Genomic DNA, 60,948 nt, shown 5'->3' with positions numbered 1-60,948 from the left:
TTAATGATATTAAACCTACCTCAATTGTGACACCCCGCAGTCTACAGCTGCATTCAGGCCCATATTATCAGGAACTGTGTGCACATGTTAAGGTATACCTGTTTTTTTTATTTATTTTTTATTTTTTGCTTGTTTTTGCAGCAGCACTTCGACTGCGGTGCAGATTAAACAAAACACAACAGATCCCGAGTGATCCGGAAAGCATGCTTCTCCCACTTTGTTGCGTCAATTCTAGACTTGCTTCCCAGTTTGAGGAAACACTCATATTAGGCTACCGACAGAGCTGTCAAAATGATGAAGTGAAAACCTTAAAAAATAATAATAAATCCCTGTGCGTTTATTGTAATAAAGCACATTTATGTTGGATTTAGGCGATGTGTAGAAACCTGGACATGCTTTCACATATGTTTTATTGCTTTATTGTGATATTGGATTGTTTTATTTTTCCCTGAGCGTTAATGTGTCTATCCCATAAAATGCTAAATTCTGACAATACTAATTGTTTTACATGATTTCAAAAATACCCAAACTCAACCAACAGGCAAAATCCAGTCCTGCAAAGATCTAGTTTGATCGCTGATTTGGAGAATTGCTATGTTAAAGAAATAGATGAAGATCCAACCTGCTTGTCACTTCAGGGTCCAATAATTTAAAAGAAAAAGCTTCCTTTAAACTTTTCTTAACTTTCCCCCACCCGAGTGAAGGCAGCATGACGTCATTTATGCAATGCCCAATCATTAAAAAGGCTTTCCCCCAGTTCAGCCAATAGCCGCCAGAGGGGAGTGCATGTGAGTCACAGGTGAGTCTGTTTGGTTGAAAAAAATGGGCAAAAAGGGCCGGAGTCTGGAAAGAGTCTGAGCTGATGGCAGATCTGTGCCGCGGATAAGCATCGCGCCAGCGGGTTTTTGCAAAACCTCCTCTTCTTCTGCGGGAATGAGAGCGGAAAGCAGCGCTGGAGGGAAAACGTTCAGTTTGAGCAGAACTCTTGCGACGGAGCAGCCTAACATGTGGATGAACTGACATTTCCTTCTCCACCAGGGCTGATTACTCAACTTCAACACCGAGCAAAGCGTCGCTCCCCTTGGAAAAAATGGCCGTCCGTGGCAACTCGCTGATGCCTTTTTCCATCCAGGCCATCCTGAACAAAAAGGACTGCAGCAGACACTTACCAGAGCTGGACGTATGCTTCTCCAAAGCGGCGTGTTGGAAAATATTCGGAGAGATGAACGACGGGTCCGGGAGGACCGAGGAGGCGTCCTGTGTGCAGACAGAGCAGAAAAGCTACGACTCGGACTCCGGACTCAGCGACGACAATGACGGAAAGACTCAAGCAATGCGCAAGCCGGAGAGGGACGGCGAGCCGGGATCAGACGTGCCGGAGGAGAGCCTGCAGGAGGAGACGGACCATGAGTCTGCGGCTGCGGAGAATGCAAAGAGTGACAGTGAGCCCAACAATACTACGGGTGGGTAGGCCTTTAGAAGACGCGAATACGTGCGTAAAGACACCTGAATGTGTTACAGCGACTGTTTTTGAGTTAAAGCTACAAATTTTGAGTCAGACTGCGTAACAATTGTTAATAATAGATGTTTTATTTTGTGGGCAGAGATGTCTCGACCACGACGGTCGTTTAGGACATTGGACCTAATTTGCAAAGACTTCTCCACATCCTGCTCGCTTTTACGCACGAATTGTCCTCTGTTTGTGCTTGATTATGAATGGGAAGTCTGGCACATGTTTAAGCCCCTCACTATTATACCTATGTTTCTTGTATTAATATTCATTTATACTGCAAGATTGAATTGCGGAGTTCATGAGACGTTTTTTAAATTACAATATTCTACAAATATTCTGGTTAAATTGGAGAGGTTTCCTTATAACTGAACAATCTCAACAAGACAGTTCAATGCAATGTATTTACCCGAAGCCAAATAATACATATATATTAAAAAAAAACAACGAACGACGTAAATTATTGCTATCAGAAATTACATGCACGTCCAATTTGTGTGTCTTCTCCGCAGACTCCAGCAACCCAGACGAGAAGAACCTGGAGCAGCCCAAGCAGCGGAAGAAGCGCTCCAGAGCCGCCTTCTCCCACGCACAGGTCTTCGAGCTGGAGCGCCGCTTCAACCACCAGCGGTACCTCTCCGGGCCCGAGCGGGCGGACCTGGCGGCCTCCCTGAAACTAACAGAGACACAGGTCAAGATCTGGTTCCAGAACCGCCGCTACAAGACGAAACGCCGGCAGATGGCCGCAGACTTGATGGCATCCACCCCGGCGGCCAAAAAGGTAGCGGTGAAGGTTCTAGTGCGGGACGACCAGAGACAGTACGGCCCCGGGGAGATCCTGCGGCCCCCGCTGCTCTCCCTGCAGCCTTCCTATTATTACCCGTACGCATACTGCCTCCCTGCGTGGACACTGTCTGCGTGTGCGGGGAATCAGTGAGAACCCTGAGACTTTTATTTATTATTCATTTGTTTGCTTCTCTTCCCGGGAACCAACATAACTTTACGGTTTTTTTTTTCTGACAAGAAGAAGAGCCCTGAGGGGAAAGTTAATCAGCTCTGCGTCCCTGATTTGTCATCGGGTTGTTTCTAGACTTTTTTTTACACTCTCAAATACTTTAAATAATATTTTAGTAAGAGTCTGTGTCTGATCTGCAGATATCCTTAAAAACTATCTGGAATGATATGAAAAACTGATTTGTGTCATTTTATCTCGATGCTGGGACCCCCTCAAGAACCCTATAGACTTAAAATGACACCTCATATGATTTTACATGCGCCTTCCTACCTCTGCAGTGATTGGAAATAGATATATTCCGTTGACATTTTTTAAAACGAGCAACTCTCTGTTAGAGATTGTGTTTTGTTTATTAATTTTTTTGCTGTGTTTGTAAAGGTAAGATATTTAAGCACTTTTGAGCATATATGTCATTTTTCTTCGTGCAAAATGCATGCAGCGCGCATGTTCGGGTTCGGACTTAAAAGAAAGGCTTGTTGGGCCTGAGAGTGGCACGAAGCGACTTCTGACTGAAATTTGCATGTTTTTGTGTTGAATGGTTGTTTAGATCGAATAACATTAAAACATATCAGGCATTAATTATTGGATCTGGATGCGATTTTTTTTTTGTTTTGCGTTCTTTTACTTGGAGCAACGTAGGAAACAAGAATGTTTTCCAACATTTTGGAGCGTTTTTCCATTTTTACGCACACTTTAATTTGCAACTTGGTCAGGTACTCATGATCAGTAATACTAATTACTAGTTCTCTAGGTTATATTCTTTAGTTTATTATATACCCACCTGCAGTGACCAGGGCGATGAACTGATTTGGTTAAATCATTTCCATGCCTTGAACTGGTTTTTCTATGTTTCCTCCTTGGGAAATCCCCGAGGCTTGATATATATATATAAAAAAACAAAAACAATGATTTACTTAGCGAATAAAGTGTAATTTATTTCACTCTCTCGTCTCTTTATAACATAATCCCTCAGAGATTTTATTTCACCTGAGCCATGGTGGCTTTCCTCCTGTCACACCGTGATGAATTGCTCTGTAATTCCTGCACAGGCCGAACTGACAGCTACCTTTACGGCTCTATGTCATCACAAACAGAGGAGTATTCCGGGGTTAAGGAGGCTCATGTCACTACACCTACATTTAAGAACAAAGAATAGGTTTCTCGTTTTTCCCTTTGAGTGGTTTTTTCCCCCTCTCCTTCATGCTAAACAAAGGCTTAAACGCCTCTTTCTTCGCGGATTGAGGTCTTTATATTGGAACTGAAATATTGCAGGAATCGCGTAGGCTTGTTGTTCCGAGTATATTTACAGCCTGGGTGTTAAGTTGAGGTCAGAAGGGAGCTGCCGTGCAATACTCCCTCATCTTTGACCTTGTAAAGGCTTATTCAATCCCCCACTGACCCTACTTGAAAGCCTTGGACTGCAAATCAGTCAAAACGTGCTGAAATCCACTTAATATTGTCTGCTTCAGATGCCTGTGTATCAACTGTTTCCCTTCATTTTTGTTGCGCAACAGTCTTACGCACCGCTGATCTGTTTGATGCAGGCAATGCGATAAAGAGCAGCCAACGCATCCTTGGTTGCTTCAGATTTCGAAATGACACACAGTGATGATAGTGACGAGTCCCATATACTTTACATGTAGCCTATATGTGCCTGCATGTGTATATATGTGATACAGAGGGACATATGGGAGCTGGAATTCCTTTCAGCCTTGTATTTAGGAGGGAAACACCCGTATTGGCGTCCATTAGCGATAAATGAGTAAATACTCTTTGCAAATAAAATGAATTTCTTTCTAGATGTAAAAAAAAGTTTACAAGAAAATTATTGACGGACTTGAATTCTGCTCAAAATATTTGGGATTTTTGATTATTATTTCCTTGTTTCGCTGCGATACATATTTGTAAAAGAAGAAGAAGAAAAAAAAACATTTACACCCCTGGAATCGGCTCTGGTTTGGTTCATGTGTTTATCTTAATTGCCCCTCTGTATATATATATATATATATATATAAAATATGACTAATTGCTATTTAACAATAAATTCCATTTAAATAGCTACTCCAGGTTCAGTTTAACGTGCGTAATTTGGCGCATCATGAACCTGGAGTCACGTAATCAAAATTGTTGCTCCATATAAATTATGAACGAGGGATTTAAATCACATAATTATTTTACTGGTCATCATTATTTGTTTCTTCTTCAATGTTGTTTTTTCAACAGTGACGTCATATAGTCCCGCAACACGAATTGGATTGTGAATGTCTTCTTTATCCTGGTGCATATAGTTGGGTCTCTCTCTTAATAAGTATCTAATTAGTGAGAATTATTGACACTTCTTTATGCTAACTTATATATGATGGTCTGCTGAATCAAGAGCCCTGGACTTGGGTAGGAGAGCCGCAAAGAAAAATCTGAGAGAAAAGGCAGTCAAGTGTGAAAGATTTTTTGTCCAAATGTTTTATCTACAGACATTTGAAATAGATTTTGATCAGCTTTGAATATTTGTTTTCATTTATAGAGTTCTTTGTTTGTAAGTATATCGGTTTATTAGATAAAATAATAGGAAGCTGCAGCAGAATAATAGATTTTTGAAATTATGAGTCACAATTAATCTTTATCAGTCTTCGTAAAAGCCCATTCACTACAAATACAGATTTATTATTTTATCTAATTCTTCTTTTTACTGCAAATTGTTGTTTTATTCCAGATTAAAACCTCATCACGTTTTGAATTGAGCTTCTAAAAAGCATGTCATTGCGCGATGAAGTGTCCTTTCCTTTCCTTTCCTTTCCTTTCCTTTCCTTTCCTTTCCTTTCCTTTCCTTTCCTTAGCCATGTGCTTCACAGTGGCCAAGGAGCAGATTCCTCTTCATCCCCTGTGATTCAACTTCTGGACCACATGGCTCACACTTTCAAACAACACTGTCCGCAAAACAGCTGGAGGCTTTAAAAAGAATTACACCCAAATGCCTCGACAGAACGGACTGTAAATTTGTATTTTTAATTCTGTAAATTGGAGGAAAACAAAGTATTGGTGGGCATCACACATGAAGTTACAGTGTGATTATTTCAGAGCTTGTAGTTTGATAAATTTTAGAGTCCCAAAAATAATATTTTTAAAGATTTAAAAAAAAAACGTTTGCTAAGTATTATTGATTCAAATTTAATTTGGACATCTATATTTGATATGATTTACACCTGTTTATCTTGTAAGTTGCCTTAAGAGGGTATACACTGTAATTTATACACTATATAAAAAGAAAGATGGAGAAAATGGAACCCTGAATGCTGTTTGGAGTAAAAGCTGGATTTAAATCAACAAAGCAGTTAGTGAATTGTCTAAAATTATTGTGAGAAATTTCTCTTAAGTTAAGCTGCTACAAGTTGTTGCAAAATATTTGTCTTTTCAATGCCAGAAGGATTTATAAAAACCTCTGTATATTTACTCTCTATTGGGCTAGAATCCTTCAGAAAAGCCTGTGATTTGTAACTTCCCTCTAGACTTAATGCTGACGTGAGCCTGTGTGATTTCATTGACATGAAGTAAATCCTTTTCATAAACAGCCCCCCCAAAAATTTCTACAGCTTGCCACCTGGTTTCACAAGCAAAATGATTACTTCAAGACTTCTTTTGACTGTCTACATTTTGAGTTCATTACTTACTTTACAAACTTATGTTGTCACCAAAACGTGATTTATTTAAGCAAAAGTAAAACTTGAAAACATAATAATTCATCCCAGTACGATTGCTTGTTATATATCACGGTGTCAATATCCCTTAGTAATTGTTTATATTTAATAAATATACAGTTACTTAGTTTGCAGAGTGACAATACATTTCTGAAAAGCAGAATGCCTGTCCGAATCAAATGTCTTTTTGAATTTAAAGGTTGATTTCAACAGCATTTCAACAGCATGCATAACAATTATACATCTTTGCAATGGTTCAATGCAAACCCTCAATATATTACTGCCATGTGTGCCTTTGATAGGTTTTCAAATGTGGTGCCCAGATGGGGATCACTGATGGTCCAGGGATGGCGCACCAAAACCAAAACCTAACCAAAATTATAGGAGTTTTATGAAGATGTTGTCATTAATGGGTGAGTGGGGGCTTAGGTTACAGTAGGAACGAGTGACAAGTACTCAAAACGTCAGTGCAGGGGGACAAAATAAATAAATAATAGTTATGTGGGGGAAGCCTCCCCCCACATAACTTCCCCAGGAACTGCAACCAACTTTCCCCAGCAACTATAACAAATATACTGATAATACAACTGTTGCAATCCACTCATTTCTGACCCATTCCACTCTGTTTCCATCAGGTTAGGAATACACAAGCATCTGGGCACACATACCTTCATGTAAATTCCTCTTATGCACCGCAGCCACTTTCATGAAAGACTTCATTTATTTAGATTGCTTGGTCTGCTTTTTGGGTTAATATATATATATTTTTAAAGAAGACCCCCCCATGACCCTATAAAGTTAAGCAGGTGTAGATAATGGATGGATCACTTTTTCAAACATTTTACTTGCATTTACTGAATTTATTGACTGTACACTACCATGCTTTACTACACAGAACTGAGAAGTTCAAGAATTTCATTTCAGTAGTATTTGTTGTACATGACAATAACTTTTATTGAACTGAATTGACTTGCCAAAATGTATTATTTACTAAGTCAAGCTGAAATGTATCCCTCAGGGGCACCCAGAGTTTTCAAAACGGAGGACAAGGTGAAGTTCACATATAATTATTAATAAAACCAAAAGCCATATAAGAATTTCTAGAGCTATGCTACATGCACTTCCAAAGCGGCGTATTAAAAAAAATAGAAAAGGGACACAGGAATAAATAGAAAAAATAAATTTTTCCTCACTTGTCTTCTATCTTAAATTCATATAAACATCTCATCCATATTAGACTGGCCAGCTGGGGCACTAAATTTACAAGGGTAGCCATCCACCCAAGGTCCCCTTTGGTTGCGCCACTAATAGGATTTTCTATTTATTTTCATATTTATTATCTTTTTAATTTTTTTAAAATCAGTAAATGTATTTTATTCCAACACTTTCACCAATAGTTTGTGAATCCGAAATAACAAGTGGGCAAAAACACTTTATGTACATTTATATACGGACAAAAGAGTTTCTAAAGTGGTCTATAAAACGCCTATAATTGGGTACTTTAATGTTTTCCACGGCACCAAAACTTCATAAAACGTACCCTGCCATAAATTACAAAAATGTATTAGAGTTTGAAAAAAAATAATGACCGAAAATGTGAATTGTAAAACAACTTAAAATCCTGCAGGCTGTAATTATTTTAAGTATTTCAATTTGATCTTTAGGTTTTCACTTTTCACTCCCTTACTTTGTCTGGCGTTATCATGGCAACGACAGCACGTCACACACGGCACAGACTGGACCGCACACACGCCGGAGGATTCTGTTTCCGGTTCGAACAGTTTCCTGTGAACACAAAGGGGTTCATGGAGATTCTGAGCGTGTTTACAGACTGACATGCCAAGCCGTGGCTCCGGGTGTGTTTTTCTTGCAGTCTGCTTCAGGAGGGAAACGGTCGAGGCAGCGGTACGTTAGTGGATCATACCGAGGGGAGAGCAGCTGCAGCCTGCGTTTGTGGAGTCAAAATGGCGTCTGGTTCTCCAGTCAACTCGGCTTTAATCCATCTGTGATTATTCCGACAGCCGGACAGCAACCTGTAACTGGTTACCAGGGCGTATCGGACCGACGCGGGTTGGAGCACAGGCAGTGTCATGTCGGACTCGGAGGAGGACAGCCAGGACAAGCAGCTTAAAATTGTGGTGGTTGGAGACGGAGCATGTGGGAAGGTGAGACCCATCGTAAAACGCACACTGTACCTTCCCCACTTTCAGCGTTATTAGAGAAGGCTGACTTGTGTTTTATTTTCACTCCGACATATTGTTTTTTGATCGGTAGCTGAACGTTTGAATTAGCATCCAGCTCGTGCTCCCGCTGACGCTGTACTGTCTCCGCCTGGTCACCATGGCGACCGACGCTAACTTAGCTTGGCAGGCTAAAACAACAAAGCTAACAACATTCAAGCTCAGATTAAGCTACTCAGTATGAGATTCTGTTTGAGATTTGTGCCTCTATAGTCCAGTGAATGCTTAAGATATACGTCATAAACAGTCTAAAACATAGAATAGGTACTAAATAAAATGCTGGCACAGTTCTGCTTTTGCAATAGACAAAGTTTAGTTTTCATATTATTTAATTCATTTTAAATTGACAGTGCATGCAATGGATTACACCATGTAAATCTGCTAGATTTGGCTAGGCAGGTTTATTTTTATTCGTAGTCCCTGGAAGATTGATAGCATAGCAAATAAAAAGAACAAGTGGATAAATAACTCTCATTCATTTATCCACTCACAAGTGAAGCCAAAGTATTAAAACAAAAATAATAAAATAAACATAAACATACAAAGATGATCATGGAGGTACACACTGATTATTAATGTTTAGATGTAATTTAGGATTCTTTAAGATGAGCTGTAAATATGGAATAATTAGAGGTGTTTCTTGAAGTTGTTCCTAAACAATTTCAGTATTTACAGTTTTGGACTCTGTTGGTCCAAACACTGTGGGAATAGATGGGCCTTTACGGTCATCTTTGACGGTGTCCCCTCCTATTGGCACTCCTAAACCTCTGACTGATTAAAAACATTTTAATAAGGCTGAACAGGTCACTGTAAAATTCTATACATGAAACAAACATATTTAAAATGAATAACATTAAAAACATACACAACTTGTTACTCATGTAAAAATAAGTGTAATATATTTTGTTTTAGCTTATGTAATAAGTATTTCTTAAGCTGTCACCTGTAAATCAGTTTACTTCTATCAAAATAAAAAAAAATCATAATATGTATGTTATACAAAGCTTAAACTATCATTAAATACAAGGGTCTACATTGCATTTTTGTTTCTCAACAGGTTGCTCTGTTATGTGATGCACATGAAAAATGTTTTGGATGAAAAATCTAGAGAGAGTAACAGCTCACTTGATGTTAACATAGTTTGCTTTGCTTAGTAATATGGAAAGATAGACAGATTGGAAATATAGCTTGTTTTTTATTGTTAACATCACCTATACTCAGGTAATTTTCCATAAAATTAGTTAAGGTAACTGTATGTTTATCAAATATAAAGCCACTAATTTCTCTTAAATGGCTGATAGAAAGGTTCTAATGATCTGACCTGTGTTTCCTACAATTAGTAATTACATTTTATTTTCTAAATATTTTTGATCATCACGCTAAACATGTCTTCTATAAAGGAACGATAAGACCTTTCTAATTGCAGGTTTTATGTGACATCAGCTATGCAAAATGTGTATTTTGTGCCGTTAAATCTTACTCAGATCTGTTGCTCTAAACCTCTTAAGTCTGTCTGACCCTTAATCCATATTATATCCACACAAGAGGATAGTAAATAAGCATCTCCTATGCAGCAGTTAAAAAACTATGACCTGCCTATGTTGTTAAGATTTAATTACCTAAATAAATGTATATTTAACTTGTCAAGCTTCATATCTAGAAAGATGTGTCTCTAAAGTAATATGTTTTAGCCAACCTTTTTGAGTAAAACTCATACACTATGCAGCACTACTTGCTGTGTGACAGTTAATAAAGACCTCAGTTTGCTGGGCCCAAATCCTGCAGCTGGTGGTTGCTTTTCATCAGCGGATCTCCTGGCAAATGCACATGCAAACTCCATATGCATGTGGCTGCAGGGAGAGGCCTCATTTAAGAAAATTCATGTTGCATCAGTTCCTGTGAGAAAATGCATCTGTTTTCTCTAATTAGGACCAAAAAATGGCATTCATAGACTTTTGTATTAGTTGTGCAAGTTAACATGCCTTTTGCCTTTAGATAGCTTTTATTTTTTAAAGCTTAAAAATTTTTAAATGCTGTTGTTATGTCCTGTTTAGCTTTGTAGCTGATACACTGTGTAATGTTTAAGTCTTGAAAAATATAGCCAAGCCTACATTAACAACAGGGGATTTTTTTTCTCCTAGTGACATTAAACAATTGTTTGCAGTAAAGCGAGGAGGTTGTCATGACAATTCAGCCACATTTCTTCTTCACTGCATCTCGAATCCCAGACTGATTATGATTTTAAGACAGGCTTGTCAAGTGCTTTTTTAGCCACACATCCCCTTTTGTGACTAATCTCTCCTTCCTTTTGGAAGATAGGAAAGGAACATTGTTGTAAAGGCGAGACACGAAGAGAAAAATTAGTGTTCTCATTTCAGAAGGTCGACATTTTCTTCTGGGAGGCACTGCGTTGTGTGGGACATACACACACGCACACACACACACAACTCCTTGTAGATACGCTACATTAATAACCCCCGCTCACATTGCTCCCAGGTGTCGGCTCGTCTCTGTCTCAATGACTTACCTGCTTGTCTGTTTTGGAGAGAAAACAGCAGCCCTGCCCCCCCATTTTGACTAGGCACCCCTGACTGACATCTTGAATGCCGTTTCCCCCCTTATTAATGTCAATTTGCTGAGCAAATTGCAATCGGATCAGTTTTTCTTGGACAGCGTTTTCAGTGGTATTTTAGCTTGCGGTTTGTTGTCCGTTCAGAATATGGGGAGATGTGGAGAGACTTGTGCACCTTAGCGAAATGTTTTTAAAATATGGAATTTCAGATATTGCCAGACTTTTAAGACGCAGGGCTGACCTTACACACTGCTCTATTTTTCAACCTGAGTTAGAAGACTCAGTTTTTCCTCAGTATTTGCTGCTCTGTGATCCATAGGACAAAATGGAACTCTAGGCGCAGAAAAAGTAACAGAAGAGTAAAGTGTTAGCTAGACAACATTTCTATCTGTTGTCACTGTTTTAAAAGTAAAAAGAAGACAATTTTGTTGAATCACATGATTATTGTCAATGTTCCATGTTTTTTTTTCTCTTAATTTGCAAATTAATTTGCAAGTTTCTGCCTCCAGTTTCCCGGCACTGGTATCAGTGGTGACCCTATGCTGTTCTCTGTCTGTGTGTCAGAATTACGCCAGCTATTACATTTGCCGGTTAGTTCCATTTGTACCATGGTAAAAAAAAAAAACTGTGTTGAAGGAAGAGAGGCAACCTACTGCAATGCCAAGAGAAATGGCCAATAGGCCCAACATGAGCATGTGGAATACATTTCTGCAGTCCAGGCTTGTTAGTCTTATGTTGTCACTGATTGTTTGAGCTACTTAAACGGCTGATTTTCTCCTTGTTACGTCAGTCACTCCTAGCAATTTCTTCTTTACACTTGAGACTGAAACATGTTCTTCACTGGGTACTACTAAAAAAAACAACCAGCAAATGTTTTCCAAAAATCAGTGAATAAATATTTTACATTAGTTTTAATGGACATATTACTTGTGAAAACTCAGTATGGGCGAAACAGTAAGACTTAGATTTGAGATGCACTGATCCGGCTTTTTGCTGCTGATATTAGCGATCTGCTTTCTTTGAAGTCTTGACCTGCTATGACTCTAACATATGCAATACATTTTTATTAAACTAAAAAACATGCTTAGCAGTACACCCTGTTTTCTGGATTGAAAATGTTTGCAATTCTTGATTTTTATGCATTTAATAAATGAGGAACTTTTTTACTTCTTTAATGCCATTTAAGGTAAAATTTTAACTTAAGAGACAAATTGCAGTGCTAGAAAACACATTTGTATGTCTCTAAAAGACTTCAGTAAGCCATTTTAAGAGGCTATCCTATTTACACTATATTGTACTGTCTCTTACTTGATTAATTTGGGAGACGTCCTGCCTTATTTGTAAGACCATTAGACTAAATCTAAACCCTTTCAGCTGAAAAGGACACAGGCTTAGCTTAAAGCTTAGCGAACTGAAAGAAAGTATCGAGTTTTAAATCCCTCAACTAGCAGTGATTGTCAGACATCACATTAAAATTCATTTACTGACAGTCATGAACTCTAAGGGAATCCCGCTGCTTCCCTTCTCTGTTGTGTTTATGTAAGCTCGCTGCTCTAAAGATAGCTAATAGACATCCACCTCTTCATGCTTTTTCTTAGGCTCATCCATCAAAATGAATTACAGTTGGCATGTACTGACTGCGCTATGAATTCCCACGGATTTTAGGAGAGCCCTTGACATGCTATTTTTTCCCCTTTCTCAAATGCAACAATGACAGTGATGGAAGTTTAATAATTGGGTGCAATTATTAGGTCTTCAGTCCAGAGACATGACACATTCTTTGACACCTGTTTTTGTAATTTACTATGATTTGAACTGCCACTCTTATAGCTGAGGAAGCAGACGATTACATCAGTTCACCTTTTAGTCAATCAGAGTTTCTGACTGATTTGAAAGATGAAACTTGTCGTAAAGGTTACATTTCTAATAAATTATGGCTGCATGGATTCCTGGTGAAGAATCATGAAACTAGTTTTCTTGAATTCTGAGGAATATTTTAAAATTCAGTCATTCAACAAACCCCCCCCCAGAAAACTTTTAATGGGTCAAAATATCACCTTTTCAGGAAGTTCTTTAACATTATGTTTATTTTCAATAAAAAGGGTCCGATTTCACCCCTTTTTACACTGTGGTGCATAGACACTAAATTAAATAAATAACACACACTGAATAAAGGCTTCTCCTGTATCCTTAAATCGTTTTTTGCACCCATAGCTTTGCTTTGAATGGCATATTTTTAGTTCTTTTGATGACTCAAGAGATGTCTGGCTCTAATTCTCCACGTCTGTCCTTTTGTCATTCTGTTTCAGACATCACTCGCCACCAGATTTGCACAGGAGGCCTTTGGGAAGCAGTACAAACAAACCATTGGCCTGGATTTCTTTCTGAAGAGAATAAGCCTTCCAGGTGAGACACCTTCATAATCTTTAGGGAGTGCTTCTCATTTTGAGAGACTGTGCAGACATATGTTGCACAACTGCAGAAAATATGTATTTTCAAAGCTAGACCAGTCAACCTTGCTGGTAGAACACTGTCGATTTTGTATTTCTTTTATATAACCTCAACTTTAATAGAAACGTCTATGACACAAAGGTGCCTCTTGTTCCCTATTAGTCTCTGTCACTTATTTCTCCTCGTTTTTTCATTTCCAGGCAGAGTTTTTCATTAACGTCAATGCGTGAGCTGAATGTGACTTTTCTGCTAGCTCCTCATTGTCGAGTGTCTGTCACTTCTCAGGCTTATTTGCTCTGAAAGCTCTCCTCTCTTGAGCAAGCGGCACAATTTTTTATGCTCTCCACAAGACCACTGGTCAGATTTATGCCCAAAGTAACAATTCGTGCTTGAGTAAATGCAATTTTTGTGTTTATATATAACTCACTTGAAATAAAGGTACTTTATATATTCTCATCAAATCTAAAAATTAAATGTTTATGGCTTTTTGCTATGTTTGAAAGAAAGTTTCAACCCTTTTTTAAAGTCTCTTTCTAAAATAGGAATTTTCTGCATTTAAATGTATGTTTTTTCATCCTCAGCCAAAGCCTAAGATCCAGAAATCTCCAAAGTGGCTCCATTCTTTCATTACTAATAAAACAACATTAAGCAAGGCAAATTAAGTGCTAAAAGTAAAAGTCATGCTGATTCCTGAGTTGGCTGAGGGTCTCTGTTTTGAATTTGTGTCCGTTTCAGCTCAGAAGGCTTAGGAGAACTAAACCCCCAAAAATGTTGTGGTGGAGTCTGGTTGAAAAGAGCCAACTATCATCTCAGGCTGTGCTGAGCTACTTAATGTGAATCTGAACAAATGCTGTTAATTGTATGACCTCTTCTCTCTTTTCAACGTTTTTTTTTTTTCTGTTTGAAACCCAGTGATCTCTTCAGCATTAAAACCGTTGGCTCAGTTTAAATATAGATTTCATATGTCTGGATTATTGGGGCGGCAACAAAGCTGGAGTCAACACCCAAGTTGTTAAATGGCCCATTTTCTGGGGAATCGGGTGTTGATGAGCTGATGAAGAGGAGGGTGGCTCCTCAAGCTGGGTGGTCCCAAATTTTGTCAGGAGCCCCGCTCGCCCTCGGTTTGGAGAGGTTGTGCGGGTCTCTATGGGGCTGTAAGGGCCTTCTGCAGCAGGGGGAAGAGTAGCATATAGCCAGCACTGGCTCTTCTCCCCATGAAGGCCCAGCTTGTCAAACTTAATGTACATTTTCCAACGCAGGCAGAGGTGAGACGAGGCTGACTGGCACACAACAACCTCCTCTGTGTGTGCTTTTTATAACAATACTTCTTCCAGATGTCCCTGCCAAACCAGTGAGGTAAAGGCAGCGGAGAGGGGCCTGACAGGAGCTAAAATCCCCTTGATAAACTGTCAAACCTATTGGGCCTTTTTCTCCTCGTCAACGTAAAATCCCACTAAGATAAGTGATATTAGCAACATACTGTCTCTTTGACGTTAACAATCAAATAGCCATAGGAAAAAATTTGACATTATTGGATCTGTAGGTGAAATAGGAAGAAAAACATTTTTTTTCTACTTACCTTTTAAAAATTAAGACAATAAGCTCCCACCATTTTTGGTCTATAAACAGGTCAACCAGCATAATATTCTTATTGAACTTTTATTTTAGTTTATAAAAAAAGTCAGACAAAGGTTATGGATATATGCTTTAACATTTAAAAAGAAATATTGTATTTTCTGAACTGCTAAGTCACTATGCAGTATAAGCCTCAAAAGTAAAAAAATGTGCCATGAAGAGGAAAAAAAAGTATATGTTGCAGGACCAGCCAAACCATTAAAAAAACTAACTTGTACTCCCAAAAAATGTGGGAGCTTCATAATTCTTTTATTTTTCAGTTGAATTGAAACTTCCTAGCTCAAACAAATAATTTATGAGAATTTTTTGTGCCACAAAAAATGGAATCAGTAGATCAGACCTGAAAGAAAACCATACATCAGTATCGACCAGCAAAAATCAAATTGCTGAATCTCTAGTTTTAGTTTTTCAGTCTTGCTCATAGTTGCATTTTGTGTTTTTTTTTTGCTGTAAATATGCAGAATTACAGTCCCTGTGTTGAGTCAGCACAAGCCTTTTTAAAACACAAAGAAAGCTGGTGTCTGAGCATGCTGGTTGGGTGGGGATGGCTCTTTATGACACCAAGGAGCTGTAATTCATTGCGTTCCCTGGTGTAATTTGACGTTGACAGTGTATAGTCTAGCTGTAGTGACTGTGAACCTCAGCGCTTCCTGTCTTTTATTTAAAAAGAGGACTTCTGAAGGGGTCGACTCATCCAGTCGTGTCCAGAGCGCACGCTTTCATCCCCATCGGAGCTGCAGGCCGTCACTCAAACACAAATTCCTCACTGTCCAGTCCTCCCTCTTCCTTATTAAGCCCTTTTCATTTTCCAAAGGAAGAAAATATTTATTTGGTTTTTGGTCTTTCTCTCACTTCCCATCATTCAACTCTTCTTTTCTCTTTCCACAAGCATAAGCAGAACGGTCTTCTGTGTCTTTACTATTGCGTTTAATTATTGCTATTTCTCCTAAAAGCACATAATTCTCCTCACTTTACCTACTTGGCAGGCGATGGCATAATGCAAACAGGGAAATAAAAAATCGCTGAGACTTTTAAAATTAGAGGGTAAGCGGACATATTAATTCCCCTCTATCTCTGCTTGATATACTTGGATCTTAGCTACATATAATCTGCCAGTTTAGGAGCCCGTAGCATGAAAGATTAATTACTGCTTTATTGTTTTCATTTTGTGTGAAAAAAGTTTTTAATATACCGAAAAAAAAAAGAAAAAAAAAAGAAATCTGCTATGCAAAGCATAGGCTGTGGTGGAATCTATCCATCATTTCCACCGGACTATAGCGTTTACTGAAAGAGAATCCTGGAAAGAAATCCTTAAATGTCAGTCAGATCATAATTTATCCATGTTTTTAGCTGACAGAGCATTAACAAAGTAGCTTTGATCAAGATATTTATATCTTGATAAATATTTGTAATGCTGGAGTAATCTGTCTATTTCTGACCAATGCATAATTTAAGTTTTTTTTTAATGTCTGTTCTGCCTGTTACAACTTTTCATTCTAAGAACTGTAACCAATAAAAAAAAAGGTGGGCTACAGGTTTATTTATTCTCTTGTAAATGTAATCTTTCTTAATGTTTACCCTATTTCTGTCTTCTGTCTTTATTCCAGGCAATTTGAATGTGACCCTGCAAGTGTGGGACATTGGAGGCCAAACATTAGGGGGCAAAATGCTGGATAAATATGTGTACGGAGCTCATGTAAGTTCACTCTTATCTTATGTTGTTGACCTTTGTGCAGTGTGTTTCTTTGCTCTGAGTACTTTGTTGAACCACTTGAAGCAAAAAAAATATAACTATTAATGTACAATCATATGGTCCTAGATTTCTGTTCTCAAAACATTGTCAGCAGAAAATCATAGTGTGTCACTCTTTTGCTCTTTTGCTAAATAATATATAACAAGGGATAAAAATGTGAAATCAGAGGATTTTTAGTTACATTTAGCTTCAGTTTCCTGTTGAAATTGTTATATAGATGTATATATATATATATATATATATATATATATATATATATATATATATATGTAGATGCTGTATAAAGTAGAACATCTACAATGCATATTGAAGCTCAAGGAGCATTAAAAAGGAACATTTCTGCTTGTGTAATAATCTAATAGTTAATTTCAAACTGAACCAATATTTTGAGATTATATATGTATATTGTTTTTTTCCCATTTCGCCTGAGTAAAAATTATTGCAAAATTGTATGCATATATTTTACAGTTTGAACTTCCCCCTTTGATCTTTGACAGAACAGTTGGACTTATACTGAGTTCAAAATACCCACAGCTAGACTATTTTCATTTTAAATGAGATCTAAATGGCAGTTCCAGGTATATGAATGCTTTTGCAAGGTGCTATTTCTATTGAAAATGCATCCATAATCGCATTTAATAAAGTGTGAGCCGCCTGTAGCATTAGGTGTCAGGATAAATATACACAAGTAGGGGGCCCTACTAATACTGTGAATGTTTGTTCCAGTGTACCAGCTATATGAATGTATAACTTTTCATGTAAACAGAGGCCAGATAAGACAAAAAATGTTTTTTTTCTGCCTTGGTAGCGGAACTTTCTCAACATTTTCCAAAGCATACTAAAAGTTTAATCATCAATCATGTATTTTTTCTATTCTTTCCTTCTTGTCATGCATCTTTGCCAATTTATAACACTTTGCTTACTTTAAGTTTTCTCATCAGAGTTGCATAAAACTTAACGCCTTTTGTTTGGCACTGAATATCCTGTAATCAATCATGGCTGTTCAGAAAGGCTGTGGATAATTGTCGGAGGTCTAACCTGTCATCACCAACATTACATGTTGTGATAGTGCATGTCAGTTGAACAAAAAGCAACAAAAAGCTTTTCAGTCATGTTGCATCATGCTGTAAAAGGAAAGTTATTTTCCTCTGCACTCACTGCTTTCCAGTTATTTGAAAAATAAAAGTTTTAGTATTGATAACAATGGCAGAGCTATCAGTGTTATTGATCCTAATTTCAATCAGCAGGTTTTCTGTCTATAATTCTTACTTTATTTTTATGTTCATGTAAACATCTCTTGACCTGACTGTTCACCCAAACATGAGTCTATTATTGTCTTGTGACTTTATTATTATTATTATTATTTTACACTGTTCTGGATTACTGAGGGTGGAGAAAACTCTCTAAGCAGACAACCTACATTCATTGGCCCAGAGGAGATGACCTAAATTGACCTCAGTAAATCTGAATCATGAATGACAAATTATGAAGTTATTTATGTCCAAACCTGTATTTTTATTTTTAAAGAGATCCTCTTGAATTCTTGTAATCATATCAACATAATATTAGTGGGAAATTGTTTATCTGTGCTTAAGTGAGACTGTGCTTCACTGTAAAAAGAGAAGCAGTGCCACCTACTGTTTCTATTTTTATTTGATATTTATCATCAAACTGGCTCAGATAAAGTTAAACAAAAATGTATGTTTTATTTCCTTTTTGCCATAATTTAATGCATGTTTGTCAAATAAAAAACTAATAATATTCTTTTTCTTTTCCGGTAAAGGGTGTTCTTTTAGTATATGACATCACAAACTACCAGAGCTTTGAGAACCTGGAGGATTGGTTCAGCATGGTGAAGAAGGCAAATGAAGAATCTGATATCCAGCCTGTCGTCTTCCTGGTGGGCAACAAAAGTCAGTATAACATTCACCTACAGACACAATGTCTTGTAAAAGCATTTATACCCCTGTTTGTCATGTTGCAGTCACAAACTTCAATGTATTTTAATTATATTTTATGTTATGGATCAAAATGAAGTAGAGAATTATTGTGAAGTGTAAGGAAAAAAAAGATTTTATTATTATTATTTTTTTTACATTCACTTCCCTGTACTTTTAACTTGAAAACCTTGAAGTCACCTACCAGCTATTCTTTGAACACCTCAGAGGTTTCATAGAGAACCTTGGCTGACTAACAGTCTCATAAAACCACACTGCTTAGGGAGAAAGTAGGTTAGGTTTTAAAACAATATTCTAAGCTTTGGAAATCTCACGAAGGACTGTTCAATCACCCTTCTAAAAACTGAAAAATTATGGGGAGGCTTCACACCTGTGAAGACATGGCTGTCTACGTAAACTGACAAAGAGTGATCAGTGAAGTGGCCAAAAAGTTTCCTATTGTAACTCTGGAGAACATAGAATTTCCTCTATGGAGTGATAGCAGCATCATGCTAAGAGGGGTCTATTTTGCAGCATAAACAGGAAAACTGGTCAGAGCTGATCAGAAGGTGGATGGAGTTATATGCAGTGAAATCCTGGAAAAAAACAGAAGCTGCAAAAGACGAAGGTGTGCCAGAAGTTCACCTCTCAGCAGAAAAGTGGCTCAGAGCGTAAAGTTACAATGAAAGATAGATTTGTCCAAAGTCCAAACCTAAATCTAACTCAGACTTTATGGAAGGACCTGAAAATTGATTTTTTTCTCCATTCAGTCTGACTGAGCTTGAGCCATGGTTGCTGGTAGTGACATGCAACTCTAATTATAGAAAATGACTTACAAATTATTGGCTTAAAGGCCAATAATTGGCCTTTAAAAAATTCAGATTTCTACTTTGGAAAATATTTCAAAACTGTGTGCAGCTTTCGTTCAGCTTTTCAATTATGCACTAATTTGTCTTTCTCTGACATAAAAAAGCTCCTCAAAAAAGACATTAAAGTTCAAGGGGTTTCAGTACTTTTACAAGACACTGTAAGTTCAATGCTTCCCTTTAGAAACTGTGCTTCATATTGTTTATAAATTTTTTTTATTTCAATTAGTTATGACTAAAATTAGGTCCGATTTGTTAGGCTGAGCTTGTCTGGATGAATTTCTTTCTGATGCATATTTTTTGCATGTGTGTGTTTGCATGTGGAGGAGTGAGTGTTTTGATGGTAGCAGACATGTTTGTTGGAGCATCCAGATAACTGATTGGTGTGATAAGAGAGTTTTAGAGCAATGGGAATGCTGGTGTTTGTGAACTCATGGGAGTGACTGACTATGATTTAATATCCCTCAGCCAACAGACCCAGGTTACCGCTTATCAGCAATTCTTTCCCTCCTAGTTGGTACCCGTCTGCTCAACCCCGACACCCCCCACCTTTCCTATCCCGTCCCACGTAGTCGCTTAAGGTGAGGAACTCGATGTTAACCAGATGATTCTTCTCCTATCAGTCTGCACGCCTTCTCCTCCATCTCCAAAATAAAGACCAATAATGAAGACTCGTTTTAAACATCCTCTTGACAAATGTGGAGTCATGGCTGCCGCTGTGTTATTGTAAAGTAAGGCATTTGTGTGTGTGCATGTAATGGCAACTGTCCACTTTCCCGAGCAATGATGAACAGTCAACAGAGCAGTGCCTGCACACTGAAAGCTCCCTAATGTTACTCAATAGGGACCATAGGTCATGCTTTAATTCAGCTGTCTGGAGCAGATTCTCTTGTCTTCACATCCGTTGCAACTTCGGATACCCTGGCTTAAGCTCTGGGCGCCTCTGTATTTAGGCTAGATTTTAGATGTGTGGGTTAAGTGTGCATACTGTAATATTTAGGTAGTCCCATCACTTTGTCAGGCTCTGTAGCTTCCCACCTACATTTACGGTCTCACCCTAATGGCTACTGTACTGCTTGTTTGCTCATGGTCCATGTTTGTTTTTTTTCCTAAAGGCTGAAAAAAGAAAAACAAAACCACATGCAGATTGCACCTTCAGGAATAATCAGTTATTTTACAAGACTGCATGAATCTATGAACCCTACCAAAGACTCTGTCATTTTTCAGGGATCTTGAAGTTTGACACAGTGTCTTGTGATGTATGTGATGACTTGAAATTAACATTTTTTTTTTTACAAACCACAGAATTGAATAATTTTACAGGTATTTTAGGATAGACCAACAGTAGTGCATAACTGTGAAGTGGAAGGAAATGCAAAATGTTCATAGTTGTTTGCACACAAATATCAAACATGTTTGGAATGTTTTCCCAAAGCCATGTAGGGACACAAGAAACATTTTGAGTAAGATAAAGCTCATGAGATCAAGATTTAACAATTTTCTCCACAGTACATAAAAAATACCAGACATGGCAAACAAAAAGAGCAAAAATGAGAAACATTAATGAAGATTTATTGACAATATTCTGGACCTTATTGCTACTGTTAGAGGCACAAGACAACATAAACTGAAAGTACAGCTAAACGTAAACTAAAAACTAAATTAGACTAAAGCTGAAGCTTAAACCACAACCTCTCCCAGAGTGTGCTGATTCCACAGTGAAACATGTTGGTGGTATCATCATTGTGTTAGAATGCGTTTCATTAACATGGATTAACACGCGTTTCTTTTGCTTGTCAGATTTGGAAGATAAATGGTGGTAAATGTAAATTAATCTCAGAGCCTGTGAAACACTAAAGAGTGGGAGATGAGGAGTATGTGAGACCCTGCCCATCTGCCTACATATTGCATTACCATGTAAAATTCAAGTTTGTAACACCTGGAATGTATTAACCAACAATTTCTGCACTTTGAACAGTCTTTTGCGTTATGAATACTGCACACATGATGATTTCTTCCTGATCTATTGTGTAACCTAAGCACAGTCAGACTGGAGGGCTGTGAACTGAAGTTGTTTAACAAATGGGCAAACATTTTTAGCCTTTACATGTGCAAACTGTAAAGACAGATACCCTAAAAGACTTGTAAACTGTGAAAGTCTAATTGTGGACTCAAGAATTAAAATCAGTAAGGCACAGACAATGAGGTTATTTCATGTTGACTTCTTCTATTTTATTCACAATGTATGCTCTCCAATTTCTTTTCTCGCTTCTGCGTCGTGAGTTTTTATTCTCCAAGAATTGTAGCTTTGCTCTGCCTACAACTTCTATCCTTGGCAGACATTAACAGTAAGTTGGGCAAATGAATACACCACATTCTTTTTCAAGCAAAGTTTAGATTTCAGACGGTTCCCATGATGTTGCACAGAGAGAGGCAACATGTTTGTGACTGCTGAAATAGAAGTACAGCCATAACAAGGAGCTTAGCAAAACACTTCAGATTTATGTCTCTGTGAGGGCTCCTATCTGGGGAGATTGTGGTGTTTAACCACTCAGGCTGTTTTTATAGGCTTTTCAATGAGTTAAACGTAAGGAAAACATTGATTGTAGATGGTATAACTTCTTAGTGAGACTTAATGAACAAGTCAAAATACATATTTTTGTGTTTTTGAGGGTTTGTGTATTTGAGGGTTTTCTGGAGTTTTTCTGGGGTATTTTAAGAGGTATTACACCATGGTGTTTTATTACTGGCATTACCTCTGTTAGCTGATAACAAATACATTGCCAGAATAACTGTGACTGCAATCTGGTTTTTGTAAATCATTTAGGGTAACTAAATCATCGGTGTCATTCTTGCCTCTAAATGCTGGCTTGAGTCTTTTGTTAAATAATGGCACCACTTGTAACAATTCAGACTGAAACAGATTTCTGAGGGAACATGTGTGTGCACACCATTATTTATGCACATGCATCGAAACGTACACATATGCTTTGATTAAAAAAACACACTTGTGAAGTTTCTGAGAACACATTAGTAATGGAAGAGTGCTCAGTTTATCCAAACATACTACAAATGTGCTTACAGTGCTGCTTCATGCAACTCTGTATGATACACAATAACTTTATAGTCAAGTAGGCATAGACCACTGTAATGTTTGTAAGAAACGATAGTATTTTTACTTAGGATTACTTAGGGTTAACCCTAATTAAAAATAGGGTTAACTTAGGGTTTCTTAGGTAAGTAAAGATACTTATTATTATCGTTTCTTACAAACATTACAGGGTTACAGTATTTATCCAAAAATTAAAAACCAAACTGTAATATCATTAAAGTTTTTATTTAAAATAGATTAGCAACAATTATTCCTGTTGCTACTTGAATGGATAAGATATATTTACTATCATTTTAGTGTTGATACATAGAGGAACAGAAGCATGCCAAGATAATATTGGTTGGTTAGTAAGTCACGGTTGCAGCTGCTTGGTTAACAGACACGGTTTTGATAACTTGCTCACTGTAGTTTTTAACAGTGTTACTTTAATCAGAGTGATGGACCACACTTCTGTATATTCACCTGAAACTGTCTTGTAGTCTTATATCAGCCTCCTGACTGGCAATGCACAGTAAAAGGAGGGGGAAAGTCTTCCTATGCCATACAAAGTCAAGGGGAAAAAGAAACATCAGTCTCTCTGGAATCTGATTGAATGAGCTTATAATTGTAGGAATTATATTGGGAAATTTTGATTAACTTTGAATCCGTAATTTCTCAAATCTAAGTGTACTTTTCAGAAACTGGATTAATATATGCAAGGGAACTGTGGTGTAGTTTTTAGTTATTTATTTCTTTTTTTACAAAAGTTCTAAAAAGTTGAATTCTGTCACTCTTTATGTCAAATGCATTCTGCTTGTTTTTGACTTCCTCTTCAGTCAGATTATAACTATAAAAACACATGGAAATTGTAGTTATCATTGGAACTCTAGATATAAATATGTATTTATATTTAGCATATTTCTTTTACTTATGTAGCATACATTTATTTAAAACTTGAGTATTACTTCGAAGTGGTTTACGTGACTGTTCAAACTTAGTTTACATATTTCTTTTTGGACATTAAGCCTGTGTCGTTTGTCAGCCCAATTTGTTTTCATTAAGTGGCGATCGCAGGACCCCTCGCTCACTCCCCACCCCTCACCATTCCCACTGCCATGCTCTCTTTCCCTCAGGAACTCTGGAGCATCTATCACAGGCTTGCACAGCCCTTATTTGGGTGACTTAAATGGGTTCAGTTCTCTTAACCCCTCCTCATCACTCATGTTTTTTTTGCTCTGTGGTTCCATCACTGTTCACTGGCGATTCACTCAGGCCTGCCATGGGAAATGTTATCTAAGAGATAAGGACTCAGCGCTGAGAGAATATGCACCCTTAAAGATGGCTTACCTTCTTTTTTCTTTTGCTCTTGTAGTTTCTTTTCTTCCTCAAGCGTCTATCTGTCAACATCTCTAAGAACATACTTGTGCATTCATTTTCATCCTTGTGCAAACATCGACTCTTTCAATCACGCGCTTATACCCACTCTTTATGCTTATCTCTCACAGGGGTGGACTAACACCTCAGCTGTTGCCGCCTCTGCTTTACAGTAATGTCTTTTCATTGCTCTGTCTCTCTGTTGTGTTAAACAACATGTATGTGTTTGTTTTCTGCATGCTAAGGCAGATCTCACTGCATACCGTTGCCCGTTGCACTTCTCTCGCCCCTGGTTTCCGTTCAGCTGTGTGAAAGTTCAAGTAAAACATGGATATCCTCTAACTCCACATTTCTCACCAAGCATGTCTTTGCCCAACAACATTGTCAGTCTTGAGTTGTTTGCCCTCTTGGCTTGGCCTTTGGTGGAGTTGAAGCCCACCCCTCTCCCCAGCTCTCCCTACCCTGTCACCTCTTTGCCCCTGTAAAGCTGCCACAGTTCCTGTCTGTTCAGTGTAGGCCTGCACATTTCTTAATAGAGAGATGCTCAGAAGTCCAGGAGCGCAGAGGAGCTCAATGCACTTCTGTTTTTGGTTTAGCTCAAAAATGTTTTTTCTGGCTCAACCCACTCGTACTTAGGTCCTCTTACAACAAACTAAAAGGTCCTAATTGCCCCCAGGGGAAAGGTTTAGCCACAATAGACATGTGGTGGGACAAAAGCCCAGTACTCATACCCAACAACCCCCCCCCCCCATCCCAGATAGAAGGGATGAACACGTCAGCAGTGTCTGTTTTGCTCTGTGGGCAGCAAGACCACAGGTTCAACGCTGTAAAACATTATATATACAGCATATAGACCCAGTAAGGCGTAGTGTATGGTTGGGTAGAGACCTGGAATGTTTACAGTTTACAGCAAATCCAATCTTTCCTGTTTCTCTTCACATTTTATTTAAGGTAAAGGGTCATACTGAATGTGTGTATCAAATTTTCTTGCTAACCGCACTGACTGTAGGCTGCTGTCTGTCTGCAAATCTGGAAAGATGGGAAATGGGGATTCAGGTTACAAGATGGAGAGAGATGAATAAAGAATTAAAGCTCCATTACGCTGTGGGTTATAAATCAGTGTAAAATCACTACTGTAGAGACTTGTACTCACCGTTAATTAAGGCATTTGTTCTATTTTTGGGGCTATAAGGGATAGACAGTGTATTGGTAGTTTTTCTCATTTACAGCTCTGCTCTGTTTGTCCATGCTGAATAATGTAAGTGCTGGGATTTAATTGTAAAAAGTTTTTACCCTGCATTCGTCTCTCTTGATTCTTACTCCTGTTGAAACATGGAAAGTCCTCATTCATTCTAGCCAACCATAAAGCAAATATTGTTGCACATGCAGTAGATGATCAGTCTTCGAATAGCTTCTTGTGTGGTAAGTCATGGGCCATTTGAGTTGCACAGCACAGCTTAGCCACCTGACCGAAGTGCAGCCTGGAACCCTCATCACACTCAGCCTATACTTTATTTCTTCACTGCTTCACAACATTGATATGGAGGAATTCCTGGAAGGGCCCGTGCTGACACAGGACTGGGCAAATAACTGATTGATGTGAATCCACAGGCATATATTATACATGTATGCGAAAAAGCAACAGAGGTCTTCCACAGTTTTTTTGCTATATTTGCTAGTTTTTCATGATGTGTAATATGACATCATATCTTTGAAACTAGATTCTGCTTCACATTTTAACTTTGAAGCTGTTTATTCAGGCAGTTGTGATCAGAACGCTTTCCACATTAGGGTTCACTGCTGAGACATCTGTGGCCAGTCTAACGCATCAATGTCCATGTGGAGATTTCATAATCACAGATAGACATATGGAGATGAGATGCATATAATTTTGAAAACCTTCCCATGCCCTGTATAATTATTATAGTTATGGTGCCGGCTCACAGAAGCAACCATTACTGCTCTCCCATAAAAGTCCACTTAGTTTAACAGCAACAGGAGAGAGCAGAGGACATGGCCAGTGAAACCCCGGGCCGCGTCTTGTGCGGTCGGCTCAGAACTGGGCTTTTTGTTCACTTTTCATGAGTCCTTGGAGCCCGTAAACCCAGCCTGCGAGGCCCTTGGCCCCATGTTTTACTATACCAGTGACAGCCCGGCACTCCAGCTCGCTCTCTGCCTGCAAAGCCACCGCTGGACACTTTGCTATATAGTCATTCACCGGGGAGGAAGACCACATTGTTTTAATAGCCGCCGTGGAGTATCTGATTATGCTTTAAAGTGTGAATTCATGTGTGGGTGTTTGCACGTGTGTTTGTGTCCACACATCATTTGGCGAGCAGCGATCGAATGACGAGATGATCTGTGATCAATGAGCTGTCGACAGAACACTTCTGACCTAGAGAAAAGCAAGTCCCGCGACGGTGCTGGCCCGTTTCAGGCCACCGGGGCAGGGGTACCACTACACAAAGAGTGCTCTGTCTCTGTCAGGAACCCCCCGAGGACTCCTGCATGGGCCTCGCTCTCCTTGACAACACCCAGCCTAACTAACAGCACTTCATCTGTCTGTACTCATTCAGAAAAGCCAAGATAATATTATCAACTTACCTTCACACTTAAACATACTGATTATTATTTCTAATAATTCTGCTGCGCGTTTAGATTAAGTTAGACAATGTCTGAAGTCAGTGAAAAATTGTTACCACATTGGGCAGGGGCATTTCTGCTCTAATTTTACTTTCCTCTTCTATAACTGGCTGTTCGGGCTATCCTACAGTAAGTTTCAGATTCTTCTGCAGTAAATTAAATGTCCCAGCATTTTAAAAACAAACTGCAAACTTTAGACAATACCTACACTGTTGCATTCTAATGAAATGGACTCTTATTTGATTTCTGAAAAGGTCCTTAGACTGAAGAAATCAGTGAAACTTCTCGTCATTTCACTTCATTTCTCAAATGAGAAAATAAGCGCCAGTGTGTAATTTTCAGAAGGGGGAAAAAGTAGCCATTTTTTTGCATTATGTTGCATGTATTATATGTTCAGCATAATTCTGCTCTGGGTATAAAAACCACAGTTTTAAGAGCTCTCTTTGAGTCATGTTGGACTTAGCCATTTAAATGCTTCACATAAAATTCAGCAGTTATTTTGTTTTATTAGCCGCATGTGCTGTGAAAGTTAAATCAGCGTCTAATTCAATCACACATCACATCAGGATGATTTATTATACTTTTACTGACTTTTTAAACTGTTAAGCATTTTCCTGTATCTTCTACCAGAAAGTTTATTGACTGAATAAAATGCCGCTTACAATTAATCTTACATGAGGAAAAATGACTCTGGCTTCGTTCAGACCCCTGTAGTTATATACGAGTGTGGATTACTTAACATCCTAAGTGACCATGTACTCATTGTTATGTTTTGTGGCTCTTTAAAATGTATTGAAGTATGTGGTGAAATTTAAGAAACTTATGCGACTGAATGTGTAATTGCATGGTAAGTTACTTTATGTTCCACTAATGGATCTTAAAATGCATACAGACATAGAACCTCGTTAGTGTTCTCTATGAACAAAATCCCTTGATTTTAGGTGTTTTGCCTCATGTTTTACTTTGAGTGAATGATTTTAGATTCTAATCGTATGATTAAAAATGATTTAAAACTACATACTTTTAGTGTTGCAAGGGGGTGGAGAATTTCTTCTGGAATTTCTGGATTAATTATTCAGTTAAGGTTATTTATCATGGATAACCCTGAGTGCTATTTTCACAATAGATCAACCGAGGAGCACATTTTTAACACACTTCTTCGATTCCACAGCTGTAGCTACTGAAAATGTTTCCCTCTTTGGCCATTGCACGCTACAAAAATTACCTCTGGCTGTAGTGCTAACTATGTTTTGGAAAGTTGATTACTTGTAGCAAAGTTTTGTTTTCAACTCTAACAGTCATTTTGGCAATAATTTATATTTAGGGCATATTGTGCATTCAACTCCATATCTTGTATTTTAATTGTTTGTATTTATGTTTTACTGTAAAGTGTTTGTAGGTTTTTCATGGTATGCTTGTTTTCTGTTTGTTCATGCAACAAACAAACTTGCAGATAGTCTAATCTAATTGAAATAATTTTCTTCCCTAAAAATATCCAAGACAAATTTATTGTGGTTTAGTTTTGAAAAGCATAATTTGCAATTTATTAGACGTGACAGGAATTGGAAAAGATGAAAATGGCATAAGACACCATAATGTAAAAAATAGGATCAAGTGGCAACTCCAGCATGAGAAAAAAGTGAATAAATAAAATAGTCCCCATATTTTTTTCTATTTATATAAAAAGCCTTAATATTCAACATGTTGTAAATGTCAAATATAATAACTAGGTCCTTATGTTTTTCTTTTAAAAATCTTTAAAACCATATCGCAGTTCAATAAAGGCGATAGATAAATAATTCCAGTAAGACCAGTTGATTTTATTTATATCTATTAACAGTATAATAGTCTTAAAACAGCCACAAATAAACAGTAGCCTGAATAAATCACATTAATACAGGAAAGCACAACATTGATCAACCTTGGTCCTTATTTTTGTATAAAGGTTTCTTGATAGAAGAAAACCCATTTATTACAAAACATGCAGCTTGTAACATGGCTGATTTAGTATAAAAACACCTTTTTCTTCATTAAAGCACCTTTAGTTCTAACACTGTTCTTTGTGACAATAGATATGTTCAGACAGGGAGATTTTTGTTGTTTTTTTATAGTAAGGAGCAAGTGTCTCAATCTTGTTTTTATCAGCTAAATGATACTGAGCGGTAGCAAGTGAGGCAGGTCAGTGCCTCACTATGCCCCAAACAGCTGAATAATACTTCAGTGTCTCTGGCACTTTCCTAGACATTTCATTAAAGGAACTTTGAACCGTACAAATGGTATGGTAGAAAGGTTCAGCCTTTTAAAAACTGAAATTGTTGAGACCTTGATATACCTTGATACTGGTGACCATCCCATTCCTAGTTCCAAGCATCACTAAGGAGTATATCCTATCATTAAAATCTGTCTTTTGAAAAAAAAAAAATACCATGTAGTAAAATGCATATTAAGTTTAGAAAAATGTCAGAACAATATTTTTCACATATTTGGAACATCTAATAATGCTATACAAAAACTGTACAGCTCTTTTAAACTTTAACAACCACATAATGGTTAATGCTACCCTTAAGGTTCACTGTGCCTTTTTAAACTGCAGAACTGGAGATTTGTTAAGAGATGTTTTTAGAGTCAATGGTCCATGAAGATTTAAGTGAAGAATTCGACTGCAACATTGTAAGTCATGCCATTAAGGTCTGTATTAAAGTTGATTATCCTTGCCTATAGATTCATGGTTGATATTTTTGGGAAATTGAGGCAACAGGGTTTTAAAGGCATAGTGTGAGGTAATGTTGGAAGTGATAGGGTCTCCCCTGGGGTTGATTAAGCTCAACCTTGTAACTTTCACTTAATGGGAAATGACCCTGTAGAGCCTCGAGACTGACTGCACACTCACAACTAGCCATTACTAACACACACAAACACATAGGGGCACACACACTTCATACATTCCACCTTAAGTCCCCATAACTCCCTAACGCACCAACTGCTGTTTGGTTTAAAACTGGGCTGTCTGCAATTAACGGTGTTATTTCAAGCTTATTCTCTAGCTGTTGCTCACTGAATAAACTGTTCCAATTGCTCCCCAACTGCCAACTGAGCAGAACAGTGAGTAGGTGTTTCTGTTATCACAGAGTGCTTTTGAATAACACACCAAGGATTTCACAATCTGGTCCAATTCAGTCTATGATTTCAGCTTGGTTAGCCAATGTTACCTATTATCTGATAGTTTTACCAAAGCTGGATCTGTCAATGTTTTTTTATTTAAAAATGCAGCATGCCAAATGTGGTGCCAAACTTTCATGCTAATTTATCTGATCAGCTGGAGATAGCTCTAAGCCAGACAAGTATCAGAGTAACCCAGACCTTATGAAGGCCTAGATTAAAAATGCTAAATAAGACTTTGATGGGCTGCTGATAACAGTAGTTTTTGCATCTTAACAATAAAATGCTAGGTTTATACAACTGTCCCAAAAACCTTTTCCATTGTATTTCACTGGGCCTTTATTCCAATAATTGTAATTCTGGCTGTGCTCTACAAACAGGCACTTAATTTTTTTGAATTCAGTAAATTAATAGAGTAAATGGAGCTATGTAATATTTGATGAGTGGATTGAAATATTTCTTCCAACACAGCATAGTGGGTAATAGTTTGGTCAGGTATTATCATCAGTTAAAACAGACTGAATAGTGATATTGCATTGATATATTTATGTCGCTGACATAAAGCCTGTTTCAAAGAGAGAGCCTGTAGCATTAGCCCCACAGCTCTCATATGTGTACCATGTATGCCATTCATGTATGCTTTAAATACATCTGCAACTTTCATATGAATCTCATGCAATACAATGCTATCACTCTTTTTGATCTTAGGAAGACTCACTCACCTCAGGATGATGGCTGCTTGACAATAAAAGTAAAACTAATGTCATGGACACTGAATGTCTGGATTTATTTACTGTCTTTCATCGTGTGCATGCCCAACATAATTCATGCCCTTGGCAGACTTGAGTTTAAAGTGATCTTTTAATTTGACCAACATATTTCTTGTGATTTGAAGTAATATTAATATTTTGAAGTGGCAAAGACAGGAGGTCTTCCAACCTCAATTAAAATTAAATATAAGACACGTCTTAGATAATGCATCTTGGACCTGTGCTTATTATCTTTTGACATAGGCGTGTCTCATTTCCTATCAGAAACAAACTTTGTTGAATAAAAATAATTTTCCATAGTAAATTTTAGCTTAACTGTCAAAAACTTTATCTAAATACGGGTTTTAGTAAAAATATGGATACAAATATGATCCTCTTCTCTACTAAATGTCTCTTTCATTATCAAAATGACAGAGACAAGAGATTGCTTTGTCTCTACAAAATAAGATTATTCTGATCAGTAGTAATCAGGTCATGAATAAACTTAATTTTCTAATATTCAACAGACATAAAAACCTGTATCTGTGTTTGCTGGGATTCAGGATAATCGGCTCTGCCAGTGAATGAATTCTTTCCATGAAGGAGCTCAGCTGAGATCAACATTAGACTGACTGATGGAGGAGATATTTTCCTCTCATTTGGTCTTACCCTCTTTTAATAGGTCACTGCTATAACAAACTAATTATTTACGGTAAAAGCCTAATTCATCCAGCAGATATTAATCTCTAACCGTTGTCTGGTAATTCAGCCCTACCACAGAAAGACCGTTTAAATAAACACTGATGGTGACCAGAGAGAGGGAGGGCAATCGCTCATGACGAGTGATGATCCTCTCTACTATCTCTATTTGCTCGGAGGCCTAAACAGTTTATTTCGTGTTTGCAGTCACTTCCTAGAGGTTGTTAAGCTGATGTACAGTTTGACAGAAACGGAGGGAAACCAGATCATTGGAGGAAGATTGTTTTGACCTGATAAGTAGAGAAGGGTACATTAGGGAGAAAAATGGAGTAAAACACTAAAACTCTAGGATTAGCCTTGTATTCGGTTTACACAGACCACAGCGTAGAAAACATTTTATGTACAAAAGTAGATATTATTCTCTGACTAATTGGAGCTACATAAGTCTTTATTGGCTATGATCCTTACCATTTATAGAAATGATGGCAGTCTAGTTGCCCATCAAGATAAACAGTATTTTGACAAATAAATCTCACCATGTACAAAATTAATAGTTAGACTTTTCACAAATGTTTGGAGAAATTTAACTTTGAACATCTACATTTCTACAATAACTCACTCCTGAACAGTAGCTTTATTCTCATTCTAGAGCTGCACATTTAACTTTCTACTCTTCTACATAATATAATCTATTGAGCTACTTTTTCTTTTAAAGTGGTACATTTTTATGCAGAACAAAACTTTTGGTACAAAATTGCTGGTATCTAATAAAAATGCTAATACTAATAAAACTATTTTCTAACCTCTTTGCCTATGACACTTCACAGAAGACAATGCCAAATTTAATTTCAAATGTTCTCTTAATTATTCTTTTACAGAATGATCTTCTGTCTTTTCTTCTCTTTTGCCATAGCATGTGAGTGTAAAATATAAAGTCTTGTCTTGATTTTTTATAAAAGCAGATGAAGCACTAGTTTCAGGATTTCTCTGCAGCTTAGATCTTCCCATCGATGCACACTTCTGTCGGTTGAATTTACAAACACAACTCCATTTACCCAACAATGATGGGTCTTCCCTAGCTCACAGAGTATAGTGTTAATGTTGGTTAATCTGACTGCGACAAATGATGAATAACTTTTCCAAGTGCACAGGATCCAAAGGATTAACACCGTTTACCTCTTGCTATATGCTGGGTGTCTCCTCTGGCAATGACTAGAATTGATAACCAGCTGTGAGAGGTAACAATGTTTATGCACAACTAAACAGTCACATTGAGTAGTTATCGGAAAGGCTTCATGGGTAAAATTGTTCTCCATAGATTATTTGACTTTGACTAAGGCATTATTATAAAATTATTGCAGTTTATATTTCCTGCTCAGCATCAACTACCCTGCTCTGAGTTTAACTTTATTCCCACCATCTTCTCATACACATATTCACAAAAACTCTGAAGGCCATGAGAACGGGCTAAATCCTTGACAACTTCAATGAAACCTCACACAAAGACTAAAACTCAGAGCCGGGGCGAGAGAAATGCAACACCTTACAGTAGCCTGACCTCCTCCAGGTAACACAGACATGTATGCACCAGATACCGGGCGTGGCCAACTCCCTGCACAAAGCCAGAAATAAAGAGTGAAGCTATTGCTTTCAGCTGCAGGACCCCCAGGTGACCTTCCTTATCGACCCCTGCATGACCCCCTTAGAGAGGGGAAAAAGAGCAGGAAAGCTCTCAGTGTCATTGCACAGAAGTTAAAGACACAGGAATAGCTTGACAATAACTATAAAGGATGCTGTCATTGTGCATTCTCAGTGTGGATCAGTGTGTAGGTAATGGTCTCAGCTCTTGGATCCTTGCGCTCACCTTAAAAGCCCAGGATGGTCATAAGTCAAACTCTTTTCTCTATCTACTCTCTCAATATGAGTGTAGCCTCAAGTCTTTGGTCATTCATGTATTGTTCCTTATGTTTTTCTCCACAGATAGGCTGCTTTTTCTTTTTCGGGTCAAAAAGAGGTTCATGGCTTTAGGGTAGAACCGTGCTAAACTTACACCAAGGAATGTGTCACATCAAGCTTTAACACCAGCTGGGAATGGGGGCTCTGGGTCACAAAGTTTTTCATTCCTTTTCTGAAATTTCTGCCATAAATAATTTCAAAGCCCTTTACAGAAGATGACTTGGGTTGAACATAACTATTGGAATGTGTTTTGTTTTGCAGTGACTTTATGTATACCACCGCTGTACACTAGGCAGACGTCTTCCATCTTAACTCGTGTGTAAACAGTTATCCTTTCTGTTTATGTTCTGATATGTTACGGTGAACCCGGTGAGAGTGCTCTATAACCACTGTATAAATCCATCCATCCGTCTTCTGTAAGATTTCTCACATTAGGGCGTCTTTTCTCTGCAGTCGACCTGGAGCACATGAGGACCATAAAGGCAGACAAACACCAGCGCCTGTGCCAGGAGAATGGCCTCATCAGTCAGTTCGTATCGGCCAAGACGGGGGATTCGGTTTGTAAAACCCTCCTTTGAGTCATGCTCAGTGTTTTTTAGTAAAGTTTGTATGTTTTATTTTTATTTTTGTCTTTCTCAAGGTTTTTCTGTGTTTCCAGCGAGTAGCAGCTGAAATTCTTGGTATCAAGCTAAATAAAGCAGAAATAGAGCAGTCCCAGGTGAGCCATAAGCATATATATTTTTAAAATTCTTATTTACTCCTGAGTAATTCACCAAATCTGTTAATTCTTTTGCCAAATATTTCTTGTACTTGAATACGTTGCATAAGTATTGATACCCCTTGGACTTTGGTACATATTGTGACGGCACAACCACAATCTGCACTTCATTAAGATTTCATGTGATCAAGGATTCTAGTAGTCCTTAAAAGTATTAAATTTTATATAATTTTCCAGCCATGTATGGGTGTGAAAAACCAGATTTCTGAAATAAAAAGGGCTTTTCATGATTTTTATCATTTTAAAATGTTTTTTCTAACACAGTGAGCATTTGTTTTTTGAGTTACTGGCAAACACACTCATTCAGAAATTAAAAAGAACAATTACATCGACAGTGTTTTAGCCACTAGACTCTTGGGTTTTAACCGGAGCCAGGGTTGTTGGACTGGGTTTGGCTTGGATGTCAAACAAAGCTGTAAAATTTCAACACTTTGGAATGCTATTAATTACTGTATCACTGAACACAAACTGCAATTGAAAGAATATGTATTTAATATTATATAATCAGTCCAGATTCTTCTAAGTGTTTCAGATTTTAACAAACCTAATTTTGTCAGGATGTCATAAAAAATTAATTGTCCCTTTAGTTCACTGGGAAATCAAAAACCACCTTCAGTATTGTATTGTTTCTTGATTTGTTGGGGGAAACAATAATAACATTCATGAATGACCATAAGGTTATAAAACACCCTGGTCTGTTGCCTAGGAACCCTTGGTGATTAATGCTAAGTAGTGCATAATAGGGAGTTGAATGAAAAATGATAGCTGGTTTAAAAAAAATAAAATTTTGCAAATAAGTCTGAAGAATATGGTTTGCTGTGCTCTTGTATTCATCCCCCTTTACTCTGATTCTGCTAAATAAGATGTGGTGCAGCCAGTCACCTAATCACAGAATAGAGTCCACTTTTGTTTGTTTTTCATACTAAAATTAATATTTTGTTTCATTTTCCTTTATTCAGCTAGGTTTTCCATGGGTTTATTTTCTAAGTGACAGTACATTTTAATAACAAGTATACAACTGAGTAGGAAACTGCTTACAGACAGACACGTAAATAACACCAAACTGCATTATTTACTAATTACGGTAAGTGTAGTTCTAAAAGCCAGTTGGTTGCACTGAATTTTGTTTTACAGTATCAGAGTAAAAGGAGGTTCAATAAAATTCACATTTAAGTTGTGCAAGAAATTGGAAAAACATTCATCATTTTCCTTCAACTTATGAACTATGCACCACTTTGTTTTGGTCCATGAAATTCCTCAAAATACATTAAGATTCGTTGCAATAACATGATGAAATGTAGAAAAGTTAAGTGGGTATCAATACTTTAGCAAGGGGTTGTGTATTCTGTGTTATGCTTGAACTTAAGGGAGGTCACAGAGAGTGTGTTAGGTCATCAAAGGTTACCACACCCTGACTTTTTGTACTTTTTGTTGTGTAAACATGAGTTTGTTACGTCTGCTCCTCTGTGATGGTCTTTCTACCATTGACGCGGTCCTTCTGTAAATAGAACCACGCTGACCGCATTAATGCATGAAGTCCGGGGTCAAAGGTAGGCAGTTGTAAGGGTGAGGAGGTTAGGGCGGGTTGTCTGATTTATTTAGCTTATCTCCCACCGTTTTAGGATGAAACGGGGTCTCCGCTTGCCAGTCAGCCAAAGGTGCCCAATGGTGGCAGCTGTAGGATTTACAAGGCCACCTCCCCCTGAAGCATTAATCCTGGGTCTGATATGAACGGCTGGAGCCACACTGGCTGGGCAGTGGTTGATGAGCATGGGGGCTACAGAGAGGTCAGGACCCCCAGAGAAGGGAGCGCATATAGAAGAAGGACTGACCAAATTCCCAAGATCCACTCCCATTACCAACAGGGCTGCTGACTAACAGAAAATGGCTACACACTAATAGAGCTGTCCATCTACTTTCCTCTCCCAGCCCTCCCTTGATAGTTCTGTCAGTTAAGAAAAGTGCTTTAATCCAGACCAATCAGGCTGGGTGACTGACTGAATCCACTTTACACCTTGAGGAAAAGGGTTGAGATGATCTGACATGAACCAAAAAATGGAGCAATTCAAATAAACAACTATAGAGTTTAAGTCAAGATTACTTTTACAGCCAAATATTTCTAAAATATGAATGTGCCACAGCAAATTGAGGTGAGGATTCCTTCAATTGAATATCTTAATCAATGTCTTTTTTATTGAAAAAGAAGTTTTAAAAAAATTAGGACAAAAAAAGGAAGAACATCATACTGCTTATAAATTAACACTCTAGGAACCACTTGCTTATCTGCTAGCCTTACAGAAATGTACCAAAAGAAAAAAAAGGGGAAAGGCAGATGGGCTGGGGACTGAGTGCAATTAAGCAGAGTTATATAGAAAATGACATTTAAAAACTTATGTGCACACATTATCATTCATATCATTCTTATCAGCTATTGTCCGTCTTTCCTTTTATCAGTAAATGTCAGAAATTGTTGCCAGGTGGTGTAAAAGCTGCACTGCAAAAACACAAAATCTTATCATGTACGATTTCTTAGCAGATTTTTTCTCTTATGGAAAAAAAAATCTTTTGTTAAAAGTGAAAAATCTTCCAGTGGAACTAGTACTTTTTTAAAATCAATTTTAAGGAATTATTGACTTTAAACAACCTCCTTTATTATATAACTGAAAAGTTACTTGTAAGTTAGATTTGCCTTATTTCAAGTGTACTAACATATTTACACCAGAAAAAAAATACTTTCAGATGTTGTGTTCTTTCAGTGTGGACATAGAATCTTTTCTGTATAACTTCAATAATCCATTGTGAACATGAAGGAGGCAAGGAGTCTTTCCAATGCAAATAAACAAGGAAACAAGGAAAAACTCCAAAAAACCAGTTCATTTTACAAATATCTGTTTTATGGTTAAGAGAAATATGTTTACCAGTTGTTACATTTTCAACACATTTTTAAAATGTAGATCAATTTGAAATTAATTTAATGCATTCAGCTAATGCAATTAACTTATGTTTATGTATTATAAAATTTATCAATGTTATTCCAAGTCACTTTGACACAACCAGGTGGTATCCAGTACTGATCCAAAATCAGTCTAGATCACTGCAGTTTATTCCAGCAGGATCTAGTTGTACAGTGACACTCAGGTTCAAGTACTTAAGATCTCAGGTATATTATACCACACTCAAAGTCAAATCATCATATAACAGCTATGAAAAGTCTTTCTATGGAAACCCAGCTGGTTGGAACGAATTGTTGACCTTGCAGCATTTGGTGTTTTCAGTTTGTTTTTGTTTTTTTTTGATAAAAAAAAAAAAACAAAACAAAAAAACACCACATTGCTAAATAAGAAAATCACAATCTTACTAAAGAACTGTTGCAGACTGAGATCTTTGTTTTGTTTGGGAAACACTGGAGTGAAATAAAAGCAATAACCATACATGTTATGGAGCATTAAAAAAGGAATGTGCATCGTTTCTCTTCCAAGAAAAAAATAATATGAGCATTTTTAAAGAACACCAGAGTTTAATGTTTGTGTCATGCATCCAGAGATGAGGCTCTGAGCAGGTCATGGCCCTGGTTGTAGCTGTAGGCCCAGCAAAGCCTCATTATCAGCTGTCATGTTTAGAGAGCTGAACATGAGGGTCACAACCCCCCGACGGTATTATATCTGCCTGGCAGCCCTCTCCGTCTTGGTTCTCTGTCTGCCGGATCAGATAGTGAGGCTGCAGATCACTCAGTAACCCTGACACCAGGCTTCGGTGGCTCATTAATCTGACAAGCAGCCGGGAAATTCAGCAGTGTGGACTGATCTCCAGTGGTCATGCAGAAAAAAAGGTTGACTTCTGTAAAACTACCATCAAATATATACTTATTTCAATAAAAGAAATAATGACCCTAATAAGAATAGAGTACTGCAACATGACTTTAGTCTAAAACTCAGCCTGCATCAGTCCAAAAAAATGAATTGAGAAGCAAATAAGTCATATGTAATACCTGTCAGCATCAATAACAACTGAGTTTCAAATGTTTGTTAAAAATGATTAGCTGTATATATTTTAGATCCTGTTTCTAATCTGAGGTTCTTTTTTTATCCTGGTTAAAGTCAATTTAAACTAGTTTAATAATCTTAGTTTAATAATTATTTATTTAAAACTAATGTACAATAGTGCGACAGACTGGCGACCTGCCCAGGGTGAACCCCGCCACTCGCCCGAAACGTTTGCTGGAGATAGGCTCCAGCACCCCTGCTGACCCCACTAGGGACAAGGGTGTACAGAAAATGGATGGATGTACATTAGTGTCTGACTTTAAATATTTGTACTGCTTGTATACAGACATTGCTTCTTGTTGATTTTATATATTTGGCTTAGCTGTGCCCACTGGAGCTATTTTTCATGTTTTGGATTTTATTTTTACTCCATTTCCCATCTATTGTCTTTACTAAAACTTGGTGTTCATTCTTCTCTTTCTTACTGTTCTCTTTGCCATTTTTCTGTTTCATGTTTTTCATCTTTCCTTCTCTGCATTCACCCACTGCTCAGAGGATTGTGAAAGCTGAGCTGGTGGACTACCCACATGATGAAGGCCCAATTAGACAGGACAACACTCAGCAAAGCAAAATCTGTTTGCTTCAGTAACTTAAAGTATGTCACTTCAGTTACTGAGTAGATCTAAACTCTGCTGTAATGCAGACACAGTAAGTCTGTAGTTGGTAATCTGTTCCCTGTAGTTCAGATATGACCTCTAGAAAAATATAATAGAACCTGATTACTCATTAGCTCTCTGCCATTATGTTACAAGTGATTCAGTTATATTTTACTGACCTGTCTTGATGGTAACTTCAACTTTCAGGTACCTCCAGACCTTTGTTTCAACCAGAGTTTTAATTTCTGGCATACATGCTGAGCCTTGTGTTGAAGAAACAGCTCAGCAGTTTGAGATCATGCTTATTCAGAGTCAGACCAACGCCACGTATGTCTGGCTGCTGCATATGTTCCCACAGTCAGCAACTGTAGTAAATCACTCTGTACACATTTAAAACCCCCATTAAATGTTACATTTTACAATCCTTGTTCAAAATTATGGAATTACTTTGTGTGAAAAATATGCAGTTGTTTGACTTTGCATCAAAACAAACAAACAAAAAACTCCAGCAGTTTTATTAACTAGCTGAACATTCTGTAATATGCATTTCTAAAACAAATACATGCACAGATCTGACTACTCAAATGATGCTGCACTTCAAGGACGGCACATGAAGATGTTACTGAGATGTTGAGCCTGCTATACCAAACAAATATGTAAACATCATCTGAAATGTTCCTGCTTATTGGCGAAAGGAACCGGCCAGGTGGCAGGCATTACCTTTCCAGTAAGTGGAGAGGTGGGCAATTAAATTTTAGATGTTTTCTTTTTCTTTCATTTTTCATGATGAAAAGGCTTTTTGCCAGCCCAAATGTTTTAACCAAATCATGCCGTATAAAAGGCAGATCTTGCAAGTGCTAAGAAAATGTGCAGTATGTGCCCTTCTGTATTTAAAAAAAAGAAATAATATTAATAATAATCTAAATAGAAATATTTTTTGCAGTCCTAACTGACCCACAACAGGAATCATTAAGTTTGATCTAATGTCATGCTGAAAAAGAGAGGTTCCCTTTTGAAGTGTGTAAGTTCATGGTTTCAACTTTCCAGTTTTTAGATTCCTTTAGTAATAGTATCTGATGAAATTGTAGCAGCAGATTTTTAACCCTCTGCTTGTGTTTCCATTTCTACAGCGTGTTGTGAAGGCGGACATCGTGAACTACAGTCAGGACACCGTAGCCAGGACAGCCAACACCCCTCGCAGCTCCATGTGTGTGCTTCAGTGATCCTCTCAAGCACAAAAATACAAACATTAAGATGTAAAATCGATCGTCCTTAGGCAGTATTAGAACTTCGAGTGAACTGGATGAGAAAGTATTCGGAGCGAGGTTTCTGTGTTCCTGTGTGTCAGTCGTATTGCTTGGATGAAGAACAGACTGCGTGGCTCCGAGGCCTTGGCATGTAGTTCAGATATTTAGCAGGAATTAGTTCTTGGGTGGTTCACCAAAAAAGAAAATGGGACCTCAGTTTTTTAAGTTTATGTGCAGCTATCAATTACTTCTATACCTTTAAAGCTATTACCTGATTTATACCTTAGGGTGAAGCTGGTAATTTAAAGGAGCAACATAGCAACTGAAAACAATGTTATAGAGACGTTATATTGTTTTTTTTTTCTTTAGCTTTTAGTTTGATAGTCTGCATATTTCAGCTTTAACATATTTTCAGTTTTTTTTATTGAAAATTGCAAATAAAGGACAGGCAGAGGTAAAATCTATATATTTCATACTTTTATTCAGCTCTTTTCTTCTATATGTGCTGTTTACTTGCAAACCAGAAAGGTAGAGTGAAAATGCTGCTGTTATTGAAGTAAAACTCCTATTACTGTTTGCCAATTAGGTGGTTGCTTGCTCAGTGTAAACAGTATGCTGTTATTTCACTTAGAGACATTCCAAGATTTATTCTTAAATATTTTTTTCTCCTGATTCAACAATAAGTTGCAACCTGCAAAGTAGTTCTATCCAATTTGTTTTAGTTCACTGGATTTTAGTGATTCAGCTCTTCCTATAATTTTACATTTCCACTCTCATTTTGTTAGTTGTTGAAACATTGACAATCCCAAAAGAAATATCTGAGTATATCTGTGTCATTTAAGCTTCTTTTAGATTAGTTGTTGGACTTTCAGTTGTAAAATAAATGTTCATGTTGGAGAATGGCAATGATGCATAAGGTCTTAATTTTGCTATCTTAAATGGGAGTTCTTTAGCTTGTCTGTCCCTAAAATGTGTTCAATTTTAAATGTCTTCTTTCCCAATCAGCTTCTACATGATACTATATGTCAGCATGCTGTTGAAACTTGAAACTGCATTGTTGATTTCTGTGTATTGGTGCAGTAACTCATCTAAGTGGTCAGAGAACATTCTGCAAATGCTGAATATGTAAACAAAATGTACTTTTCGAGAATGTAGAGATACACTCATTATAAAGCAAGAAAGATTTGTTTCCAAATAAAAAGTTGCAACATGGAAAACAAGATGTGCTTGTGTCCCTCTGTTAATACAAAACCTGTTCCATATGGTGAGTTTTGAAGTTTTCAAAGTTCGGTTTTATTATTAGGCAATGAACTTGCATACACTTGAGTAGGATCACTTGCTTGCATCATTTGTATTTATGATATCTTACAAATAATATCACTGCTTAAAGTATGGATGGTTTTGAAATGATCGTTCTTAAAACATTTGACATTTTTTTTGGTTTATGTCATTTAAAACTCTTGTAGTTTTAAAATGACATTTTTAAAACTACTACATTTCCAGGGTTTTTGATAAACTTGCTTTGTTGGTCCTCAAATCTTCACCTTTCCATGATCTGCATCAGTCTTTGCAGAATTTGGTCATTTATAGCAACCATTAGACTGTTTCCACACCTGATAGTCTGGTAGACTCTCACTGACTGGGGACCAAGATTGCAACATTTGATTACATTTCCAGCTGGTTTGTTTCATTTTCACGCTGCACTGTCAAATGAACCAAACCTTTGAAAAGCCTGTTCACCCATTTACCTATGGTGGCGCTGCATCACAAACCACTGGAAACTACATGAAAACCTCTGAAGAAGACAAGTGCAACTTATTTCTTTACAAAATGTAAACAAAAATGGAGTGGTATCAGATTTTAGTTGTAGGATTTCACTTTTCTTGTTGGTAAAAGACCACGTGCCACTTCTCCCTCTAACAATACACATATGCATTTGTTTTGGTTGTACTTGCTCAGAATACCCTGCGCTATATTTTGTTTCCTGCTTTTGGAGCAGTCTCCGGTTTGCCTGCATTGACATATGGATTTGAATCACACCAGAATTCAGTTCAGCCGAATTGAGACCTAGAGTTTTAGGTGGACCAGAGTTTGGTGCTTTGGTCCACATCAGACCAAAAAAAGCTAACTTTTTGATGATGCCATGTAGTCTCCTTCAGGCCTTCATTTGTCACATTTACTGCAAAAGAATCACCAGAGGCAGGCTTCTTGCTTCTGAATACTCCCAATGACAGATTAAATGCTATGATACTAATCAAGGTTAAACACTTCGAAACATCACTTTAGTTCAAGGATTGATTGTCTCTTTAAAGGTGCTAGCGAATCATTCCACTCTATTTAGTACTTCTTTGTAAAATTTGAAACCATGTTTAATTTTTATTCTGCCTTTAATGGCATGGAGGATTGCACTAGACAACTCCTTTTAACAAAATCACTTTTCAGGATTAAGGATATACTGTCAACAGAATATTGGAGTATTTATAGTAATAGATTTAAAACTGAATGGGCACATTTTTCCTTTGCTCATTATATGACTCATATTACAGAGAAATGACTCTTAAATTATATTTTATTTGGCCTTAAAAGCTAATTTGTTAAACTTTGCAGAAACCTTGAAACAGCAAGTGATGCTCATTTGAGAGGTATAGTTTTACCGTCCTCAATGCAAGCTCTGGTGAATGTGTGCAGACTTTGTCATTACTCAACCTTTGTTAGCTCGTAACAGATTCAGGGCTGGGTGTCACCGCAATATTTCACTTCGTGCTGAGAACAAAATCTAAGAGGAAGAGGCCCCTGGAGGAGGTCATGTGAGCAGCAGATGACGGGATCTAGACCATTGCCAATGAGTGCATCACAGATTAAAGGTCCATGCGATGAAATTTAAGCGTGAGGGACAGAAACCTGACCACCTTAGTGATCCTCGTCTACACAGACCTGGCTAATCTCTGGTAGCTAATGAGGCACCTGGTCTTTGTTCAGTAAATCTTCTCTGAAAAAGCACCTAAATCCTCTCTGGACAGATGATACAGACGGCTTTATAAATGCTTGTAAGCTGTATTAATTAATCACCTTCATGGTCCAGCCTTTCCTGGCTCACACACAACTGTAACAAGGTTTGAGTTTAGCCTCTTTTTGTACCCAAGTCAATACCACTAAAATTATGACATTTTTAGGGGGATTAAGTGTATTTGGAAACCCTGAGACAAACAAAACAAACAGCATGTTTTCATGGATATTTTTCACATATATTTCCCCCAGGTGCCTTTAAATGGGACTTTCTTTGACTGCAAACAGCTATGAAACTCAGTGGCGAGTGAAGCGGCCCAGGTGGGGTCATTCCTGCGCACGTGTGTTGTTTCGCCTGAGTGGACGTCTTAGGATACGTCTCTGTTGAATTCTTGTCCAGAGCTGTCACCGGCGCTGACAGGCGAGTCTGGCTCTTGGCTTTACTGCTGTTTAGACAGGTGTTTCAGCAAGGAAAACAACTGCAGCAACAGAATATCAGAGCGAGGATAATTCCTGGGGAAGAATTGGCAAAAGACAAAAATGATTGGTGTCTAAATTCATTTATCAAGGACTCTTTAGTTCAGTATATATCTGCGAATTTTTAGGTTTGTTCTTCAGTTTAAGCTTAATAGAAGAAGCTTAATAGCTTAAAAATACCTACACATTGAAAGTTTTAGGATGCACAGCCAAAGTCACAGCAACATCATTCTTATTAATAACTTAGATGTGTGTAAGCGGTCAGATTTTTTGTGTGGTCACTACAATCATTTTAGTTCCAGCAAAGAGGCAGAAATAAACTGACAAAAATGTTTTTATATACTCAGCTCTTTAAATTTACTCAGGACTTATGATCTCAGATTGTGTTTCGATCTACCACCAAAACTGGAACACTTCTTCGTCCCAAAGACCTGCTTATTTAAAATCAGTATGCACAACTCATGCCTTTTTGGATTTCTCTTTCCTCGTTCTTATTCGTCTGGGTTTCTCATTGCTGCAACTCTGCGATGACAGACTCAAAATCCACATGACAAGCTGGTAAGAGGGTCCATAGTTGTGGGCTGGGCTCTCGTTTTGTGTGTTTGGGCAGATTGGGGCCAACACCCTCTTGATTACCCACTCACCCTCATCCGTTTTCCACCTGCGCAGAGTGCCAGACCCACAGTGCTGTGGGAGAAGGCAGGACTGAGTCAGGCCCTCTCATGAGCTCCAGTCCCGCTGGTCCCTATATTAGTTCCCATCCGCTGTTGCACTGGGCCAGCCAGCGGTAACTGGATTGACAAGCAAGACAGATACAGAACCTGAAATAGGAAAGCATGGCATTGATTTATTCAGCACTCTTAAGGAGAGTCGACGACGCTTAGTTCTCACGATGCGACAGGAAGAATACACTCTTTTTACTGCAGGGTTTCTCAGAAAGTCTGTTTGCATTTTAAGTTGAAGAAATGCTAATTCTGCTCATCTCATTTGCTGCTTGTGTAGAGCAGTGGCAAGGTCCTGGTAGGTGCCCTGTATCTGTTCCAGCAAAGAGCCACTCGATTTATTTTAGGGGTAAGGATGTGGCCATTCAGAGGGGTCGTATTTTTAGTCTGCTGGTGTGGTGAGAAGTCAGGCCAGAAAAAGCAGAGATTCTGAAAAAGACGCCCAGGGGACACAAAACTGAAAGTCTGACGAACTCCAGAAAGTGTGCATTGGTGCTTTCTCAGTGTAATCTGAATAGAATAGAATAGAAAAGAAATGTCCTTTATTGTCCCACAATGGGGAAATTTCTGTGCAGCAGCATCAAAGTTACAGGCAAAGGAATAGACTCATAAAGATAGAATATGAAATATGAAAACAGAAAAAAAGAATAAAAACGTAGATACAGTGTAGTTATAAAAAATAGTGTACTCCAGTCTAGAAGAATGTGCAGCTGAGTTGGTTAGTTAAAGTTGTACAAAATGTGAAGGACTTTTTCAGCATTAAAAGACAGACTAGTTACAGTTAGTGAGAACAAAAACTGTGCAAGAGTAAAGATGTACAGATACCAGCATCAGTGCAAACACTTATTGAGTCTACATTTAAAAATAGATTTAATAACTGTTAAATTGTAAAAATTGTATTCTAGTGTTCAACATTGGTGCTGTCAATCTTTTCACAAGCATGAAAGGATTGCTCATAGTTGGGATACGGGAAGGGAAAGCCAATTTCTTTATTGAAATTTAAGCTACCAGTCGTCATAATTTGAAATTAAGGGCAAAGGGGCTTGTAGGGCACAAAATGTTCGCAACGTCTTGGGTTTGGCATGAAGCAAAGAATGAATGAATAGGAAAAACACCTCATGCCCAGGATGATTGGAGGATAAGTTGCCAGTTTGTCACACGGCAACACAGAAATACACAGGACAAAAACACATGCACACACACACCCACACACACACCATCTCACACCTGAGGGCAATTTAAAGAAATCACCAACATAGCAGTCATGTTTTTGAACTGCAGGAGGAGGAGAAGAACCTGGAGAGAATCCTTGAGCTGGGTCAAGCTCAGAACCTGCTCAACTCGTGTTAAGCAACTGAACTGTATTTAGGTTTTTTTAATGAAAATAATTTTCCTGCATAATCATAATAACGCTTGCATACTTTTAGGCACACGCATTTTGATGGGAACATAATTGAGATTTCAGACTAATTTGCTTTTAATTTTTTTGTTGATGTAAAATTAAATCCCTATTGTATATTTAATCAAAGGTTGGCCTTGTCAGTATACAGTAAGGGAATTCAACATGATACAAAGATGCTCATCATCGCAACATCTCAGATTATCTCGCTTTGCAGATGAGCAGATGATAAATGACCATGATCTTTCCAGTACTGAGTCGTCCTCTGATGTGCCTACATAGATTCAAGTATTGGATGAAAGGTCTGCTCTGTTGGAGAAAAACACAGTGAAGTTACCATGTATAAATTATATTAATTATATTTACCTGGACCCTTAACCTGTTTCTTAGCACCTCAGTTCAGCCTATGCTAGTCTTCAAACAGAGACACCGTTGCTGGTTGAAAACAGAGTTGGGTGTCACTTCTTACTGTATCATTAGTCAGAGACATGAGGAGAAAGGAGCTGATGGGGTACAATGAAAATATAAAGAGGGAGGCAGATTACAGGATCATTACTCAACTTTGCTTTTCTCTGTCTACTTCCTTAGCGAACAATGAAAAGATTTTTTCTTTTCATTGTTCCCTCAAAATATGCTGCATGCAAACCTTATATAGCTGCTATTCAGTTTTAAGTGATATTCATTACCAACCACTGGAAATAGCATTTATTTAATGATGACACTTCTTAGAGGGCTTTACAAAAGCAACTCAAGAGTTTCTGCAGGGCCTTCAGGCACTACAAAGTGTGAGTTTACAGGTGAGTATTGCTGTGAAAAAATATTCCTTCCTCTATAGATTTCTTCTATTTTTGTTCTTTTGGCATACTTAAACTTTTCAGATCATTAAACTAGTTTCTTTCATTAAACAAAGACAACATACAGCAAATAAAACCACAGATTTCATTTGATAATTCGTTTTATTAAGGAATAAAGCTATCCAATTCAGCATGGCCTGATGTAAAAAAAGAAAAGGAAAAATAATTATGAAAAAAAATCATTATTTGAAATCCAATTTTTTTATTTGTTTGATGATCTGAGCACATTTAAATGTGACAAAACAACAAAAACAGAATAAATCTGCGCTATGTATTTTCTTTTTATAATACAGTAGCCTGTAACTTAACTAGAGCAACAACAGTGACTGCCAAACTGAATTGAACATTATTGGTAATTACATATGGCTTATACCCTCTACTTGCCTGGAAATATGGTAATAATAAGTTGATCTGAGCCACAAATTTCATCCCATTTACTGTGCAACAGGGTGGAACTTCAGTGTATCTGACTGGAAAATTCATTCAGTGCAGAGCCTCAAAAATGAGCCGCTTGTTCAGGCCTCAGTGGAGAAACAATAGTCTACGAAGATGGCACATATCACAGTTTTGTCTCTTTTTGTTGACATCCATGAGTGATCGCTTCAGGTGTTTGCTTCCCAACAGGGACGACCGCTCCACTAGCACAAATCTGCTCAGCTGTGTTGAAAACATGTGGTCTGTCTAACCTGCCTCTTCCCAAAGAGCAAATATGGACATGAATCTAAATTTTTCCACCAGGTGTTTTTGGGAAATGGTGTACTGATGTGTACAGAGGGCATGCATCATCAGTGAACCTCCACAATGTCAACTTGTCAGCTATTGAAGCTTATTTTTGTGTGATGGAAATGTTTTTCACATCCACAAAGATTTTGGAAATGTTTGTTGTAATCCTGAAATAAGAACAGTAAACACAACTTCAATGTATTTTGTTGAGGATTTTAACGAATTAGACTGTCTTTATGAAGTGGAGATAAAATAATTGTTCTTATTATTTAGAATTAAAGAATGAAAATTTTGGCATGAATTTGTATTTAGTCCATTTATTTCAACTCTAAAATAAATCTGGTGAAACCAGTTGCCACTTGAAGTCACCTAGACAGTAAAAATCCATTAATCTCTGTATAAATCCATCTGTTTTATGAAGACCTTGTAGGTTTGTTAGAAATTAGTGAACAAAGAGAATCATGAACCAAAGAAGGCTAGGAAGAAGTTTAAGTTGGGGTTGGGTTATGCAACAGTATCACAGGTTTTGAACACTTCCAGAGGACTGTTCACCTGAAATTAGAGTGTGGCACAATTGGAAAACCTACCAAGACGTGGTTGTCCATGTAATCTAACTGGGCATAAAGAACATTAGTCAGCAGCAAAGGATCCCATAATAAGACACATCATAGTACCACATATCCTCCTCATTGTGAAACCTGGTGGTGGCAGCATCTTGCTGTCAGGATGCTTTTCTTTAGCAGTGAAATAATTTGATCAGCGTTATTGGCAAGAAAGATTAAACAATGCTGTAAGAGCTACAATGGAAAAGTTTAATCCAAAGCATGATTTTTATTTCTTCGATTGGACCAGCCAAAGTCTAGATCCAAAACTAATAGTTTGTGCTATTTTGAGAAGAAGAATGGGCAAAATGCTTCCGTCTTTTCCTGCATAAAGCTGGCAAAGAGACGTCCCAAAAGACTTGTAGCTTTAATAAGAGCAAATAGTGTTTTATGAAATATAGCTTCAACGGAGCTGCTACACTTTTCAGATTTTACTATGTAAAAATTTATGAAAACATCAAATTAATTTCCACTTGTCAAATGTGTATGACTTTGTCTTGTCTTTACCCCAATGAAACCCCTTTAAGGTTGTGCTTGGTACTTGACAACATGGAGGTTTAAATTACTTTGCTAGCACTGGATTTACATAAAAAAGCTATGGGACGCCACCCACTAAACTATTGGGATTTCATCCAAATCCCAATATTATTGTCATAGTTTAGGTATTTGTGTGTGTTTCTTCAATATAGAGTGTGACATTGCAATAAAAGGGTTACAGAAAATGTAATTATGAAATAGTCCCAGCTTTCAGCTGCTTTTAGGAATGTGTTTGATCCTGTGATAAACTGCCCAACACTTAAACATGTTGTAAATTAACATGTCTAAAACATGTTCAGCTTATCCTAGAGCTCCTCAGATGTCCACAGAGTTACTCTAAATGCCATCAGCAGGCACCCCATGCTCATTTCCTTCTGGACAGTCAAACTGATATTGTGTAGTTTGATCTTAGCAGGATGCTCAGACTGAAAACAACCCTGGATTTGAAAAAGTTTAAGCTCTTGTTTCAGATGATGGCGAGAGCGTAAGCAAATGCAGGAAATTCAGTTTGAGAGGGAGACTTTTCAGTTTTACGCTTCATTACAAGACCCAAACACTTTAAACGATCTGAAAGGTTTGCCACTTTGTTTGCAATGTAAAATGTAGAAAAGCCCAAAGCAGTTCCAAATGCAACATTTTTGTTTTCTTATATTTTTTTCAGATGTGTCTAAAGGCCGTGTTTTGTTTGCATAAAGCCACGTCAGCCTGAACACAGGTGAAGGCTGCTTCCGACCTGCGTCCCTGCAGCTGGAAGGAATTCCATATCTTGCTGAAGGGCACCTCAGCAGGGTAGATTTTGGCTGTCAAGAGGAATTGAGCCCCAGCTGTTTGGCTGAAGTACCATGACACCAATCACCACACCACCCCACTGGTTTAGCCAACAACAATATATAGCTAAATGAGCGACTGGCACGCCTCAGAAATGTTTAAATTGAGGGATTTTTCTTGCTGCGTTTGAAAGAAATGTGCCGCGACAGTGTGTGGGTCATTTCTTGGAGGTAACAGACAGCGTTCTCCCACTGTTTTGCCAGCAAGGAAACTTGCATGTTGGAAAAAAGTAGCAGGATTACGTCGTGAAGCACGACAGCGCTGATATAATGTGAGGTGACGTTAGAACTCCTCGCTGTGTCCAACACAATGTGGCTAGTGTGGAGAGCCTGGATGGTGTGACTTTTTTCAGAGTATCCATCACAACATCACGAACGCTGCAGGTCTCACTTATTGTACGCAGCAGTGTTAATCAAAACCAGCCTGTGCCGGGGGCTCAACGGTCATCAGCCGAGAAGAGGAAATTATTGATGGAAATAAAGGTGGTGCGCTGCCCTGAAGGCTCACCCTTACAAACATACTTAATGTTGAGTTCTGGACAGGCAGCACGATGAACAAGGAGGAGTTGTTCACATCTGATTTAAGGGCTGCTTTTGTCATACACTGAGCCAAGGAAGGAGTCATGCTTATATTGGCGGCTTCTGTTTCCATTTCTTGACCCGCACTGAATGTCCACTAAAAGTTAATAAGTTTTTAATATTTTCTTACTTTGAAAATTGCCTTCGGACAGAGCGGAGCCTGTGATTTACTGACGTCTGTTGCTTGAGCTAAACATCAAGAAGCTTTCCCCCCCCCCTCCCACTCGTTTAATAACATATGAAATCACTTAGAAGTAGCTACTAATTCACATTGATCTGCCAAACTGGTTTTATTCAGACATGCAGCCATTACAGAATGTGATGACATTTCGTGTGCGAGGCATGGCTGGCTGCCATAATTTGGGAAGAGAAGTGCCACAGAGAAAAGTGTCACAAAAGAAGAAAAGGAGCCGTGAGGGTCAGGTTCCCGAGCGCAGGCTGTTGTGTGAAGTGTCTGATGATTGCCAAGCTGTTCTGAAGACGCTGCTGGACAGGGAGGTGAGAGGCAGGTTAATTACTATACTGAGAGGGAAGGATGAGATGCTTTACAGAGCCCTTTGTGGTCCCTGGTCTTAGGTTTCCAGATCAGAGATGTGTGAGCCAAAGGTGCTGGAAGATGGCAGAGGGTGACGCTGCCCCGGCCAATTCCATCCTCAAGTCACCTCATCGATCATCAGAGACAGGATCAATGAGAGGTGTATGAAAAATGTACCATTACCCTTGCAGTTGGTCTCAAGCTGAAGGAAGGAATAAAACTGTCTGGTAATAAGGCCAAGTTTACATATAATGTTTAGTTATTTTGCCCAAATTACTTTTTTAATATTTATGATCTTTGGAGTTAAACTGAGGAATTTCCTGTTTCGCCAAAGAAATTTCAAACACCTTAAGGTGTTTTCACACCTAACAGTCTGGTAGACTCGGTTTGATTGGGAAAACAACATTTGTTACATTTTCAGCTGGTGTGTTTCACTCTCACACTGCACTGTGTCAAATGAATCAAACCCTTTGAAAAACATGTCCCCTCCCGCGCCTGTTGTGGCACTACACCAAGAACCACTGAAGAACACGACAAAAAACATATGAAGAAGACATAAGCTCAGCTTTCTATTTCACAACATGTAAACAAAATGGAGTGGCATCACATTTTAGTGGTTATAGTTTTTGTTTTGTCTTTGGTAGAAGGCCATGACCCATTTTCTGTGTGGTGCTAGACACAGGTTTGTTTTAGTTGTGTTTATCCAGAAAACCCTGCTCTTTAGTCGACTTTCTGCTTGATATTAACATATTGTATTTGGACCACACCAGAGTTCACTTCAACCAAACCAAGACCTAGGTTTTTAGGTCATGTTTGTGGTCTGCATAGAGTCCCTCCCCAAACAAACCAGACTTTGTAGGCAAACAAACTAGAGTTTGATTAAAGCTGACTAAACAAAAATGGTGTGAATGGACCCTTAAAATGTGAAGTCTGTACAGATGTCACTAGAGAGTTATTTATTGATTAGAATATTGCCTGGAGCACACAGTAATTACAATATATGTTGCAAGAGCGCAATGCTTATATTGGCAGCTTTTTCTTTTGTAGATTAACTCTAATCTTTCAGGCATATGAACATTTTTCATACGCCTGAAAGTTTTTCCATATTTTGACACATCACAGCAGTTATTGCTTCAGTGTATGCATCTGATTTCGAGTGACAAGTAATACATTTTTGATTGAATAATTACTCACCAAACAAAACTACAGAGCTTAGCTAGAAAACATACTCCTATATGTTTTAAAAAGCACCATATTTTCATTATTTTCCCATATTAAAACAAATATAATTTTCCCTGAAAAGTCACTGAGTGACTTTCTGAACACCTCAAGGGTCTTAAGAGCTTTACACCAACCTGACAGCAATTACTGTGTCCTACCTTTCCTTCTATCTAGACAGCAAATAAATGTGGGTACCAAAAACATAAACTTGTTTGAGCATATTTTGTGAAAGTATTAACATTAATATGTTTTAAAACACCTCCCAGACTACATAGACCCTCAGCAGTCTTCCTTCCCTTTCAGTTTTGGCACCAATGGCACCAGTTTGGTTTCACCCTCACTTCTCTGTATCTCTTGGCCGTTTCTCATATTCCTTGATATTTCTGCCTCAGGCCTCACATATGCCCTCATTATTTTTCCAGTGGAAGGCCAAAGTGTGGAAACACTTGATTTACGGCCCCAGAAAGTAGCCTCAGCCAGTCTTTGCTGGTGGGTTAACAAAAGCATAAGTGCAGATATTTACTTTTTATACTATTGCGGTCTTATTACAGATGAGTATGTCTTGAAACACTATGCAATGTCTGTTTGTTTTCCTCAGAGTGATGTTTTTTGCAGCTCATTAACCAAAATGAGAAGGTGCTTCCCCTTTTTAAGTATTCACACACAACTTTGTTAAGCTACGTCAACTGTTTTTAAAATTATTCTGCAGCTAGAGACAGAAAATGTAGAGAACTCCAAACATGATGTGTAGGTTCACTCTGCTCACTCATTCAAGAGGAAGTTTTCTCATGTGATAAAAAGATGGTATGTATTTTCCAGCCTGAATATACCAAAAAGGGATTATATTAAGTAGAATGAAGATCTATTTCCTATTAGGTATAATAGAATAACCAAAATGACTATAATAGGAGATCTAATCAGATCTTTGAGAAAAGTGGAACATGAGAGTTAATCTTAAGTTGTTTCAAATAAAAGTATATACAGTTAAAACAGATGTTGTGACATTTAGCAAATATAAATAATTTTGGTAATTCTAACTGACCTAAAACAAGAGAAATTTAGTCTGATTTAACTTCAGACAGTGAGGAAAAAGGTGTGTGTCTTTTTGTTCAGTGTATGTAAATTTCATTATCTGTGTACGGCAACATCCAAATTTAATTCCTTTTCATCTCACACAAATATTTCACATAGATGTAAAGAAACTATTTCCTCATTTTATGTTTTAGTCAACTTAAATGTAGATTGTTGCCGAAATCTGGACCACTCCATTGTAGGATTAGCTGTGGGCATATAAGACTAATCACCCCAAACTCAAGTAATTTGCAGCATTTAGCAGGTTTTCTTTTAGGATTGGCAAAATGTCAAGTAGTTAAAGGCTTGATGGAGAAATGTTGTGATGACGTCCTGAAGTTATAGTGTCGGAAAGAATAGGAGCTTCTTAAAGAGACAGAGACCAAATTTCATGGCATTACTTTGCAAAGTCAGTTAAGGTCAACCACTTCAACATTTTGCATTACACTGTCTTGATATATCAGCTAAAACTCAAAAACTACATAGAAATTCAAGGGATATTTATACTTTTGCACAGTAATGTACTCCTGGTGACAACTAACATACTCAAAATGCATTTGACTGTAAATGCAAACCATGAAATCTTTATTGAAGTTATTTTGAGTCTTAAACAATAACACATGCAACACATTTGCCAGATGAATGTTGGCTGTTCCTTCATCAGTTTCTGTGTCTCAATAATTCATCATTGTCACAGTTGGTGAATGAAAAAGAGAAACTGTACAGGGAGGAAAAACTTGATCCCTCTCCCAACAAGGGGAAGTGTGAATATGACAAAGCCTCCCTATGTGACACCCAAGCCAACAAACAGCCATCTGTCATTATATAAGTGGCACCTGATGTGCTGCACTTAAGGGACACCTTGAATCTTTTATGCCACGATTAAACTGAACCAGTTATCATCTGAATTATTGAGCCATATTTAGAAATGCAGTGTTCAGATAAAGAACGCTGTGTGGTACACAGCGACGTCTCTGAGGGAATCCTACTATGTGTTACGGATTCATTTATTGTGATGGGAAATAATGTGGTCATTGTACCATGTACCTACCAATGTCTTCCCCCGTCAGCGATGCCAACTACTGGGTTATTAATATTCCTGGTAATGAACAATAGAAACCTCTTCAAACACCATAACAGTTAATCCCCTCAACGCAAAAAGTCACCTGTCTCAGGTGTATTGAGGGAGAATGTCAACTGAAACATAATCGCTGTGATGGAGCTTGTGAAAAATATTTTCCTCCTTTTTGTTCGTTTGACAGGACTTAACACCACTTACAGGCTCTTTGACAGGTCTGGGAGGTTTATTTTCAACCATTATGCTTTTTGGGGTGTGGAAATTAAATCTTGCAACAGGGGATTTGATGACACATAATATTCATTTAAACAGGATTCATTAACATCTGTGGTATCCAGTGACTAATCTTAAAACTGATTACAAAGACACAGGGTGGAGAGGAGCTCTGAGGAAAGTTTATTCTTTTTTTTGTAAGAAATTATTCCATTGGGACAAATCCAGAAAAACTAGTTTTACATGGTCTGTAACAAATGTAGCTAAAGGTCTTGGAAATAAGGTGAGAGTTTATTTAGCACCGATGAAAACTCTGTATTGTTTGTTTTGTCTGGGTTTGTGGAGGACACGAGTGTAAGCAAAAAGCAGAATCATGGTGCAGTGGATATTTAATCAAAAAACAGAAAAGAATATTGCAACAATAACAATGAGAAAACATAAAAAGACTAGAAATAAAATGTCTACAAAACAAAAAACTGCTGCTTCAGGAGAAACTGACAATGAGTGCGACAAAACAGCTTACATCTTCGGATGGTGGTTACTGGATGAAAAACATCGGAGTCTAATTAACTACAGGATACAGCTGTGGGAGGAGAAATGAAAGAAAACTAGGAAGACTAGAATGACTGATAAACACAAAAGAGAAAGATGGGGAAATGAAACAGATCATGATAAAACACAGAAAAGTAAAAGAGCAAAATAGACAAAACAGATGAAACAAGGAAAGCAGGGAGTGAGTAGATAGAAAACAGATTACAAAACAAATCAAGAATTACAGTCTATAAAGGGAAACTGTATCTGAGATCAAACTCTAAACTATACATCAAAGGCAAAAGTACAAAATATTGCCAAATGAGCAAAAAATTAAATCAAAAGACCAATTTGTGATGTTCATGGAGAGGACTTCAAGGTATAAAGGTTTCTTTTTTGGGATCCTTGGGATTTTTCCCAGATTATCACTTTTTGCTCTTTTCCTCAAGCTGTGATACTCGCCATGTACTGAAGCAGTTCCAGCTAATTAAATGTTTTTGTCCATGATTCTCAGTGGGAAAAATGCAGCATTTCCTCTGAGTCAGGGCTGAGTGTCAGGTATTGTACAAGTGATAATATGGTGGTGGGTATGGATAGAGTATAGCCATTTGAGGCCTCGTCAGCAGAGATGAGGTTCAAAATTTTAGCCCTAACCATTATTGTGAGATATAAATCTTGAAGAAAATAATTTGATTCTGCACATATAGCTAGGTACTACAGCACATTCAGCTGGAGCATCTTGAGTTGTTGAGTTGAGTTAATTAATCTAAGATAACACATTTAAAAATGTAATATTTTATCTGTAAAAAATTACATTGTCTTTCATTTAATCTCCAGATGTAACATTGAATGTGGAGTGCTCTGTGTGACTCTGCAGGACCACTACAGAAGATTCCCCAAGGTGTGGATCTGAAGGGCACGGTAATCCTTGCTATCCTGGCTTCATTGTGTATCTCTCCTATGTGAAACTTTCAACCCGGGACTGAAGAACCCTATCCTCCGCTCTATGAATAGCAGGGCAGCCAAGGGCGATAACAATAGCAGGAGGTTTGGGTGTTCCCTGCATCGCTTACTCTGGGAGTCTAGCCTCTGGTTCATCCCTGGTCCTTCATCAAACATTAAAGCTACTGTCAGTCAGTGGCAGGAGCTTATAGGGAGGACAATTTTCACAGCTGGTGGGTTGCTGTGGTTGGATCAGCTGACAGTAAAGGCTGTAAATGTTGGCACGGTTGGTGGTGTCACAAGATGTAGCTGCAAGTATGTGAACACCATCTGAGGAAGTGTGTTCATTGTGGTTAGTAAAAGTTTTTCAGATATAGTTTTCCAAAGGTGATTCACCAATTGCCCGATTATGTTGTGAAAAATTATCTAAAGTACAATAATGTCAATTGGATTCAAGTTCAACAGTAAACGTAGTGATGACAATATCTTAACACCACTTTCTTCCTTATAAGTCTTCATCTGTTTGGTGATAAATCTGATGCAAAGATAACTTAGCCAATCTTAATCCTTTATAAAAATTCACCTACAACCTTCCACATTTACCTCTTAAACCACAGTTGCTCCAGATATTGCTGTTATACTTGGCTCTTAAAATATATTTTTGTTATAGAAGCCCATCTTAGACAGTGGCAAAAGAGAACCTGTTTGGTATGTTATATTTACAGAACACCAAAAACAGGAAAAAATTTATTTAAAAAAATGAAAAAGACACATCTTATTCTTACTTTTTCTGCACCCTGTGCTTGATAACAGAGCAGAGTTAAGATCAGACAAGACGATTGTTGATTAACATTACATAGACATCCATATTTGTTACCCTGACTCCTTTTTATCTAAATCCTCCTCCTGAAGCAACCCGGTTAAGGGGGATCCAACCTCTGACATGTTGACACTAACCATCTCATCAGCACTCCTTGCCCCGTTTGTATAACTCACAGCTCAAAGCTACAAGTTCACACTTTGCTTTATTGTCTGACATATAACAATTTAAGAGAAAAGGAGGAAACTATCAGTGAAAATGATGGAGCTTTTCTTAAATTGGTCAACAGAACAAAATTTTGAGTGCAGCATTTTTCTGAAATAGTTCATGAAACAATAAAAACATGACACCTTTAAAATACACTATATCAGTCTGTATCCTGCCTCTATAAACAGATGGCATCCAGTCTTATGCTTAGTGAAAAACAAACAAAAAAAAGGATGCGGACATAAAATCAACATTTCCTCTAAGGTCTTTGAAAGTACAGTATTTAAAAACAAACCTTATTGCCAAAACAAAGTTCACCATTATGCAGACTTCCCACAGGACCGACACTGCAAAACAGAGTGATGATAAAGCTACTCTGCAGGTTAAAGCTGAGCTAATGCGCAGTGTTGGTTTTGTACCTGAGCTCAAAGGCTGACATGAAATATACAGTATCATATATCCTGCAGGTGTCTTCTCTGGAGCTCAGTATGAATCCACAGGATTTACTGCAGGACTTACAGGGGCACTCTCCTCTCTGGCAGCGTGCCTGAAGGAATTAACTTTTCTGGTATTTTTTTTTCAACAGCTTTCAAGACGTCCATGAGGGCGCAGTGGCAGCTTGGAAAGAAACACTGAAACCGATCTTCCTCCTTTGGCCCTCCTCTGCTCAATTCTCAATCCATAAACCATTCCTGAACAATCTCATCTGGCACAGCTAACCTCCTAATTGACTCCCCACTCTGCTGCCGACAGACAGCAACAGCTCTTGTCTTCTCTGCGCCTGGAATTTCACTTTTCACATCTTTCAGGCTTTCATTTCCACTGCCTGTTTTACTCCTCTGTCATCATGTCATTCAAGTCCAACCCTTAAATAAAAATGTTTCTCCCCAGTTTGTGCAGATTCCAGAAACAATTCAGCTATTTGCACACTTCCTGCCGGACATAAATGAGAAGAAACAAAAAATCTTTTAGCATTACAGGTTGTTGCTTTACCTTTTAGATTGTTCAAAACAATTGTAGTATTCATCAATTTAGGACTTGAGGTTCAAGATTCAACAATCTAAGAAATAAGTATGAGTTGGAATTTATTATGAAAAATAAAAACGTCACTACATAGTAAATATAACCGATATGACGTTTTCAAGGTAAGATAACCTAAAAATACCACAATATTTACAAAATAACTTAACAAAATTGTGTAAGCTACTATCAACAAAAACAGAATAATAATTATACTATTTGGTAAAATAAAATAACACATTCAATATTGCAGTCATAATAATGAAAAACATCCATAATTGTTTTAATTATTGATGCATAAATTAGATCAAATATATAAATCAGCTACCAATGAAACTAAAGGTTTTCTCTATTTTTAAAAAAATGTCCACTCAGCAAGGATTGATTTGTATTTGCAGCTTATCATTCAGCACAAAGTTTATGAAAAAGTTTTGGTCTTTCTAGGAGTCTAAATTTTAGAGTCTGAGGTTTGAGATCTTCTGTATTTACTATTGCCTCGAAAGAAACCAACCAAATTTGTTTGCACAATACATAAATTATTTAAGAAAGAATTTGAGAATCAGGAAACTTTTATTATTTTTGTAAAACACAAAAAAATACATTTAATGATTCATTTAATGCATTTTGACTTAATTAGACTGCGTTAAACAATTACAATAACATAAGTTTCTGAAAGATGAAACCTGACTCAGCAAAATGTGAAAAAGGAGACAGTTTTTAAAAATATATAATTGAAATCTCAATCAGTGTATAACTCCATCTCTCTGTCTACTTATATCAGTCAGTATTATATTAATTTTTTTTTAGTTCTCATTGCTTCTGAAACTCCAGTTTGTCTGTGCAGGAGAGGCTTAGACGGCCCGAGTGCATGTTTTTTGCGTGGGTTGGCAAAAAGAGGCTCTCATCCAGAACTTCCCTTTCCGGAACATAATCAGATTTTATATGCATCTGCTCAGAAGGAATCTTGCTTTCTCCATTAGTTTCTTTCCTCTACTTGTCTTCTCACAGCAAGGACAGTAGCGTCCCTCTGCTTTCTCATCAGTGACCTCTCAAAGCCACAACACAAACAGTGACAGCCATACCGGGCCCCAGCTGCCGACATGTCTGCTCAGCGGCATATTTATTTAAACCTGCCGCTGGCCCTGGCAGTGCTGAGCGGGGCCTTGCTGGGAGCCTCCTCAGCTTGTTTGAGAATCCATTCACACCTGCGCATTAAATTACTGACACTAATGTTACCAGTAATGCTTGGACTGGCTCCAGTTTTTGAACTCGTATGGCTGCGGGAGCTGAGAAATACTGGACACGATTAAGGTAAATGTGACAAGTTTAGATTCTTGGGGTGTTTTGTTAGATAAGCACAAGTCTCTTGTGCATTTTTGCAGATACTTATATGACAGATGTTATTGAATATTATTAGTGTTGGCAGCTGGGGTAATAGGTATATTTTTATTCCCGGTGTGTGGAAGAGGATGGGTGACTGTGTCTCCTTGAAGCCCTCTGACAGTGTCGCCTCCGGGTGGGGGGTGGGGGTGATACATTGTTGAACGTTACCTGGCTGCAAAGGACTCAATGGCTTTTGAACTTGAGAGGTGTGGAGGCATGAACACCTGCACCTCCCCTCCCCCCCAAACCCCTCTCTCTCAGGATACCTTTCACCCTGTCTCACTCTGCAGCACTCAGCAAGTGGCTGAAAAGAAAAGGGGAGCGAGCGGAGAAAAGAAAGTTTCCAAAGACGCCTCCCAGGTTGTCAGTTTGGGGTCAGAGGTCTGAGGTCAGCATGGAGGGGGTATGTCAGGTGTTAAGTGGAGCAGACAAGCCAATGGAGAGCTTGTTTACTGCTTACCGGACAGGGAGCTTACCTGAGGCCAGGTGGGAGCACAAAGCACTCGGCTTTAGCAGAAGGTCACCCAAACAGATCAGAGATCAGAAGAAACTGTTGTTATGATGATGAACACAGGAAGTAGTACGCTAATATAAAAACCAATGATCAAATATCAAACCAGTAAAGATGTTTGAAAACATGAAAACAAATAAAAGGAGACTAAATTATTACAAATGATCATTTCTTGGTATTCCAGAATCAATTGAAAAGCTGTTTATTAGGCCTTAAAATGAACTAATGTTATGAACACTTGACCCCAGAATACCACTTTTTGCTACAGTGAAAGAAAATAAAGAGCTTTGTTCATTTTCTCTGCTGTTTTCTACATTTTCATGTTTTTACAACTTTGTAATTATTGCTGATGATATACACTGTATATATCATTATTATTTTAATATTTCCATTTCTTTAATCATGAGTGTCACCACATACCTGAATGCCATGTTCTCTTGTCTTTCCCATTTTAAAGAGTTAGAAACAGAGACATATCTCTGATCTCTGATCTGTGATTTCACAATTATTCTAGGTTGATCAAAGGTTATAATAGAGAAATAATAAAAAAAAAAAAAATCTTTTTACTATTATTAATGAGATTCACAGTTTTTAAGTACATAGATACAAAATTGCTGGTTTGTGACTATAACAGTATGATAGATAGATACAAAATGAGGGAACAAATTGACAAAGGGCTGAACTGAGCCTTTCTCAACATTTACAAGTATTAACTAAGATGGCCTTAGCTGGAAGTGAATCTTCAAATTAATTTATGAACCTTGGACAGGCCCTGATCTTCACACTTCTGATCATGCTCTTTTTACATATTTTCAGAGAAACTGAATATTGTCTCATTTTGAAAAGAGAGTGAAAAAAATACATATCTGGCAACTCCAGCTTTTCAACTTTGAGACTTTGATGGACACTAAATCCCAGAGAGACAAAAAGAAGGTAACTAAGAAAGAAAAAAAAAACATACAGATAATAAAAACAATTGAATGTCGATTCATTTTTCGGACCATTCAGAATGCGAGAAAAGCATGAGGCTCTGAAGTTTGAAACTTGAGTTAAATTGTTAAAAAGTCTCAGCTGAAAGTTGGCAACTGTTTTAAAAAGAAATTTAATTGAGTCATTCGACACCATTTCTTTAATTTAGTACTTATCTCTTAGGAATTTAAGTTAATTTCTGTCTATTCAGCATGGTAATTGTTGTGATCTGTGTTTTTCTGTGTTTATTTCTGAGTTTTCTGTGTCCTTGAGTCTCTTCGTTGTCCTGTCTCCCCTCAATTACTCCCAGGTGTGTCTCGTTCCCTGATTACCTCCTGTGTATTTAGTCTCACCTGTGTCTCTGTGTCTTTGTCGGGTCCTCGTCTTGTTCCAGCGTCATTCTGTTAAGCCTGTCATTCTGTCCCCTCGTGTGGCCTGTTGCTACCAGTGCTGAGCCCTAGTCTTCCACTCAACTGTGCTGCCAGGTTTTCGGACTGTTTTGGATTTTGTTTGGTCTGTGTATTCTTGGATTTTCGTTATTAAACACCATCATCTCATTTCAACCTTGGTCTCAAGCGTCTGCCTCACCACCAATTCCACCACATCATGACAGTAATAGTACTTATTAAATCAATTTTAAGCAAAAGGAAAAGACTGAGTAGATCATAGCACTACATAAAAAAGTATTTTTTTTTAAACACTCGCTGTCTGCTGT

The 60,948-nt window shown here is 37.8% G+C and overlaps 2 protein-coding genes across 6 annotated transcripts; both read left to right on the top strand.

Annotated features, from left to right (window-relative positions):
* The first annotated feature begins 790 nt into the window (after positions 1–790).
* Positions 791–3,370, top strand: nkx3-2 (NK3 homeobox 2). The gene is made up of 2 exons (XM_028008203.1): positions 791–1,463; positions 2,023–3,370. Exons 1-2 carry the CDS (start codon positions 1,091–1,093, stop codon positions 2,445–2,447), a joined length of 798 nt encoding a protein of 265 aa, XP_027864004.1. The 5' UTR covers positions 791–1,090; the 3' UTR covers positions 2,448–3,370.
* Positions 3,371–7,929: 4,559 nt separating this feature from the next.
* Positions 7,930–41,228, top strand: rab28 (RAB28, member RAS oncogene family). 5 transcript variants are annotated; one of them, XM_028009425.1, is made up of 9 exons: positions 7,933–8,122; positions 8,239–8,382; positions 13,339–13,435; positions 16,723–16,811; positions 18,652–18,781; positions 20,186–20,252; positions 33,796–33,899; positions 33,983–34,060; positions 39,890–41,228. In XM_028009425.1, exons 2-8 carry the CDS (start codon positions 8,308–8,310, stop codon positions 34,012–34,014), a joined length of 594 nt encoding a protein of 197 aa, XP_027865226.1. In that variant the 5' UTR covers positions 7,933–8,122; positions 8,239–8,307; the 3' UTR covers positions 34,015–34,060; positions 39,890–41,228. The 5 variants fall into 5 exon arrangements, with proteins under 5 accessions (XP_027865224.1, XP_027865223.1, XP_027865226.1 ...); XM_028009422.1 differs by lacking the exon at positions 33,983–34,060 and having other exon boundaries at positions 7,931–8,122; XM_028009424.1 differs by lacking the exon at positions 20,186–20,252 and having other exon boundaries at positions 7,938–8,122.
* The last annotated feature ends 19,720 nt before the right edge of the window (positions 41,229–60,948 follow it).

The sequence above is a fragment of the Xiphophorus couchianus genome, chromosome 23 (genome assembly GCF_001444195.1).
Source record: "Xiphophorus couchianus chromosome 23, X_couchianus-1.0, whole genome shotgun sequence".
NCBI lineage: Eukaryota > Metazoa > Chordata > Actinopteri > Cyprinodontiformes > Poeciliidae > Xiphophorus > Xiphophorus couchianus.
This window is presented reverse-complemented; position numbering and strand designations above follow the sequence as displayed.

What these genes read in the sequence shown, in the direction of transcription:
- rab28 (XM_028009423.1), top strand. Translation starts at nt 8,308, where the DNA reads ATGTCGGACTCGGAGGAGGACAGCCAGGACAAGCAGCTTAAAATTGTG. An exon ending in GAAGAGAATAAGCCTTCCAG is followed by an intron (nt 13,436 to 16,722) that starts GTGAGACACCTT and finishes TCTTTATTCCAG; the next exon opens with GCAATTTGAATGTGACCCTG. An exon ending in AATATGTGTACGGAGCTCAT is followed by an intron (nt 16,812 to 18,651) that starts GTAAGTTCACTC and finishes TTTCCGGTAAAG; the next exon opens with GGTGTTCTTTTAGTATATGA.
- nkx3-2 (XM_028008203.1), top strand. Translation starts at nt 1,091, where the DNA reads ATGGCCGTCCGTGGCAACTCGCTGATGCCTTTTTCCATCCAGGCCATC. An exon ending in TGAGCCCAACAATACTACGG is followed by an intron (nt 1,464 to 2,022) that starts GTGGGTAGGCCT and finishes TCTTCTCCGCAG; the next exon opens with ACTCCAGCAACCCAGACGAG.